The 72,089-nt window shown below is 36.3% G+C and overlaps 2 protein-coding genes across 2 annotated transcripts; both read left to right on the forward strand.

The window, feature by feature from the left end:
* The first annotated feature begins 8,674 nt into the window (after positions 1-8,674).
* On the forward strand, positions 8,675-16,340 carry LOC127104182 (myosin-8). The gene is made up of 11 exons (XM_051041383.1): positions 8,675-8,826; positions 8,927-9,007; positions 14,705-14,762; positions 14,837-14,938; positions 15,017-15,054; positions 15,223-15,349; positions 15,440-15,610; positions 15,705-15,836; positions 15,929-16,038; positions 16,209-16,269; positions 16,320-16,340. Exons 1-11 carry the CDS (start codon positions 8,675-8,677, stop codon positions 16,338-16,340), a joined length of 1,053 nt encoding a protein of 350 aa, XP_050897340.1.
* Positions 16,341-32,358: 16,018 nt separating this feature from the next.
* On the forward strand, positions 32,359-36,424 carry LOC127100616 (protein translation factor SUI1 homolog). The gene is made up of 5 exons (XM_051037854.1): positions 32,359-32,545; positions 34,671-34,768; positions 34,892-35,103; positions 35,969-36,022; positions 36,126-36,424. The coding sequence occupies exons 2-5, from the start codon at positions 34,732-34,734 to the stop codon at positions 36,168-36,170; spliced, it is 348 nt and encodes a 115-aa protein (XP_050893811.1). The 5' UTR covers positions 32,359-32,545; positions 34,671-34,731; the 3' UTR covers positions 36,171-36,424.
* Positions 36,425-72,089: the final 35,665 nt, after the last annotated feature.

The raw sequence follows: 72,089 nt of genomic DNA on the forward strand, positions 1-72,089 counted from the left end.
GGTGATGAAAGGTGTTGTTCTGTTCATGTGGGCTGCATTCTCGGGAGTTAGTTTGTGCGTATTGAATTGAATGCGTATACTAAATTTAGTATTACTAAAATTCTTTATATTGTGATTATTATACTAGCTTTTAATTTTTTTTAACTTAGACATAAAATGGACGTTTTCTTGAAATAAGTTTGAATACACTTTTCTCTCCTTTATAATTCATCTACTAAAAAAAATCTATTCAATCTATCTAATTCATCCATTATGTAATGTGGCATCATCGTGGAAACAAAACCAATGAAGGGAAAACATTAAGATCGAAAAATCACAAACATGAGAATGAGAACATGATTTTTTCTCGAAAAAGAAAAAAGAAAAGGCAATAATAGATACAAAGAATCATAAGAAAATGAAAATGAAAATTGATAAAATTGAATATTCTCGAGAATTTCTTCAAGGTGGATACCAAACTTTCTCTGATACTATGTTATGAAATATGACATATACGAAAGAAAGAGAAGAAATGCTTAAAGTTTTGTATATTGATCCAAATAAAATATTGAAAATACAATCCTTCTAATGAAATTATTACAATTATACATATGCACGGCTATTAAGCACAAGTTACTACTATCTCCAATATAATTCAACTAGTGGATGAATTAGAGAAGGGAGATTAATCATGTTTTAAGGTTTGTACATCAACATTCTAATTCTAAAATTAAGAGCATAGGAAGTTAAGACTAACTTGTTAAGGGCAAAAAAAATCATCATGAAAACAATTTAAAATATAAAAACACAATACAATTGGTAAAAAAGACATACATGGTTAATTTAAAAGGCAACAATTTAGCAAGTGATGTATAAAAAATTAGATATAAGAAATAGTAATTGATGAGAAATGAAAGGGGTTGGTTACAATATTAGATCCCCAATGGTGCAACAAGTTAAATTTAAATCTATCTATTCCTATAACCGCAACACCACACAACAATTGTATATGAGACATTCTCTACAAATGATTGTTTTTAACCAAGAAGAAAATCAGGCAGAGTAAACACAAAATGTTTGGTAGATTCATCATCAACAGGACTAAAGAAAATATAAACATGTGACCCATCTATGATCCCACAATCAACAAGAGACTTCTTTTCATCATCTTTACTAATCAACGGCCAACAAGCATCATCGAGAATAATGATCAAACGGTCACAAGGGAACTTCATATGTGCTTCAATTTCTCTTTTTAGATCTTCAACCGTCGCATCATTCTCTACTTCGACATAGAATAATGTTCCTGTCAGATTCTCTACAACAATCTTCATGGTATCGAACGACAACAAAAACTAGTGATTTAGTAGTTTTCATTTTAGCAATGTTTTGGTTTGAAACTAAAAAGGAATGATAATGAATTTTAGATTTGGAGTTGCACACAAATGGTGATGAAAGGTGTTGTTCTGTTCATGTGGGCTGCATTCTCGGGAGTTAGTTTGTGCGTATTGAATTGAATGCGTATACTAAATTTAGTATTACTAAAATGCTTTATATTGTGATTATTATACTAGCTTTTAATTTTTTTAAACTTACACATAAAATGGACGTTTTCTTGAAATAAGTTTGAATACGCTTTTCTCTCCTTTATAATTCATCTACTAAAAAAAATCTATTCAATCTATCTAATTCATCCATTATGTAATGTGGCATCATCGTGGAAACAAAACCAATGAAGGGAAAACATTAAGATCGAAAAATCACAAACATGAGAATGAGAACATGATTTTTTCTCGAAAAAGAAAAAAAGAAAAGGCAATAATAGATACAAAGAATCATAAGAAAATGAAAATGAAAATTGATAAAATTGAATATTCTCGAGAATTTCTTCAAGGTGGATACCAAATTTTCTCTGATACTATGTTATGAAATATGACATATACGAAAGAAAGAGAAGAAATGCTTAAAGTTTTGTATATTGATCCAAATAAAATATTGAAAATACACTCCTTCTAATGAAATTATTACAATTATACATATGCACGGCTATTAAGCACAAGTTACTACTATCTCCAATACAATTCAACTAGTGGATGAATTAGAGAAGGGAGATTAATCATGTTTTAAGGTTTGTACATCAACATTCTAATTCTAAAATTAAGAGCATAGGAAGTTAAGACTAACTTGTTAAGGGCAAAAAAAATCATCATGAAAACAATTTAAAATATAAAAACACAATACAATTGGTAAAAAAGACATACATGGTTAATTTAAAAGGCAACAATTTAGCAAGTGATGTATAAAAAAATTAGATATAAGAAATAGTAATTGATGAGAAATGAAAGGGGTTGGTTACAATATTAGATCCCCAATGATGCAACAAGTTAAATTTAAATCTATCTATTCCTATAATCGCAACACCACACAACAATTGTATATGAGACATTCTCTACAAATGATTGTTTTTAACCAAGAAGAAAATCAGGCAGAGTAAACACAAAATGTTTGGTAGATTCATCATCAAAAGGACTAAAGAAAATATAAACATGTGACCCATCTATGATCCCACAATCAACAAGAGATTTCTTTTCATCATCTTTACTAATCAACGGCCAACAAGCATCATCGAGAATAATGATCAAACGGTCACAAGGGAGTTTCATATGTGCTTCAATTTCTCTTTTTAGATCTTCAACCGTCGCATCATTCTCTACTTCGACATAGAATAATGTTCCTGTCAGATTCTCTACAACAATCTTCATGGTATCGAACGACAACAAAAACTAGTGATTTAGTAGTTTTCATTTTAGCAATGTTTTGGTTTGAAACTAAAAAGGAATGATAATGAATTTTAGATTTGGAGTTGCACACAAATGGTGATGAAAGGTGTTGTTCTGTTCATGTGGGCTGCATTCTCGGGAGTTAGTTTGTGCGTATTGAATTGAATGCGTATACTAAATTTAGTATTACTAAAATTCTTTATATTGTGATTATTATACTAGCTTTTAATTTTTTTTAACTTAGACATAAAATGGACGTTTTCTTGAAATAAGTTTGAATACACTTTTCTCTCCTTTATAATTCATCTACTAAAAAAAATCTATTCAATCTATCTAATTCATCCATTATGTAATGTGGCATCATCGTGGAAACAAAACCAATGAAGGGAAAACATTAAGATCGAAAAATCACAAACATGAGAATGAGAACATGATTTTTTCTCGAAAAAGAAAAAAAGAAAAGGCAATAATAGATACAAAGAATCATAAGAAAATGAAAATGAAAATTGATAAAATTGAATATTCTCGAGAATTTCTTCAAGGTGGATACCAAACTTTCTCTGATACTATGTTATGAAATATGACATATACGAAAGAAAGAGAAGAAATGCTTAAAGTTTTGTATATTGATCCAAATAAAATATTGAAAATACAATCCTTCTAATGAAATTATTACAATTATACATATGCACGGCTATTAAGCACAAGTTACTACTATCTCCAATACAATTCAACTAGTGGATGAATTAGAGAAGGGAGATTAATCATGTTTTAAGGTTTGTACATCAACATTCTAATTCTAAAATTAAGAGCATAGGAAGTTAAGGCTAACTTGTTAAGGGCAAAAAAAATCATCATGAAAACAATTTAAAATATAAAAACACAATACAATTGGTAAAAAAGACATACATGGTTAATTTAAAAGGCAACAATTTAGCAAGTGATGTATAAAAAAATTAGATATAAGAAATAGTAATTGATGAGAAATGAAAGGGGTTGGTTACAATATTAGATCCCCAATGGTGCAACAAGTTAAATTTAAATCTATCTATTCCTATAACTGCAACACCACACAACAATTGTATATGAGACATTCTCTACAAATGATTGTTTTTAACCAAGAAGAAAATCAGGCAGAGTAAACACAAAATGTTTGGTAGATTCATCATTAACAGGACTAAAGAAAATATAAACATGTGACCCATCTATGATCCCACAATCAACAAGAGATTTCTTTTCATCATCTTTATTAATCAACGGCCAACAAGCATCATCGAGAATAATGATCAAACGGTCACAAGGGAGTTTCATATGTGCTTCAATTTCTCTTTTTAGATCTTCAACCGTCGCATCATTCTCTACTTCGACATAGAATAATGTTCCTGTCAGATTCTCTACAACAATCTTCATGGTATCGAACGACAACAAAAACTAGTGATTTAGTAGTTTTCATGTTAGCAATGTTTTGGTTTGAAACTAAAAAGGAATGATAATGAATTTTAGATTTGGAGTTGCACACAAATGGTGATGAAAGGTGTTGTTCTGTTCATGTTGGCTGCATTTTCGGGAGTTAGTTTGTGTGTATTGAATTGAATGCGTATACTAAATTTAGTATTACTAAAATTCTTTATATTGTGATTATTATACTAGCTTTTAATTTTTTTTAACTTACACATAAAATGGACGTTTTCTTGAAGTAATGAGTTAGTTAATTGATTTGATAAAAGTCATTCGATTTATATGGAGGATTCAATCAACTCAACCTATTTTAAAGATCTATAAATCATTTTCGTTATATATTTTAAATCTAATATATATTATATTTATGAGATTAAAGATAATGCATTAACAGTGCAAAATAGTTTTACACTATCATTTAATGAGAATTTATCAATCAGTCATATTATATAATTAATTTATAAATATTATGGTGATTTGGCAGAATACGTTGTGATATTTGATTGACGTATAAAATCATTTTATATTGTTAGTACATATATTTTTTTCTCTATTTTATAATAAAACTATAAAAAAATTATTTATACTATTATGGGAGTTTGGCCGGAAGGGTTGTTGAAATGGAATCTATGTTGTGATGAAAGAGAATTTGATAGATAATCTAATGTTTGAATGTCCATATCAAGCAAAGTCTGGAAGAAAGTTTGTTCATGGATTGGAATGGGAAGGGTGGATGCAAATTGCAGTCAATAACACTTCCCGAAGGCAATCAACAAATTCTTGGGAAAGGTAGATAAACATAGTGAATGCATTCCTGCTGGTCATATGGAGCAAAAGGAATGTTGTAATATTTAAGGAAGATATAGGCGATGTTGGGGGATATTGATTTTAACATTAAATTGGTATTTTAGTTATATTGCTTGTAATAGGCTCTAAAAGTAATCCAAAATGTAATTATTATTATGAATGGTGCAAGTGTCCATTGATTAAAATATTGTACTGTTAGATTAAAATATTGTAAGTGAGTTAGAGTATCCTTGGTCAATGCACTCATTGCTTATAAAAAAACTAGTCTAGTTGTAATAGATTCATAAAACTACTGTCACAATTCATATTTTGTTTAAATTTCAAAAGATTTCCCCTTTGTCATCAAGGAAATGAGAGTGGATAAGGGAGAGAGTGTGGTATTCTCTTGAAGTACCAAAAAGATAAACAAAGTTTGGAATAATAGATAAAAAAAAGTCATTTGAATTTGTTAGTTTGTTAGTCTCTTTTACACGATAGGGGTGGTGTGATATTGAAAATTATAGTCGGTGTTCTTCTAGTGAAGGAAATAGTCCGTTGAGAATGACCATTTCTAGTGGAAGACGTGTGAATTGTGACATAGGAATGTGATTGGACCTCTAGGAGATTTATTGATGAAATTTTTGAATTCTTTTGTTTCTTACTTCATTTTACACGATGTGAACGGTTTTATATTGAAAATTTTAATCGGTGTTCTTCCAATAAAGAAAATAGTCAATTGAGAAGGACTTTTTCCAATGAAAGACATGTGAATTGTGATTTTGGAAGGTAACGGTGGATCTCTGAGAGTCTCATTGATAGTTTTTGTTAGAAAAATACTATTATTACACTGATTAGCATTACCCTTGTAACACTCATTTGTGCTAATTTGTGACACTCATTAAAACACATATTAGTAAAGGTAATGTTAAATTGTGCTCCAAGAGCATAGGTTAAGAAATTCATAAATGGAAAGTTTATATTGAAAAAAGTAATAAAAAAATTAACTATAAAATTTTGATAAAGATAATATACAAGTTCCAAGAAAACATTTCTACAATTAGTTCTTAACATATGTCATTGGGGCACAAGATAATATTACCCATTAATCAATTACCTAGACTTATTATTAATAGACTAACGTTATAATAATTATAAATTTACCTCAAATTCATTAATGATATGTTTAACTTGTTTATCTGTAGCTACAATTTTACTTTTCGATATTGTAGCTTCCTATGCTTTCATTTATTCTTATCATTGATTTTCTTAAAGTATTGTCTGAAGTGCTCATTCTTCAATTTATTCATAAATTTGTTACTCTCTCCATTCCTTTTTAAGTAGTATCACTTTCTTGATAAATTTTTATTTCTTTTTAATTGTCACCTTCAGAGTTCAAGGTAGTATTAAATGCATTTTTGTTAAAATTACCCCTATGCAATTATTACAGAGAGAGAGAGAAAAAGTAAAATAAATGTAGAATATAATTAAGGGTATTATAGGTAAAATTAGAATAATGGTTTAAAAAGTAACAATGATTAACTTTCTTCCTATGTGTAAAAAGTCAAAAAATGACACTTAAAAAAGAACGGGGGTATTCAACTAGTTATGTCAACACGCTCCAAAACAAATTACTTAACATACTTTATTTTTAAATAATATTTCAATAAAAAATACTTAATTTATTTTTATATATATTTTAAATAATTTATAAAATAAGTTATTTATATATATATATATATATAATATATATATATATATATATATATATATATATATATATATATATATATATATATATATTAATATATGAATATTATTTTTTACCCACGCATTCTATCAAATCACATCATATTATAACTTTTATAAATTTATTTTAAAAATATTTCTACAAATGTATATATTTAAGTGTGATTTTATTGAATATATGTTTTAAAATATTTAATATTCCATTTTATTTTTAAAAATAAATATTAATTAGCTATTCCAAACTAATAAAATATAGTTTAAAAGCATTCATGAGGTCCATCATCACATTCTCAGTCATAATTCGCAGATCTTCTATTACAAAATGACCTTTTTCAATGGACTATTTCTTTCATTGGATGAGCACAAATAAAATAAAAAACAACATCAGACTGTCCACATCGTGTAAATGGATTAACAAATAAATAATTTTAAATTTTTTATCAATCGAACTCCCAGAGGTCCACCACCACTTTCCTAGATTATAATTCACACGTCTTCCACTAGAAGTTGTCCTTCTCAATCGATTATTTCCTTCACTAGAAGAACACTGACTAAAATTTTCAATATCGCACCGTCAACATCGTGTAAACTGGACTAACAAATAAAAAAAATAAAAAAATTCCATCAATCAAAATCCAGGAGGTCCACCATCACCTTTCCAAATCACAATTCAGAGGGCTTCCACTAGAAATGATCATTGCCAACTAATTATTTTCTTCACCAGAAGAACACGACCTAGAATTTTCAATATGTTTCATCCATATTGTGTAAAATGGAATAAGAAACAATAAAAATTTAAAAAACTTATCAATCGAACTCCCGAAGGTCCACCATAACCTTCCCATTTAACCTTCTAAAATGGACTAAGAAATAAATAATTTTAAAATTTTTATCAATCAAACTCCTAGAGGTCCACCACCACTTTCCTAGATTATAATTCACACGTCTTCCACTAAAAATTGTCCTTCTCAATCGATTATTTCCTTCACTAGAAGAACACTTACTAGAATTTTCACTATCGCACCGTCCACATCATGTAAAATGGACTAACAAATAAGAAAATAAAAAAATTCCATCAATCAAAATCCAGGAGGTCCACCATCACCTTTCCAAATCACAATTCAGAGGGCTTCCACTAGAAATGATCATTGTCAACTAATTATTTTCTTCACCGGAAGAACACCACCTAGAATTTTCAATATGAATCACCCACATTGTGTAAAATGGAATAAGAAACAATAAAAATTTAAATTTTTTATCAATCGAACTCCCGAAGGTCCATCATAACCTTCCCATATTACAATTCAGATTGCTTCCACTATAAAGGGTCATCTCAAATGATTATTTCCTTCACTATAAGAACATAGACTAGAATTTTCAATATCGAATCGTTCACATCATGTAAAATAAAATAAGAAACAAACAAATTCAATTAAAACACATATTAGTCAAGGGTAATGCTAACTTGTGTCCCAAGAGCATAGGTTAAGAAATTAGTATTTTAGTTATTGCTTATAATATGCTCTAAAAGTAACCCAAAATGTAATTTTTATGAATGGTGCAAGTGCCTATTGAATATTTTGTGTTGTTGATTAAAATATTGTACTATTGATTAAAATATTGTAATTGACATAGATTATCCTTGGTCAATGCACTCATTGCTTATAAAAAAACTAGTCTAGTTCTAATAGATTCATAAAACAACTGTCACAATTCATATTTTATTTAAATTCCAAAAGATTTCCCCTTTATCATTAAGGAAATGAGAGTGGATAAGGGAGAGTGTGTGGTATTCTCTTGAAGTACCAAAGAGATAAACAAATTTTGGAATAATAGATAAAGTCATTTGAGAATGATCTTTTTTAGTGAGAGCCTTGTGACTTGTGATATAAGCAAGTAATGGTGAACCTCTAGGAGTGTGATTGATGAATTTTGAATTTGTTAGTTTATTAGTCTCTTTTACACGGTATGGATGGTGTGATATTGAAAATTATAGTCGCTGTTCTTCTAGTGAAGGAAATAGCCCATTGAGAATGACCATTTCTAGTGGAAGACGTGTGAATTGTGATATAGGAATGTGATTGGACCTCTAGGAGATTGATTGATGAAATTTTTGAAGTCTTTTGTTTCTTACTCCATTTTACACGATGTGAACGGTTTTATATTGAAAATTTTAGTCGATCTTCTTCTAGTAAAGAAAATGGTCAATTGAGAAGGATTTTTTCCAATGGAAGACAAGTGAATTATGATTTTGGAAGGTAACAGTGGACCTCTAGAGTTTGATTGATGAAATTTTTGAATTTGTTTGTTTCTTATTTCATTTTACATGATGTGAATGATTCGATATTGAAAATTCTAGTCTATGTTCTTATAGTGAAGGAAATAATCATTTGAGATGATCCTTTATAGTGGAAGCAATCTGAATTGTATTATAGGAAGGTTAAGGTGGACCTTTGGGAGTTCGATTGATAAAAAAAAAATATTGTTTCTTATTCCATTTTACACAATGTGGGTGATTCATATTGAAAATTCTAGGTGGTGTTCTTCTGGTGAAGAAAATAATTAGTTGGCAATGATCATTTCTAGTGGAAACCCTCTGAATTGTGATTTGGAAAGGTGATGGTGGACCTCCTGGATTTTGATTGATGGATTTTTTTTTATTTGTTAGTCCATTTTACACGATGTGGACAGTGAGATAGTGAAAATTCTAGTAAGTGTTCTTCTAGTGAAGGAAATAATCGATTGAGAAGGACAATTTCTAGTGGAAGACGTGTGAATTATAATCTAGGAAAGTGGTGGTGGACTCTGAGAGTTCGATTGATAAAAAAATTTAAATTATTTATTTCTTAGTCCATTTTAGAAGGTTATATGGGAAGGTTATGGTGGACCTTCGGGAGTTCGATTGATAAAAAATTTAAATTTTTATTGTTTCTTATTCCATTTTACACAATGTGGATGATTCATATTGAAAATTCTAGGTCGTGTTCTTCTGGTGGAGAAAATAATTAGTTGACAATGATCATTTATAGTGGAAGCCCTCTGAATTATGATTTGGAAAGGTGATGGTGGACCTCCTGGATTTTGATTGATAGAATTTTTTAAATTTTTTTATTTGTTAGTCCATTTTACACGATGTGGACGGTGCAATATTGAAAATTTTAGTCAGTGTTCTTCTAGTAAAGGAAATAATTGGTTGAGAAGGATAATTTCTAGTGGAAGACGTGCGAATTATAATCTACGAAAGTGGCGATGGACCTTTTGGAGTTCGATTGATAAAAAATTTAAATTTATTTATTTCTTAATCCATTTACACGATCTGGAGGGTGTTGATATAACTAGAATAATAAATTTATGAATAAATTGAAAAAGGGGCACTTCAAACCGTCGTTAAAGAAGATCAATAATAAGAATAAATGAAGGAATGGGAAGCAACAACATCGAAAAAGTAAAATTGTAGCTACACATAAATAAGTTAAACATATCATTAATGAATTTGAGGTAAATTTAAAATTATTTAAAAGTCAGTCTATTAATAATAACTCAAGATAATTGACACATATGTGTTTTAATGATAGAAAATGATAAGTTAGACACTCATTTGTTACAGCAACACTATATTTATATTGCAGATCTTTTATTTTATTTTTTAGGAAAATGTTATTCTTCCACTAATTTATTACACCTACATTTTATTTCATTGTTTATTAATATAGTGAGCAATAAAATATTATAATAATATATATCTTTTAATTTTTTTTTTATATTTTTGAATTAAATAATATTAATATAAAATTATTTAATTAATCAATTTCATAATTTTATTAATCAATATTTTATATTTTATTAACTAATTGTATTTATTACTAAAAATTATTTTTAATATTCAGACATTTATTAACCAACTTCATAACTTTATTAACCAACTTTTTATTTTTCATTAACCAACTTTTGTTTACTGCTAAATATTATTTTTAATATATAGACATATATTAACAAACTTCGTCATTTCATTAATCAACTTTTTACATTTTATTAATCAACTTTGTTGTACTACTTTAAAATTATTGTTCACGGATCCTGTTCACGGGCACTGCTCACGCACTGTTAGTAAATAATATTTTTTTATTTTAAAAAAATATTGTTTTTAGTATAAATACGGTAAACATTGTATACGGTGTATGTATTTGGTATAAAAATGGTTTAGGAATAACATTCCTGATTTTTTTAAGGCGTTTTTATCTACCCATTGTGAAAAGGTTGTGAGTGCAACTTTCATAGATGTATTTTGTATGATGTCAAAACTATGATACTTTATCGTTAACGTATATTGAATGGTACCCTCTGATTCTCCGTGTGAATTTACCATAAGGAAGCATAAAAGTATTTGGAAACAACTTGGAAAAGGTCTCATGCATCAAACATGCATGAAAAAACAATTTTTTTGTGAAAAATGACATTACAGGTCGACACATGCAATTACAGTCGACCTATGAAAATATTTTCTTGGCTATAGGTCGACACATGTGTTATATAGATCGACACATATGATGCAATATTAAAGCCTTTAGTTATTGTTTCATGTGTCGACTCTTCAGGTTGACACATAAGGAGTGCATAACATTCATAGGTTGACACATGACCTTAGACATGCCAACATATGCATCGAACAGGTCGACATATGATTTTCATAGGTCGACCTATACGATGTATTTTTTCAAAAATTCATATTTTTCTCAAGTCCTTTCCATTCCTTTTTGCCCTATATGACCCATACATATGAATACTTCATACATGCATCATTATCTAGTAAGGTTTCAAGAGTGAGTAAAACCTACATGAATCCAGGATTTCAAAGCATTCTCATAATCTTCAACTCCATTTATGCATACACATGATCAAACTACACATAATCATTTTGTACCGAGAGTATTGGATTAAGAACTTTGGGGGATTCAAATCAGAAAACCGAGTTAGGGTTTTCCTTCAAGATCTCTTAGGGTTTGAAGGTATTGGACAAGATTGTGCAATTTGGATCTGATTGAGTGAAAGCCTTGGGACAAGGGGTGCCTTGCAAGGGAGTAGCATGAAATGGTAGATCGTGTTGGCAAATCTTGGGTTTCAACAAGTGTGTACATGGGATTAATTCAACCGGGTGAAATCCTTGGGACAAGGAGTGCCTTGAAAGGAAGTAGCAAGAATAAGTGAATTGAAGCGGCATTGTTGGTTACTTGGTCAATCTTTGATCAAGAGTTTTGGAGGTGGTAGAGTCAACATCAAACTTGGGGTTTGTAGAGATCAATTTCTTCATCTCTTGTATACACATATTTTGCAAAGTAGGATATAATATCTAAATTCGAATTTGAAATGAGGGCGGAAGTACCCATAGCGAGGTCGATTGAGGAATTTCCTAAGTAAATCCTTGTGTACTCTCTCTCTATCTCCTTTATTTTATGGTTTGCAAATTGTCGATTGCATTGATCATTTGATCAATATTGTTTGGATCATAATTTTGAATGTGTTTTAAAATTTGTATTGTTATATAGATCACAAACCATTTGGTTATGGTTGGATTTCTAAGAACAACAAACACTTCATAAAGCTCCAAATATTGTTGATAGTACACTAAGTGTTCGACAAATTGTTTGACTTAATTTTGTGTGTGTTTTGTTTATTAGAGATGGATTTTTTCTATTGTATTGTATTCAACTAGTTGTGTGATTGACTTGTGAATTATTATCATTGCATTGACACTTCTACGTATATCCAAGTTTTTTGATAATATGTTCGGTTAAACGATTTTTTTATCCGGAATTTTTTTGAAACTTGCTTCCGCGCTATAAATTTTTTCAAAACCAATTTTGATTCAAATTTTAAACTTGTGATCTATTTACCCCCTAGATCTAGGTCTATCATCTAAAAAATGTGAGTAACTTTCCTCAACTAAGTTGTCAAATACACTGACGTTCATGTGACAATTTCATTATGTCATTATTATTATTATTAATAATTTTAGTATAATTATATTTTTAATCCCAAAACATTAAATATAAATAATTAAATCTTATGACATCCTTTCAACTTCTTTGATTAATATAGATCTTCTCAGATTCTACTTTCTACTTTTAATTGGAACTTTAAAATACTATCACAAATATTTTTACTAGTTAAAATCACTTCATTATATATTTTCTCCTACTTTTGATTTTGATTTGAATTTTAAAATGCTGCAACTATGTTTCAATTTTATATACTAATAGTTAATGTTTAATTATTTATATTAACATGTCTTTAAAACATATTAAAATTAACATTTATTTATTAGTTATAATATGAAATAATTAAATATAGTTCATTAATTTAAGTTAATATAATTTGATTTAAATACTCTATTAGTATATTTTAATTTAATTATTCGTGTTAAAAATCTTTTGAGGAAATCATGTAAAAATAATTGTATGATATTTTTGATATTTATTAGTATTTTATTTATGTATGATATTTTTGGATCATCTAAAATTATGTATGTAGAGTTTTTGTATGAAATGATTTAAATCTTTATTTGAATACAGATAAAAAAAAAATATAACATGAAAGATCAAGTTTTGAGATGTTACGGAGTTATATCTCCGGAATATTTGCGGAGATTCATTTCCGATCGAACTCAAGTGTATAATAACTTATGAATGAAATGTATTGAATGTTTTAAATTGTTACGGAGATGTACCTTCGAAATATTTCAACGTTCATTCAGAATTTGGTGGGTTCGAAAATACATCTAAAAAAATAAGGGCATTTAAATAATTCCGCGTGTTGATTACACTACGCCAAAAACTGGAATAGACAGCGCACCTTAGAGGGCGCTTTATTACAAAAGCGCACTCTAAAGTGAAGCGAAAAAATAAGGAGCGAACAACTGGAATAGACAGCGCACTTTAGAGGGCGTTTTTGTAATAAAGCGTCCTCTAAGGTGAAGCGAAAAAATAAGGAGGAGATAGAGGGACAACAATACATGGCGCTTTTTAGAAAGCGCCCTCTAAGGTTACCCTTAGAGGGCGCTTTTAAAAAAACGCTCTATAAGTCCATGTGCATTTCCAGTTTATAAAGCGCTTTTGGAAAGCCTTAGAGAGCGCTTTCATAAGCGCCCTCTTAGGCCCCCTTTAAAGGACGCTTTTTTTCCACAAGCGCCCTCTAAGGTCCCCTTTAGTAAACATTAAAATTATAACATACTGCGTGTTTTGTTATTTCACTCTCTGTTATTTTCGTTCTTTTTCACGTTAGGGTTCTCACTGCTACGATTTTCGCTACTTCTAAGGCGTTCTCTATCCACCTCTGTTAGATCTACGACATTTCCTCCTTCTATTAATTCGTTGTTAGCTGTTCGATTTTGACACCATAGGTATTTTTCTAATCTTCATATTACTTGGTTTCTCTTCTGATGTTCGCTATTGTTCATTTTTGGTTTCATTTTTCTTGGTTCATACATTTATTGAGTATTCTCAACAATAATTATTGTGTTGCAATGCTAGCAATGGAGACTAGGCATTATGGGTTAAATTTCACCAACTGTTTCATTTGTTTCTCGATGTAGAAAAAGGTGGCAGCAATATCTAAAACACCTTCTACCAATCAAAGGTACACTATGCAGCTTATGAGTGTATTTATTCTAGCATACATAGCGTAGCTAGTAACTTAAGAAGTTTAGGTATGGATGTTATTTGATAGAGTAAATTAGAGTCGACTATTCTTCTGTTAGCTTTCAGTTAGACCATTATACAATTCTACATATATATTTTCTAGTCAATGTTTATCTTTTGTAAAAACTATATGATGAATTTTCAGTTAGACCATTATACAATTCTACATATATATTCTCTATTTACATTTTTCGTATCTATTTACTTTTGAACCACAATTATTATTCTAACAGTAACTAACTTTACATCGGCCCTATTCAGCTTCGAGCAATTTTGTATCAATTTGACAAATGAGAAGTTACAGCAGCATTTCAACCAGGTTTGATTTTTCTACTATCTCCTGGTAAACAATTTCTATAGACTCAAATAACACTTCATTATTTCATTATGCAGCATGTCTTCAAAATGGAGCAAGAGGAATATACAAAGGAAGAAATTGATTGGAGTTATATAGAGTTCGTTGATAATCAAGATGTTCTCGATCTTATTGAGAAGGTGCAACTCACCCTTGCATTTTTGTCATTTTAGAAAAGTTCTATCAGTTTGTCATCTCATTCTTGTTTATAACTTCAGAAACCTGGCGGCGTTATTGCTCTTCTGGACGAGGCCTGGTATGTATTAAATGACAATAGTTCAAATATTTGTATTATAGTTAATGGTTTGTTTATGTCATTTTACATAATGTAAAGTGGCGTTAGCGCATGCAAATATATATACTTTGAGCAATAACTATGTTTTATAGTCATTCTTTTATATATTGTCCTGCTTATTCTTTGTAGTATGTTTCCAAGATCAACGCACGAAACATTTGCTGAAAAGCTATATCAAACACTTAAGGACAATAAGCGATTCAGCAAACCGAAGTTGTCACGAACTGACTTCACCATCAATCACTATGCTGGTGATGTGAGTAAAATACATTTTGGTCTACGCAGTTATATCAACCATGAAATAAAAAGTTAAAAGCTTAGTATATATGTCGAACTTTGATTTCAGGTCACGTATCAAACTGATCTTTTCCTTGATAAAAACAAAGACTACGTTGTTCCGGAACATGTTGCGCTGCTCTGTGCTTCCAAGTGCTCCTTTGTTTCAGGATTTTTCCCACCTTTACACGAGGAAAGTACTAAATCAACAAAGTTTTCTTCTATAGCCACTCAGTTTAAGGTCGGTTTTCTTTAAACATGCATATGCTTGAAAATTATAAGTCTTTTGTATATAACTATTGATCATTGTTATTCTTATTGCTTATGGAATGAAGCAACAACTGCAATCTTTGCTTGAAACATTGAGTGCGACTAAGCCACACTACATTTGTTGTGTAAAGCCAAATAATCTTCTTAAGCCGGGGATATTTGAGAACAACGATGTGTTACAGCAGCTTCGATGTGGGGTGAGTTCAACCCCCATATTAGCCTTGTTCTTTATTATGACATGAATATTTTTGTTTCAAGTTACTTCAAACTCTGTGGATGCCTTTTACAGGGTGTAATGGAGGCAATTAGGATAAGTTGCGCTGGATATCCAACTCGAAAGAACTTTGATGAATTTGTTCGGCGGTTTAGTATGATGGAACCTAAGGTTCTAAAATCATGGTATTTACTTCTCCTTTTTTCCGTGTTTTCTTTTTCTGATCATACAGATGAATGTGATTGTACTGAACATAATTAACCACCTAGATTGTTGTCACGAAATTTTTCCGGTTTTAGATGTTCAAATAACACAACTATATCTGAAACAACTAATAATAAATATATATCTGCAGTCCTGATGAGATGACGGCTTGCAAGAGACTTCTAGATAAAGCAAACCTTAAAGATTATCAGGTAGTAGTTCTTATCTTAATCTCAGTTATAGCATTTTTATTTGCTCGCAGGTTACATTGAATCATAGATGATGATGCTAAAAAATTTCGAACACGCTATGTATGATAATATGGATTGGAATAAAATGCTGTTTGGGTTTCTTTGCAGATAGGAAAGATAAAAGTTTTCCTGAGAGCAGGTCAAATGGCAGAACTAGATGCATGTCGTGCCGAGGTCCTAGGAAGATCCGCAATCGTTATTCAGAAAAAAGCTCGCACATATATTTGTGAGAAACAGTACAAGTTATTGCGATTTTCTGCCATAGAACTACAAAGGGCTATTAAAGGTATCAATTATTTGAATCCTTTTTTATACTATGTATGAATAATCTTGTTATCCATTTTCTAAGTCATTTAGTTTTACGTATCCTATGAACTTAACATAGGACAACTTGCAAGACGTCGGTATGAATGCATGAGAAGGGAAGCCGCATCTTTGATAATCCAGAAACAAATCCGCATGTATCTTTCGAGAAGTGCTTATAAAACTACCTATTCCAAAGTTGTTTGTATTCAAACCGGCATGCGAGGAATGGCTGCTAGAAATGAACTTCGATTCAGGAAGCGGACCCTAAGAAGACTGCGGCTAGCAAAAAAAACATACATCTCAGAGATGCTTTTGCTACTTAGTTTTATTTCTTTTTAAGTTATGAATTGGTTGTATATTTAGAATCTTTAGAAGTTAAACGATTATATATCAGTGGATTGTTGTATATGTATGGATTGTTGTATATAAGGCTTGTTGAATGCAATGTGTGAAAAAGGGCTTCAAATTATACAGTTTTAGGTGTACTGCTTCAATATACAGGTTGTCTACAATAAATAAAAAAATATAGCGCTTTTTAAAAATAAAAAAAAAATAACCACCCACTTTAGAGGGCGCTTTCCAAAATAAGCGTCCTCTAAACCCTTTAAATTTCCACTTTAGAGGACGCTTTCCAGTAAAAACGCCCTCTAAACCTTTAAAAGTTTCCACTTTAGAGGGCGTTTTCCAGTAAAAGCGCCCTCTAAACCCTTAAAAGTTTCCACTTTAGAGGGCGCTTTCTTTAAAAAGCGCCCTCTAAAGTGGCCCTTAAAGGGCTTAAAGAGCCACTTTAGAGAGCGCTTTCACCAGGAAAAAAAGCGCTGTCTTTACCTATGCCAGCGCCAGATTAGAGGGCGCTTTAAAGCGCTGTTATAGACCAAAAAAAATGTCCTATTTTCCCTTATTTGGCGTAGTGTTAACACATTAAAAATTTAGGTACTAATTTATAAGATCCAAATCCTAAATCTTTTTGCATTTGGCGTGTCGGTCCAAATGGCTGGCTCATTTTGATTGATTGCTATATTCAACATATACATATAGAGTAAACCTTATTTATTATAACTTTCCATTAAATTCACTTACTTATATTATTTTCAAAAATAATCATTATAATTAATGGAATTTTGAGTAGTTAATAGAATTAGTGAAGCCATGTTTTTTATTTTATTAACTATTAATTATTAATTAATAAATAAAATTTGACAGAATTTTTTAGGAGAGACATTATAAAATTGTAATTTAATATAGATGGATATATCAATGATTTGACTATAACCATTACATGTTTGTTTTAATTTAAGATGAAATTTAAACTATAAATTTCATATAATATAATTTAATGGTTGAATTAGATTCTTAGTTTATATATATATATATATATATATATATATATATATATATATATATATATATATATATATATATATATATATATATATATATATATATATATATATATATATATATATATATATATATATATATATATATATATATATATATATATTATCAACTAAGAATCTAACTCATTTTTAGAAAGTGGAATTTTTTTCTACCAATAACTTCAACTATAGAATGTCATATGTAGAATGAATTGAATCTTTCGTTTCTTACTAGTTTTTTTTTCTACTCTAATCCTGTTTATTTTAAAGTAACACAATATTTTTTATAAGAAAAATCGAATAGTATTATAGTATACTATATAATCATACATAAACATGTCTCTTAGTTTTAAAATAATTAAATATTATCATATATTAAAATGAAATATAAAATATTTGAGAATTTTTTAATACACTCTATATATTACTAGTGCACTACGTGAAAATACTAAAACGTCTCCAGATTCTAAAGATACATCTCCGAACGCACCCAATACACGCACAACCTAGATCATTCTTAGTGACACTCTATTAGTTGAGTTTTTTTAAACTCGGAGATAGATCTTCGAAATATGTCTTTAGATGCATTTCTGTGACATATCCGCACCATATTAGAAGGAGAAATCATAAACTTGTATTTTGACAAAAATAAAATTATCATTCATAACATTAAATAAGCATTACATAGATGATTTCAACATACAATGAAACATTACATTTCAATATCCATGTGGACGCTTCAACATCAAAATATCTTCGGCCAATCTTGAAATCATCGCTTCCAACTCGAGTTGAACTTTTGCTTCGAAACGGAAAAATGTATTTCACACAGCCCTTACATATGTATATGTCTTGAACTCAATATTCCCTTAGTTGTCAATCGACGGTGAACAACATGTGAACTTGACAAATTTTCAATTGTCTCCATAAGGTAGGATATTATGGACTTTATATTTCACATTTGCAAAAGATGTGTATTCGTTGAGCTTAAAGTTTCGCCTAGGTGTCGTGCTGGAGAAGGAGATATTGTGACATACCAAATGATGGTTATCTATAACATTTGATACATTTTCTTTTTGTGTGAAATTAAAAACAAGATCCCTTTAATTTATAGAAGTTGTATAAAAATGTGGACCTACAATATTTATCATGTGTATCGGTGCTCACTTCAGAGATATATCTCTGGTTCCATATCCTATTATCTTATTCTGGAGATACATCTCTAGAACCTATCTTGAACCAGGCAAAAAACAAAACCTAATTGAAAACTTTGTTTGACAAATGAACAAATGTTTTGGTAAAGATAAAATATATAGTTGGTTCCAAATTTGAAGTGTTTAGTGATCACAAAAGTTTGAAATATTTATTCGATCAGAAAGAACTGAATATGAGGCAGATGAGATGGCTCGAGCTCCTGAAAGATTATGATTTTGGTCTAAATTACCATCCAAGTAAAGCAAATGTGGTAGCTGATGCATTGAGTAGGAAATCCTTACACATGTAGATGCTTATGATACGAGAATTAGAGTTGATCGAGCAATTCAGAGATATGAGTTTGGTGTGTGAATAAACTCTTAATAGTTTAAGTTAGGTACGTTGAAGTTGACTAGTGGCATTCTAGAAGAAATCAAAGAAGGCCAGAAGACCGACTTAGGATTGATTGATCGTTTAATGTTGATTAATCGAGGTGAGGATGATGACTTCAGAGTCGATGAGAACGATGCGATCAGATTCGAAAATAGATTTTGCATTTCGGATGTACCAGAACTTAAAAAGAGCATTCTGGAAGAAGGTCAAAGGAGCGGGTTAAGTATTCATCCTGGTGCTACCAAGATGTATCAAGACTTGAAGAAATTATTTTGGTGGTCTGGTATGAAGAAAGAGGTAACTGAGTTTGTCTATGCTTGTTTAATTTGTCAGAAATCAAAGATTGAACATCAAAAGTCGTTGGATCTGATGCAACCGTTGAGCATTCCATAATGGAAATGAGATAGTATTTATATGGATTTCGTGACAAGTCTTCCTAAGACGACGAAGGGGTGTGACTCCATTTGGATGATTGTGAATAGGATGACTAAATCGACTTATTTTATTCCGATTAAGATCAATTGTCCCTTTTAGAAGTTGACCGAGTTGTATATTGAGAATATTGTCAGTTTGCATGGTATTCGTTCGAGTATTGTGTAGGATCGAGATCCGAGTTTCACTTTGAGATTTTGGGAGAGTTTGCAGAAGGCATGGGGACCAAGTTAAGGTTGAGTTATGCTTATCATCCGCAAATGGAAGGTCAAACAAAGAGGACTATCCAATCTTTTAGAGGATTTATTGAGAGCTTGTGTGCTAGAACAAGGAGACGCTTATGATAGCTACTTGCCTTTGATTAAGTTCACTTATAATAATAGTTTCCATTCTAGTATTGTAATGACACTGTTCGAGGCTTTGTATGGGAGGAGATGTATGACTCCTTTGTGTTGGTATAGATCGGGAGAGAATGGTGTGCTCAGACCAAATATTGTTCAGTAGACGAATGAAAAGATTAAATTGATTCAAAAGAAGATGAGAGCTTCTCAGAGTCGGCAGAAGAGCTACCGTGATAAGAGAAGGAAAGCCATTGAGTTCAAAGAAGGTGATCACGTGTTCCTAAGAGTTACGTCGGTAACTAGGATCGATCGAGATTTAAAATCTAGGAAGCTCACTCCATGTTTTGTTGGTCCATACCAAGTCTTACAGAGGATAAGAGAGGTGGCCCATTGGATTACCTTGCCACCATCGCTTGCTAGTCTGACTATTGAGGTATCTCCCGTACGGATAAATGGTCGGGAAATGAAGCAGTTGTGTGGTAAGGAGATATCCTTGGTAAAGGTAGTTTAGGGAGAATCATCTTCATCTGGTGGAAGCATGACTTGGGAGCGTGAGGAGCAGATAGGAGAGTCGTATCTGACTCTATTTTCCTTAGGTAATTTTCGAGGGTGAAAATTATTTAAGTGGGGGAGAGTTGTAACACCCCTATTTAGAATTATTGATTAATTTGTTTACTTATTTGATTTAATTGGTGTGAAATTAATTAAATAATTATTTTGGGTGAATCATGTGAATCATTTAGTTGGTTGGGTAGAATTAATTAAATTAAAATTATAGAAATAGATAATTAGTAAGAATGGGGTTGGAAAGTGTGAATTAATATAAATAAAGGGGAGTAAGATGTAAGAGATTTAATTATTGGGACAAAGATATAATTAGGGAGTGATAATTAATTATTTGTAAAAACAAAAAATTAGAGAGAAATAGTTCTCATTCTAATAGTATGTGAAATAGAAAAACGGTTTTGGAGAGAAAGCTTGAAGAGAAGTGCTAGAGCTCGAGAGAAAAACACCAACTCACCTTGCTTTTGATGGAAGTTATGAAATCTAAGGTAGGGGAAACTATTCATCTATAAGTTCTAAATCATGAAAGGGTAGATAAGTTTCATTAACCTCAAATAGTGTTTGATTACCTATGAATATGTGATGTGAATTTGATGAATAATTAAATGATAAATATGTTTGTTTGTTGATCTTGACTATGTTTGCCATGAATTGATTTGAATTGTAATGATAGGTGGTTGTTGTATGGTGTGTTCTTGAGTTTTGAAGAAAAATTGGTGTTTTAGAGCATGAATTTGGGTGATGAAATCATGAGGAAAAATTATAGTTGTGTCAATTTAATTATGTTTGATCCATTGGTGATGTTAGAATGTAACTTTGAGAGTTTTTGATTGATTAATTTGAGACTGGTGTGAGGTTTGAAGGGTTGGAATTAGTTCCGCAATCGTAATAGAAAAACTGATTTTTTTTAGAAAATCTTCTAGTGTCAATCGATTGCACCCTGATTGCAATCGATTACACTAGTGAAATTTTTGGAAATCCTTCAGTGACAATCGATTGCACCTTGATTGCAATCGGTTGCACAGTGTAAATTTTTGGAAAAACTTTTAGTGACAATCGATTGCACCCTGATTGCACAGTATAATTTTGAGAAAAATCTATTTTTAAATTAGTTGACATATCCCGACGATTTTGGTCATAACTTTCATTTCGTAATTCATATTTAGATATCGTTCGAAGCGTTGGAAAGCTGACACACTGAATTACATAGTGGTAGTGAGAGTTGGGATGATAAAATTAGGATTATGTATGTACTTTTGTTGTGGTTTCATGATGATGTGATGAATCTTTTAGCGAAACGTTGAGTTTCTGTTGTTGATAAATTGATGTGGTAAATTGCTAATATAATTGCAGGCTATTTGATTGTTTTATTTTTGTGACATGGGAGTTATGATGTATGGTTTCAATGTGAAACTAGTTGTTAGTACCTTAAGATTGGCATTAATTTTGTAAAATAAATAATGTAATCACCTCTGTTGTTTTAATATGTTGGGTTGAAGAAGTTCAACATCTGGACCAACATGTCATGTAAGATGTCACGACATCGGGACTGTGACATCTCACATGTGTATCAAACTGAATCAGTTAATTCTGATTTGGTTTGTGATTAATTAGGAGATCTGGTGAATATCCTAACTCCTATGTGAAGATCTTGAAGATTCAATCAAAAGATTTGGAAAATATATATGGTGGATATACAGTTTCTAAATATGAAGGTATGGTAAGATCTTTTAGGAAAATAAAAGATTGAAGACCTTGATTGAAGCAGAAGAAATTTGCCAACTCTGTAACAGAAAAGGAAAGATTTGCTGCAATCTCTGAAGGCCCAAATCCAGTTGGGTGGCTAGGTTATAAATAGTAGATTGTAACCTAGGATTTGTAAGCCTCAAACAATGTAAAAATTAGGGGTATGTGTGAGGTAAACCTCCCAACCTATGGGAAGGTTACCAGGTGTTTCTCAGTGCTTGAAAGCATGAGATTATTTGTAACTCAAAGCCCGTAGGCAAGAGTGGTTATGTTCTTGAACGAAGTTGTGAAACATGTTCAAGTTGTTTAAGCATTACATGGTAATTGTAGTGATAGGAATGGAAACTGGAGGTTTCTATCTAGGAGTGCCTAGGTATAGATTGCACTGGGTAGGGATTAAGTGAGGAGTTGTAAACGGGGGAGTTTAACTCTGAATTAATACTGCTAATAGTGGATCTTCTTCCTGGCTTGGTATGCCCCCAGAGTAAGTAATGTTGTACCGAACTGGGTTAACAATTACTGGTGTTTTTACCTTCTGCACACTATATTTTGTCTGTTTTAACTCAGTCTGTTTCTAGTTTATTTATGGAGAGAATACCAGACTTGACACATAGCCTGCAGTCTGGTTGCAAAACAGAATGTTATGACATTCGTTATTGACTGCTGTTACAGATAGATTGGTTGGTCTGTTATAGTTCATCCTTCTGTAATGTTGGAACAGGTGATGTTCAAATCAATGTTGAGACATCATGCTGATAACTGGGCAGGATCAATAAACATAAGTGCTATGTTTGATCTCTATTGTGTCTTTGCACTAGATGGAAAAAACTGGATGTTCTTCTTTCCATGGTGGTATAGCAGCAAATGTCGTGACATCTGTGACTGGGTGCATTTGAGTACTGGGTGTCAATTGTTATAACTGTCTTGCTGTATTAGTAACAATGTTGGATCAGATGTCATGAATTCGTGTAGAACATCTGAACTCTGACTATACCAGAATTTCAATTGGTATCAGAACAGGCATCCTGTTCTGTTTCTGGATGAGATCCATGGGTGATACTTTCTGGTATCTTGTAAGGAGTTAAGTTAGTACTGATGCTGGAACCTGTGGAAGGTTCTGTGATTCCCTGAATGGTCCCTTGAAGTAGGTGGATGGACTATTCATGACAGGAATGGTGTGTACCTGTCTCTGGAGGTTGAGTTGCATTATGATTTCCGCTGCATAATACCTGGCAAAACTCAAACTCTGATGTAGTTTCCCCTCTTATGGATGAAAGGCTGATGTATTCAAGATTTCATCATAATCTACTGAAGATGTCAAAGATACTTGAGTCTCCTCAAGTCCACTCATCATGACATTCTCACTTCAGGATGGTAAGAATCACCTGATCACTGATTCTTTTACTCTCGTGGGTAGTGTATATGAAGATCTTGAAGACTTTCAAGGAGGGTTTGTTCCAAGGAGGTGGAACTAATGTTCTATGTGATGTCAGAACATGTTGTTCAACAAGTATGCAGCTACTGGTTGAAGAGCAGATGGTTTTAGGTGTCAAACAAAGGGGATACTTTTGTTTGGAACCTACTCCTGACCTGGAAGAGGAGACATCTGTGTGTGCTAAGTTGACAAGGGTAGGGTCAACCGTGTGTGAGCTCAAGAAGTTCACTTTTAGACGTCTGGTATCTAAAAGTGAAGGTGGTTGAGATGCGACATGGTGCAGTTTCCTGCTGTCTGTGTTATTCATATAGATTGGTCAGGATTGGATAGTTGTTCCCTGAACTACTATGAAGACATGTCCCCTGGATGTTAGAAGTCAATAATAAGGTAACCTGATTGCCATTGGGACCATGAATCTTGTTATTCAAACACCACGATCAGAAGTGGCAGTTCTTTCAAGGAGTAAGAATATGAAGATTCAGAGGATGATTGAGGTAGTATGCTCTAGCAATGCATATCTACTATTGGCTGGTGTTGGTTTCTTTCACTAGTACTGATGGTCAGCTGGAGTCTGATTGGTAGGGATGGTGTATGCTGAGACATGTGTGCATAATGCATGGATATTGGTGTGGAGTTTCCATGATGGTTAATTTGAGGGGGAGTTTTGGTTAACCTCCTCACATCCGGTCAGCCTAGGGTCTGGTTGGCTGTTGACCTATGTCACAAGGGTTCTGGTGGTTGTGTGACACATTTGCAAGGAAGAATTTATCTCTCTCATTCCTAAGGGTGAATTTAATCTGGGAAGATTTTCAAAACTGTTGAAGTGCTTGCAAGCAGAAGATGTTGACACTAGGAGAGTATTTTCAAAGTATTCTTATGGTGGAAGTATCTGAAAGGAATATTGGGAAAGGATTTAAGATCAATGTCTACTTGTGCCAAGTACAAGTATTTAACTGATTATCCTTGGAGCTCAAGATAAATGATGTTTTTAAATATGTTAGAACATCTCATCTTCAAGTTCCTGTGCAGTATCACAGGAAGGATAGTACATTGGCTCATGATCTATCACTTTGGTGGCAGCAGAAGTATATGATCTCTGAAAAGGTTTCCTGGCAAGAAACATGTTCAGCCTTGGTGTGTACAAGAAGAAGAAAACATCATAGTCCTGATGGTGGTTACTTGGATCAGTTTACTTCTGATCTAGGTAAGGAAATGCATTAGCTAATGCACCCTATGAAGTCAAGAACAAGTGGCAGCAGTCTTGACATCATGGAAACAGCCTTGCTTTAGGAAGTAGAATCCTTGGTATAGCTGAAGGGATAGTTTCTAACTGGTCCTTCTAAAGACTCATGCATCAGAGTGTCTGATGTCTTTGGAGAAGAAGCAGGGATTCATCAAGGTGAGAGCTTGGATGACTTAACTGCAAACCTGCAGGATGGAGGATGTTTACTCAAACTTGGTTCCACAATCAAGTCTATGAGAACATTGAACTCTTGTTCTGTGAAGGGAGGAAGTTCTTTCAAGTGGCAGAAGAAGGAGCTGAATTCAACAGCTAGATGTCAAAACTCGATGTTATGACATTTGGTTCAACATCAGAATCCTAGTTGGTGAAGTGGCACATCAACTTGAGATAGAAGGGTCTCCAGGGTTGTAGATTGGATACTTCAAAAAGCTTGAAGTTCAAGTCTCATTTGGAAGGTCAGAATATCTCTGGGAGAAGCCTGATAAATGTGGAGAGGTCAAAAGAATGGCATTTGACTTTTTCATATGAGGATTCATGAAGGAGGTAATCAACCAATGGCACTTGGTCTATCTCAGGAGTGAGTTCGAAGAATCAAGATAATCTACATATGGAAACTGATTATTCTTGAGGATAGTCTGAGACAAGTTACTTTTGAGCAAAAAAAAGTAGTAAGTTGAAGACAAAAGGAGGTGTTTTCTAGTCATTTCTTGGAGTATGTACCTGCTGGAGTTGAAGATCATATGCAAGCAGGATTGTTTCAGAATGCCACATACATTGACAAGGCTTCTGATATTTGTTGTACCTGTTGGAGCTTATATGGAAGACATATGCTGCAGGATTGTTTCAGTTGACATACTCATTGTCATGGTAACTGATATGGCTGTACCTACTATAATAGGAAACTGGATTATGCAGGATTTTTCCAAATGTCAGACCCGATGTCTTGACATCTTGTACACAGTACATTCAGTATGAATGTCTGGTGTTATGTGATTGCACAATTGGTGACAATCATTGGTTGATTGAAGATATGGCTAGCTGGCGCATTCTTTCAGGGATATCAACCAGATTTGTTTATTTTCCAAGGAGATCTTTACAGGTGATATGAAAAGATTTGATTGGAAAATATATCTAGGGTTTTCAAGGTGTCCATTACTTCTATAAAAAGGGACTTAGAAAACCTGATTTAACACACAACCAAGACTGAGCGAAATTTAGAGAGAGAGCTAGGGTTTGGTTTCTTATGGATCAAGCTAATGACTCAGTGATTATCTGAAGATTATCAGATGGTGTTATGTTGTGAAGGATGTCCTAACTCAAGTTAGACATGGTGTGAATTAGCTGTCTGTTCTGGTTAGAAGAGAGATTGACACAGAGTATAGATGTGTTCAGCCAAGAGGGTTGAACAGAAGGTGTGCTCTTGAAGACATGAAGATGCGTCTTATGTTTTCCATTCATCAAGTGGTCTGGGTTCTCTTTGAATCAGAGAGTTAGTGAAGGTCCAACCTTGGGGTGTTGGATATGTTCATGTGTGATCTCCATGTTTCAAGAGGAGAGTTGGTTGCTCATGACAGGGGGAGTTTTGTCTTTGCACTGCAAGTAACCATCAAGCTTGTGGTCTATGTGTTCTCAGATAACAAGGTAGGGAACCTTGTTAGTTAGTGGGATGATGTGGTATATGTCAAGGCTGAGTGAGCAGAAGAATGTCTGACCGGATGTCATGACATGGCCTTGGTCAATATTGTTAATTCCTTCTGAAACTTCAGACATAAGGAAATATCGATGTGGTGCACAGGTGCTGATGTTGAAGCAGATGTTAGTATGGCATTCTGGCTGGTACAGGTGCTGGAGTTCAGTAGCTGGTTTTTTTAATGCACAGATTTAGGGGGAGAAGAAGTACCCTGGTGCATTGTGAATTTGTGTGTCTTACTAGTTGCATCCATAACTAGTAATTATGTTTGTTGCACAGATTGAGGGGGAGGAGAAGTACCCTTGTGCATATGTGTATTACTAGTAGCCATAGCTAGTAATTGTTTTGCTTCTGCTGCTAAGTAAACTACTGTTATGTGGTTTAACTGCTGATAGTATGCCTTATGAATAAAAAGGACAGAGTGTTCACAAGATGTCATATGTGATGTCTTAACATAAGATATCCTATGTTCCTGCTGGAAGTTATATAAGGAAATGTGGATGTGTGGTGCTAGTTGTCAAGCTACCATTGGAGGTGATAAAGTGGTTTTAGAAAATGGTGATAGGGAGAATATAGGAAGAATGCAAACAAAAAGCAGTGTCAAATGTTAAGACATAGCTTGCAACGTGTCTGACAGCATTTATGGAATAATCTTGGAACTGCTGCTTCTGGAAAGAAACAGTCAAGAGTTGCAAAAGGTATTCAAAGATAGTCTGGGATATTGGTGGTGATTCTCTGACTGAGTCTCAACAAATATTTATGGATCTTGACCAAGCATTTACTCCTACCGTTAATTCCTAAGCATGGTCTAGCCTATTTAAAGGATGTATCAGCACTCCTCTTCTCACAAGAGCGACATTTCATTCTCTCTAAACCATGGGGTTTGTTAAGATCTGGGCATACTGCTCCTGGATCTGGTTTTGTGAAGGTGTCATATATAAATGTTTAGCTAAAAAGGGGGAGAGAAACATTGTCCTGAAGATGCACCAGAAGCAAACAATATCTGGTAGCAATGAGAAGATGGATTCAGACACAAAAGTCACTAACTGGGTATATCAGTTATGTCTTGTGATCTGAGTTAAGAAGACAGTTGTGTCTTGTGATCTGAGTTACATTATCTATGTACTCAGCATTACATATTCTTCAAGAAGCCCTACTGTTGAGGGGAAGGGTTGTGATAGAGCTGTGTCTTGTACAGCTACTTCCTCATGTACACCAACATTGGTGGTGGCATTGGGGCTGTCAAAGACAAAGAGGATATTTGTTTTAGCTAAAATTTGCCAAAGGGGGAGATTGTTAGTACCTTAAGATTGGCATTAATTTTGTAAAACAAATAATGTAATCACCTCTGTTGTTTTAATATGTTGGGTTGAAGAAGTTCAACATCTGGACCAACATGTCATGTAAGATGTCACGACATCGGGACTGTGACATCTCACATGTGTATCAAACTGAATCAGTTAATTCTGATTTGGTTTGTGATTAATTAGGAGATCTGGTGAATATCCTAACTCCTATGTGAAGATCTTGAAGATTCAATCAGAAGATTTGGAAAATATATATGGTGGATATACAGTTTCTAAATATGAAGGTATGGTAAGATCTTTTAGGAAAATAAAAGATTGAAGACCTTGATTGAAGCAGAAGAAATATGCCAGCTCTGTAACAGAAAAGGAAAGATTTGCTGCGATCTCTGAAGGCCCAAATCCAGTTGGGTGGCTAGGTTATAAATAGTAGATTGTAACCTAGGATTTGTAAGCCTCAAACAATGTAAAAATTAGGGGTATGTGTGAGGTAAACCTCCCAACCTGTGGGAAGGTTACCAGGTGTTTCTCAGTGCTTGAAAGCATGAGATTATTTGTAACTCAAAACCCGTAGGCAAGAGTGGTTATGTTCTTGAGCGAAGCTGTGAAGCATGTTCAAGTTGTCTAAGCATTACATGGTAATTGTAGTGATAGGAATGGAAACTGGAGGTTTCTATCTAGGAGTGCCTATGTATAGATTGCACTGGGTAGGGATTAAGTGAGGAGTTATAAACGGGGGAGTTTAACTCTGAATTAATACTGCTAATAGTGGATCTTCTTCCTGACTTGGTATGCCCCCAGAATAGGTAATGTTGTACCGAACTGGGTTAACAATTACTGGTGTTTTTACCTTTTGCACACTATATTTTGTCTGTTCTAACTCAGTCTGTTTCTAGTCTGTTTATGGAGAGAATACCAGACTTGACACATAGCCTGCAGTCTGGTTGCAAAACAGAATGTTATGACATTCGTTATTGACTGCTGTTACAGATAGATTGGTTGGTCTGTTACAGTTCATCCTTCTGTAATGTTGGAACAGGTGATGTTCAAATCAATGTTGAGACATCATGCTGATAACTGGGCAGGATCAATAAACATAAGTGCTATGTTTGATCTCTACTGTGTCTTTGCACTAGATGGAAAAAATTGGACGTTCTTCTTTCCATGGTGGTATAGCAGCAGATGTCGTGACATCTGTGACTGGGTGCATTTGAGTACTGGGTGTCAATTGTTATAACTGTCTTGCTGTATTAGTAACAATGTTGGATCAGATGTCATGACTTCGTGTAGAACATCTGAACTCTGATTATACCAGAATTTCACTAGTTGTTGATGTTGTACAAGCAATTATGCGGATTGATGTGATACCGTTTGTATTGTTGAGCTGTTGTGATGTTATATATATTCATTCATGCATCATGAGTTGTTTTTGTTGTGAAAGAGATGATTAAAAGTTTAGATGTTGGTGATCGATAATTATCCCAAGATTGATGTTGAGGCTTGGAGCTCGGTGTGGAGCTCATGGGTTCGGAAGATGAAACCCGGTTCATAATGAGAACCATTTTTGAGGCCGGTACCGCATGCATATGAGTCTATAATATTGTTGAGAGTCACATTGCACATTGATTGTGTATTATTGTGAAGTGGGTGAAACTTAAATACATGTGTTGTGGTGTATAGTGGATTATGTTTGAAATATATTGTATTTAATCCACACTTATTGTTTATGCGTCGTTTATTATTTGAATGTATTTCTCACCCCATTTGCTTGAATGTTGTCCTCCATGGACATCTTGCAGATATTCAAGAGCAATTGTTACAGTAAGTGAAGTTAGCTTAAAGAGTTACTTATTTAGTATCATTGTTTTATAAGTCTTGCTCTGGTCTTGTAACATCGAGGTCGGGAATATTTTATTTGATTATTATGTTGAAGTTTAATACTTTATTGACTTAGGTTGGAGTGTTTAAGAGTTGAGTTAATAACTCTTATTGTTGGAGAAGTTTTATTTAAATGAATTTTAAAGACTAAATGTTGAGTTTATGTTTATTTATCCAATCAGGAATGATACCATCATAATGATACCCTAAGTGAAGGTGGATGTACGATGACATGTGTTGTATGACGTTAGTATATTCCACTACATGTTTATTAATCGTTGATTAATTTTAGATGTTTGCCATTGTTGACACCTTAAATTGTCATATAATTTTTAATACATAAGTTTTAGGGTTTAGGGTGTTACACCGGTGATGTAAGTGGTATAAGGTATGCCGCCTTCACCAATTTTCCATCTTTAGACTTTATTTGTTTCATCCCTATCGCGGGTTTAACCCAACTTCTCACATTCTTTGTTATGAGATACCTTCAAAGTAATGCATAAGAAGTAGGAAATACCTTTGCAACCAAATTCATTAACGCGGTATCGCAGTCGATAACAATCACTTTAGACATCTCTTCTTGGTCCTTCAATATTGCCCGAAACACCTCTAAGACCCAAGAAACATTCTCATTTTTTTCACTATCTAGAAATGCAAACCCGACATAATAGGTCTTCTTAGTAGAGGTAACACCAACCATCTCTAATAATGGAAGTATGTACTTGTTGGTCTTGTACGTTGAATCAATTATGAGCACAATAGAAAATGTGTTGCACAATTTGATGGAATCAAGATGAGTTCAAAAAATATCTCTAATAGTTACTCCATCCTTGCATGTTCACTACCTAGACACATAACTATTATCATCTAACAATTTCAAGAGTTTTTACATTTCAGTTTTATCCCCCTTAGCGCCTTGTTAGTTTTGTACTGAATATTATACACTTGCTTGATATTTGAGATATTTTCGGGTCTTTTACGTTTCAAAGTTGCAAGTATGTTTTTCGGTTGAACCAAATTCAATGTCATGTCTGAAATACATTCCTTCTCTTTCGGCATGAGGTGACATGCAATTGAATGACCGACTAACTTTTCACACAAGTCATGGTTATGTAAATCACATATGACATTAAATCTCTATTTCTTATTTGCCAACATATAACCATACAACTTAAAGGGACACTCACATTTTCTTGAACCGATGTCATCTCGTTTAAAATTCTGGAGATGAGGTATATATTTCCGACTTCTTTCGTACGTCATTGTCACAAATGCACATCTTCTATCTTAACCATTATCGGACGTTCCAATTACCGCACCAAATCTCAGTTTGGAGGCCTCCGTACGAATCCATTGAAACATGTAATCACGAAAATCAAACTCTTTGCTCATTTTTAAGTTAGTTGCCAACACCTACCGTCTTTACAATAACACCTTTAACATTCGGAGACACAACAACATGTTTGGGGAAAACATCAGGGTGTACCATATCTAATGAAAATAATTACAACAAAATACTTAATAAGTGCAAATTCTGTAAACAGAGCTGAAAGAATGAATACATACAAATACCAGAGATGCATCTCCGGGCAAGGTCATATATAATCCAAAAATACATCTCCAAAATAAACGCACATTTTTCAGACTGAAATCAAGATTAATATGAGCAATGAGGCTTGAAATAAATGACCTTTACCTGGAATTCTAACTTCTTTTTCTCCCTTGATATGATGAAACACAAGATTGAATATTTTGAGTGAAAATGTGAATTGAGAATGAAAGAGTTTTTGGTAAGAGTTTAGAGTGGAAAACAAGCATGGCCGTGTGATCATGCAGTTCATTGTTTTATCAAATTATTCTGGAGATACATCTCCAGAAATATCTAAATTGCAAAGTTTACAAAAATTTCAAAATCCCGCCCCAAATCTTCAAAAATGTATCTTCGGAATGTCCACTTATCAACTATGAATATATTTGTTGAAAATATCCAGAGATACATCTTCAATTTTTTTTAATATTAATCTATAATAAAACTCATTTGATGCGCAATAACATTAGTATAAAATACGTCCAAAAATGGAAATTCAAAATTTAAATAATATTTTTAATTTTTCATAAGAAATTCCCAATATTTTAGCACAAATATACAACTTAGAATTGTAACCAATCTGTGTGGTTGGGATTGTTTTTCTCGAATCCGATCCTCCTCACTATATAACAAAAAATAAAACTTCATCGAGTTTCCGTTCCCAATTTTCTCACATTTTCCGTAACTTTTTTCCCATTACACTCGTTCTTTCCTCCTTTTCCCCTTCCTCTTCGCAAGAATCAGGTATGATCGCTAGTCCATTTTTTCCCTTTCTAATTCATATCGAGATATATCTATCAAGTTTGTAACTTCAACCTGATTAGGGTTGGGAACGTGGTTGATTTTGCGTTAGATATGTGATTATTTCATTGTTAGCATAATTATTATAAATTTAGGGATTTGAAGATTATTCTCTTGTATTTTCTCTTCAAAGCATACTTTAGATTTCAATTGTTGAATTCTATTGTGTGAATTAAAAAAAAGTGAAATTTGGGTTCGATTCTTTTTGTTACATCTCTGCTCTTTTGATTTGTTGGTGAATTGTGTCTTCTTTCTGTTCAATTTCTTGGGTTTGTAATTAGTTCGTTCCTGTTACCTCGTTTCTGGATTTATTAATTGTTCTTTGTATTCAATTTTCTTGAATAAGGATAAGACCCCATTTGAGCATGTAGTATAAACTATTAATTAATGAAATTTTAAGTGATTTAGTGCATGTTTGCAATTGCAACCAATGTTGTTGAATTATGATCATGGCGTCGTCAGGAAAAACCCATCCTGCCCTGTATGGGTCTCGCATTTCTGTTTTTTTCCCTGTTGCAGATCTCTCTGCGGCGTTGCCTCTGTGTGAACAACCATCTCTACGCGAACATCTCATTGTGTCTGATTATCATTTGCTACCATGTTTACATCTCATTGTGTCTCTGGTTGTCATTTGCTACCATGTTTGTACCCTCTCTGGAAGAGCAAGAGGCCGATGGAGGTCGGTGGCTGGGAAGAAATGAAAGTTAGGGTTTGGTTTCTGTTGAGAGAAGGATATTGGGCTATTTAAGGCCCAATTCATAACATTGGTTTGGGCTGAGTTTTATTCATGGAGGTCCAATACTTAAATAGGCCAAAAATGACTAATATTCCCTAACTATATTTAATTAATTAAATGAAATATTTTCTTTATAAAATTAACTAATACAATATTTCTTAACTATTCATAACTTTTTAATTTCCTTAAATCAACTTTATTTAAATGGAGAAGGATTAATTTAGTTTATGTAATGTATTTTTATTTTTATTTTGGTAGGATCTTACAAAATTGGTTACGATCTTTGATATCCCGCTAGCCCCCTCTCGCTCCTAGGTATTTATTGGGGTAGAAATTAGAATCTTACAATTCTAGTTGCCATCTTGCTACCCCTCGTGATCTTAGTCATGATCTCAATCGTGAGAACATTGCTGCGACAATGATATAATGACTATCAGGGAATCAGCTTATGCATTTTTCCTTGCCCTGATGTTTCTTTTCATGGCTATTGAATATTGTATGAGGATGGGGTAATTGTAGTTTTTCTGTTTGGTCTGAAACATAGCAAGATCTGAGACTATGAATTTAAAGGCACTTTCAGAACTGGGAAGGCCATTGTTACAGTCAAACTGTGCATCAATGTACATTAAGCAATTGATCTAGTTGCGAGGAGTGTAGAATTGACAGTTTAGCATCAAATATCTCCAATTTTTACTATTTTTATGCGTAATATTATATATATGTATTAGTATAATTTAAGATTGGTAGAACCTTATGATCCTCGAGTTAGAATCTTTTAGCCTCCTCTCACTTGGGTAGGTTCTCAAGTTTAACAACATTGGTATATGCAGTAGATAGTCAGAATGTATATGACTGAGACATGTTATTTCCGTTGTTTTTTGGAAAGGGTGCTATATCTGTTGTTAAAAATGTTAAATCATTCTTGAGTCTTCATCTAAAAGAATAACGTTTTCGAAGAGTTGGGTTTTGATATATTTAAGGACAATGAAGATTTCGTGTTTTTCAACATGTTATTGATAAAGGTAGTGTGATAAAGCTTCTAACCTTTCCATCATGGCGGCTGCTGCAGAGGGCTAAGTCTCTTAATTACTGCAGAGAATCTTAATCTTCCTCCTTTGGGGGGAACTTAGTCTCTTAACTAGTGCATATTTCCTCTGTAGTTAAAATCTGTGTAATCAAATGTTTCCTATTTTATTGTAGTGCATTTGTTATATGCTTTATTGCAGTTCATATATTTGAAAATTGAGAACTGCTATTAAGCATAATATAGATTGAGAAATGTCTTTTGGCACATTTCATCTCTGATCTGGAGTATATTTGATATTTTTCCAGTGCTTAGTGGTTGATTACACCAGAAGGACTTCACTATTACAAGTTACCAAGGGCAAGTTTCATGTCTGAGTTTGACACAAACATCCCAACAACTTTTGGTGGGTGTTGAATCTCTTAAGTTCATGTATTCTTGAATCAGAAAAATTGAAACAAGATATGTAACAATTTCTTGTCAATAATTTAGCGTTGGTTGCTACTAATATGATATGTTAATTGATTAGATCCCTTTGCTGAGGCAAATGCTGAGGACTCTGGTGCCGGTGCCGGGACAAAAGAATATGTTCATGTCCGTGTACAACAGCGTAACGGAAGGAAAAGCTTAACAACTGTTCAAGGGTTAAAGAAAGAGTACAGCTATAGCAAGATACTCAAGGACCTGAAGAAAGAATTCTGCTGTAATGGTACTGTTGTCGAGGACCCTGAGTTGGGCCAGGTTTGTCTTCTTTTTCTTCACGCGAAATGTTAATGTACTATTATGCAATCTTTTTATTTTGCAATCGAAGGAAAAAATGCACCTAGTGGAATGTTTTATTTCCTCTCCCATTTAATGTGATTCTGTGTGTGTTTGGTTCTCCTGTGGCAGAATTTGATCTTAGTCAAAATTGACTTGAGTAAACTAATTTATGTTTGGATACCATTACATGAAAGGGACTTGAACCTCGGTTGGATACAAAAGCTACGAATCCAAAAGCATTAATGTTTGGTTCTGCGGTGAAAAAAATTGATTTTGAATGAATTGATCGTGGTTAAAAGTGAATTGAACGTAAAGTGATTTATGTTTGGATAACTTTAATACAAAATTGAGTTGAACAAGAAATTTCAATGTAAAAATCACGTTCAAACCTAAAAGCTACAAATTTTAGCTTCAAGTAGAATCAGTTATGGAGGCCGAACCAGTTCTACTTTAATAGAACCAAACACCTCTAAATCATTCCAAAATCAATATGCATCTCTAGAATTGTTTTTGCAAACCAAACATATTAGAATCTATTTTAAAGGCAAAATCAATTGTAAGACATACCAAAATCAATTTTAAGACTTCGGTATCACTTTTGAATGCCCTAAAATGAATCCAAGCATGCAATTGATAGATGTTTTATCGGGTATTTGATTTAGAATCTATTTTAAAGGCAAAATCAATTGTAAGACATACCAAAATCAATTTTAAGACTTCGGTATCACTTTTGAATGCCCTAAAATGAATCCAAGCATGCAATTGATAGATGTTTTATCGGGTATTTGATTTATTTTCTCATTGTTACCGGTTAAAGCTAAATGTTAGTTGTGTATGAATGCAGGTCATACAACTTCAGGGAGATCAAAGGAAGAATGTTTCTACTTTCCTTGTGCAGGTAAGCTTTATGTTTTGTCTAAATTATTATGTGCCTAATAATGTTCTGTTATACTATGAAACAGTGTTATACTCTCTAACTTTCTCTACGGTGTTACAAACAGGCTGGCATTGTAAAGAAGGAGAATATCAAGCTTCATGGTTTCTAAGACTAATCAAAAGTATGCAATTTAGCTACATGTTAAATACTTAGCATGCAGACTACAGTCAATATCATCTGAATTCAAGAAATCAGTCATAGCAAGATATTGTGGTTAAACAGTTTTATATAATCTACTTGCTGCTACATATTTTGGATTAGTATTTGCTAGGTTACTTATGATAAGGATTAATGTCTGCTTCTGAGACAAATATGTTGAATAAATTTGTCATAATTTCTACCAATTGATGCCCGATTGCTCTATGTTTAGCGTCATTGATATGCACAACTTACTCAACAACAGTTGAGCGTTGCTTGGTTTGGTTGAGCTGAGTTCTGAAATTTGTGATATTAATTAAACATTTTTACATCAAAATTGTAGTAGTAAAGATCTTATTTTTTTTAAGAAATGAAAATGATCTCTATAGTTGACATCACCTATGAAAATGATGTTTGAGCAAGGTTTGCATTCTTCTCTTTTAGATTGGATAATTTATCGGGATCATTCGAGTCATGCATGTTTATGCGTAAAAAAGGTTTTCTTGCAACGATTGAGTTATTTTTCCAGCAATTTTGTTATTTATTTTATATTTGTTTATCTTCGATAGGATTCAATTTAGATAAGTAAATTGAGCTTTATATTATTCTTGTAGACATTAACAATGAGATTAAATGTGAAGGTGATGTGACAGAATAAGTGGAGATAATGAGTTTTTAGTATTATTTAAGTAATTTATTTAAATAAGTCATTTTAAATAATTTTACAAATTTTATAATTATAATTTATAATCCACTTTATAAATTTTTTGTTTGATATAGTATTTTAAATAGTTTAATAATTAATTTTAGTACTTTGTTTTAGTATTATTTTATATAATTTTTTTTTACTTGAATTAATACTTTTTGATAGTATATAGCGGTTGAATTCAAATTTAAGTGTGATCTATACACATGTAAGATTTATCAAGAGAGGTGATTGGTATGGTAAGTGTTTATTTATTTATTTTATTTATAAATATGTAATGTCAATTGTAACATTATAACATGTCACCGGTGACACTTAAGGACATTTAATTTGTTGTTCCTCTCATCTTTTTTAAGCCTCTCCAACTTTTACATTTTCATATATCACTAAATAAAGAAAATATTAACATACATTTCAATTATACATTTTCATAGATCACTAAATATATTCATAGATCACTAAATAAAGAAAATATCAACATTCATCTCAAATATAGGGGTGTACATGAGTTGGTTAAACCGGATTTGATCTAACATATTATCCAACTCTTTCAAATTTTAATGGATTTAGTTTTTTTATCCAACTGCAATTTCATTATTAAAACCGATTCGAACCGACATATTCATTGGATTGAGTTTATATGTTGTGTTTCAAATAAAAAATATATTTTTTAAATTCTTTTTATCAGTTTAAAAAAAAGTGATACAACTCAGTACAATCATACACATTTATAATACTCAAATTCGATAAAAATAATATCTAATAAAATTGATCAACACGATATAACATTTGATAATATTATAAAATTCAACAAGACACGTTATTTCCATAAAATACATAAGTTGTAAATGATACAAAAGAGAATAAGAAATAATATTTAATCTTATAATTACGTATACTCATTGATATAATAGTATTATTGGTGAAAAATATTTTTTTTTTGAGAAAATTATGATTATTAGTGAGATATTAATTTTATATTTTTATTTAGAATAATAAGAAGAAATTATTAAAGACACATTAGTGGATTGGATCAGCGGTTCTGCGGGTTGCAAAAGTCAAATCGATAACAAAACCAAACTATAGAAATTGTTAAGAGTTGAGTTGGATATATTCGTAAATAAACGAGCTTAGATGATTTATGGATTGATACAATTTGAGTCAGCAGGTTGGACCTGCAGACCCCCTACTCAAATACATGTTAAACATGGATATAAATTAAAATAAAACACTACTATATTTCTAAAAATAGGAAATATGTTGTAAAAAATTAAATAAATATTCTTTTTATAAATATTTAAAAATGCGTGTGTGACTGAATAAATCACTAATTAAAAAATATTAATTGATATTATAGAAAATTTTACATTTTTAAAATAAATATTTTTAATAAATAAAACTAATAAATTCTATAATTCTCGTAGTTAAATAATGTACAACAGTAACGATGATGTTGACACATCAACGAATAATTTTTTTTAATTAGATAAAAATAAAATAAAATAATACTAAAAGAATTATGAAAATATAGGCTGGTGTAAAGAATTGAAAAATAATTTGTAATGACTTCATCGTATAAATTGTGTTTAATGATATTCAAATGTATATATAGTTTTGTATAAGTAAATATTTCGAAAAGTTTTTATTAAATTTGAACTACTTTAGTAGAAACTTTTTAAATTGTATTTTTATTCTTAATAGAAAAATTATATTCTTATAAGGAGCTTTTTTAAAATATTGTTTAGCCCTATTTTTTTTAGAAGTAGAAAAAAAATAATTTATAATAATTTGATAGTATAAATTATGTTTATTGAGATTTAAAGACATATATAATTATGTACAAGTAAATGTTTTGAATTTTTTTAATTAAATTTCAACTACTTTAGTAAAAATTCCTTAAATTGTACTTTTAATCTTAATAGAAAAACCATTTTTTTATGAGTTTTTTTAAAATATTGTTTGGTCCTACTTTATTTTTAAAGTAGAAGGTATGTCAATAAAAAACACAACAGTATCTTATTATTTAGAAATATAGTATTTTAGAAAATATTATGAAAAGTGTGGTGATCTAGGAAATTGGGGACAAAAGGATTGGAGTGAAAATTTCTAAAATTCTTTAATAAAAGTTGTGAAATGTATTTATGGAATTGTAAAGGTGTGATTGTAATGTGTTAGGTGTGATGACGGTTGGGTGACATTGAACGACCACTTTTCTGCTTAATGTAAGTCGGTTGTGTTAGCTGCTATTATAAATATTTTTAATGTTATCTGGCATGCTAGGAACAAATTTAGGTTTAACAACATCGAAACTCATTGGAATACGACATTCAATTCCATTATTGTTGAGGTTTCTTGTGCGGGTAATGCTTCTCTCAAAATCGATTCTATCTCTATGTTGGATTCCAATATTCTTATTGGCTTCAATGTGAAGTTGAATCCTCCTAAGTCTTATATAGTGAAAGAGTTTCTTTGACACCCTCCTCTTTTGAGCTGAGTGGAATGTAATAACGATGGTGCCTCTGTGGGAGTTATGAGTGTTGCTGTTTGTGATGGTATTTACATGGATTATAATGGTATTCATCTTGGTCGCTTCTCGATGAATATTGTGGTAGAGAATGCCCTAATGGCAAAGCTTACGACTGCTATGATGGCTATTGAAATTGCAAAAGACAAAAACAAAAATCATCTTTGGTTAGAAACTGACTTGAAGTTGGTTGTTCTTGCGTTCAAAAAACCTTCTATGATTCTGTGGAGACTTCGAAACAAGTGGGAGAATGCTTTGTATCATACTAGATCCATTATCTTTTGGCAACTCATATCTTTAGGGAAGGTAATCACTGCGCAGATAAACTTGCTAATTTAGGTTTACATGTACATGATTTTACTCGGTGGGATGTAGTTCATAAGAACATTCTTATGAATTTTGTTAAGAACTCCATAGATCTTCCTTACTATAGAGTTTATCATTAAGGAGTTTTGATTTAGTTCCATTTATTTTTGTCTCTATCTCTATACCTACATCTTACTTTCTAATATATTTTATGGTGGTCTTGGACCACCTTATTTATTAAAAAAATGTAAGGTGTGAGAGTAACTTTAACATAGCATATTATTTTTTTAAAGTTTAATAGTTATTTATAATAATAAATAAATAAAAAGATATATTATAATTTTTTACTCAAATACCCCAATTTTTTTAAAAAAATGCTCAAAATAACTCAATTTTCAAAACAATTCCCAAAGTACCCTAGTTTAAAAAAAATGTAGGGCATAAGCGCCAGACTAATTGATGACTACCCTTAAACATTAAGTGGAGCCGCCAATTGGATTGGCTACAACACATGTTGTTGCCAATCCAATTGCCGCCCATGTGTTATTCGGAAGAGGAGGCGCAAATTAGACTGGCGCCTCAATGTAATGTGCAATTTTTGGAGTTATAAATAGAGGTGTTGTGTGAATCATTTTTCCACATCTCATTTTGTCATATTGCAAACATGTTTGGTGTTTGTCGCCGCTATGGAAAAGTGATTTATTCGAGAGACAAACCTCCGATGTTGATGCTCTTCTGGAATATCTGTAGTTTTGATCAACCGAAGAGGGAGATGGTTCGTTGGTTAGATGGAAAAATACCAGAAGGGGGAAAATTAGAAGTATTGAGAGACTCAATAGTATATTTGGTTGGGTGTGAGTCAAAACTGATAAGGATGCTAGAGAAATGATGTTTGGACGAGATATCATCAATTTGATTGTTGTAATAAGTTAGAAATATTTTGTTTTAAGTTTGCTTATGTTGTAGTGATGTTTGTTGTTAACCTTGTTGTAACAAAAAGATAATGATATATAAAAATCCAAGGTTACAAAAATTAAAAGGAGATACTATCTTATGATGCAGATGTTGCTCCTAGATTGGGACAGTTGTTCTTATTGTGTTTTGGTTGACGACATATACTACATAGTCTTATCATTTTATCAGTCGTATCCATTTCTGTTCTAATATGCGTGTTGTTTGGCCGTCCTTTTTTCTTTCTTCGCATCTCATCGTTGTGTCAAACTATGTGACCTTCATATGGAGGTCAGTATTCCTCCATTGGTAGCACTGGGAAGCTTTTGTTATACACATTCATGACGGTAATTGCCTTGTAAACATCAGATAGATGGCTGTAAGCGTCCTGGAGAGTATGTACGCATGTCGCAATGACATGGGAGCAAGGAATACAGAAGGCCTGGAACTTTCCACAACCACACCAACTTCTGTTTAGTTTGACAACATAAGATAAATTTGGCCTCCCCTCATTGTGATCCATTGTTTCCTGTACACTGAAATTTTGCCTATGACGGTCGAAGACTATAACTGCGTGTGTGCTAGCTTTGATACTTTCCTCTTTCATCACTTTCATACAACATTCACTGAATATTTGACCCGACATTAACACTACACTACAGTTTCACCTCTGGTTGCGAAGGTAGAAGCCAACCTATAATAGGTTGTTCTGACCAAAGCGGTTATTGGTAGATTTCTAATGCCTTTGAATACGCCGTTCATACATTCCACAAGGTTTGCTGTCATGTGTCCCCATCGACAGCCTCCGTCAAATGCCTTTTTCCATTGCTCTACTGGTATGTTATCCATCCATCTTCCTGCATCTGCATTAGACAATCTAATTTCATCACGGTAATGTTGAAATGACGGCTGAGTTAGAGCATACCCAACATTCACCACTTTTTTGCAAAGATTCTTATCTTTGATTGCACGTATGAAGTTTTATGCGATATGTCTAATGCAATAGACATGGGTAGAAGAAGGATCATGCCATCCGTTATCATGGTTATTGTAAGCACTCTTAATGGCAGCATGTCTATCTGAAATCAAACAGAGACTGACTTGTGGAGCGACATGTGTTCTGAGATGTCAAAGAAAGAAACCCCAACCACCAGCGGTTTCACCTTCAACCAGAGCAAAGCCAATGGGAAAAACATTGTTGTTGCCGTCTTGTGCAACAACCATAAGCAAAGTACCTTTGTATTTATCGTATAACCATGTTCCATCAATTTGAATAATAGGTTTGCAGAATGCAAAACCTTTGATGCACGGTTCAAACGCCCAAAAGAGGCGGTGAAATATTCTATTTCCAGCAACACAGGTTCCGTCTGGCGTAAATGCTGGCAATGTCTCCATAATTGCAACATTTCCTGGTACGTATGATTTTAGGGCCCATAAAAACCGTGACAATTCTTTGTATGAATCCTCCCGGTTGTCGAATACCTGTTCAACAACCTTTGTCCTTGCAATCCACGGTTTTTGTAAGAGGGAATATAATTATAGCTTGTGACGATATGAGATATTATTATACTCACCTTCACTGATGGGTCTTTGTTAACAAGCGGCAAAATGTCTTGACATATCAATGCAGCGCTTAATTTACGGTGATCTTGCTCAACATTAGTTACAATCCAACTGTGAGGTGGGTCTATAGAAGTTATCTCCCAAGAGTCACTTCTCTTTTTGTGAGACGCAACCAACCGAAACTTGCAAAGGATGTTACGACATTCGATGACATACCTTTTCGAATCAGTGTGTTTCACGATGAAATCAGCAGAGTTATTCATGTGAAATTTTTTGATAGGTCGCGAACATTCTTCTTTAGTGCGGAGCATGTCTCCCACTTTTAACTCACCCTCTGATCGTGGATACGGGTTATAAAAAACACCGTTGGATGTTTTATCGTCATATATATCCATGTTTGTCATATGTTGAGACGAATTATATATATGACTTGGAGGTAATGGCGCTGGATGATCGCCATCTTCAATGCTGTTGTTCAACATATGATCGACATGTGTCTCGGTCTCTTCTTCTTCATCAATGATGTTGACTTCTGCTTCTGCTTTTGGGTCGGCATCATATGAGTTTTCTGAATTAAATTCATCAGATTTAACTTGATTAGTTATTTGAGATTTCTGAGATGGTATACTTGGTTGAAGAGTAATATATAACTCAATAGTGTTGCAACCAGAATGTTTGTGACTAACAAACATGTATTCAACATCTTCATCCTCCCGTACCTTCAGCGGGAAAATTTTGCATTGACTGTTCTAAAAAAAATTGGATTTTGATACGTGATATGTGACACAAGACCATATCCTATGCAAGATTCAATTCGTTTTTCCAAATGCAAGAAATTTGAATTTCTCTTTATCGTAAGTCGGATAGTATCAGTGTTTCAAAAATAAAACCCGTATAAATTAGACGCATATGTCTCACCATTGCAGTGAGCATTGATAGTATATTTGGGTGCAGATGACATTGTAATATTTCTTGTGCAGATGAAAAGTAATTTTTGGGTGCAAATGAATTTGTGTTGATTGTTGGATGTAGATAGTAAGACACTTAAATAGGTAAGTGATGTGTTAAGCATGCAAGCTAGAGGGAAGTGATGTGTCAAGCATGCAAGCAAGACGAAAGTGATATGTAAAACATGCAAGCTAGAGGAAAGTCATGTGTCAATCATGCAATCCCTAACGCCAGTCCAATTGGCGCTAGCTTGTATCCCTTTTACATGGGCGCTAGTCCAATTGGCGCTACCTTGTCTTCCATGCAAATCTCGAAACTAAGCATGCAGAGCCATGCATGCGCCAGGATAGGTTAAGATGAAGCATGCATGCAAGCCTAGGAGGTGCCACTTTGATTGGCGCTAGCATTTGACAATTGCACATGGGCGCCAAACCATTTGGCATGAGCATGCAATCACCATTATCCATGCATTCATACTTTTGCATGTCACACCTTATAAATAGAAAAGAAAGTCTCACATTTTTTACTCACCAACAATCACTTCTTTCTCAACAACAACAACTCTTTCATCTACAACAACCACTATTTAAAATATTTACTTCGACAAAATGTCTCTCATCACAATGGGTGAATCGCACAGAGACACAATTGCAAACATAACAACTTATGTAAGCGTTTAATTCTTCTATTATTTGTCTAGAATAATTTTTAATAAAGATACTTAATTTGTTGTTTATCTTTTATAGGATGTTTCTAGGTTTCGAACTCGGGTCCACGAATTTGTACACATGGACCCGATGATTCAACCGTATGTCAAACTCGCCGATTTTGGACATATAAGCAAACTAATGTCTTGGTCGGTGGATGATAAATTTATTCTTGCGTTATGTGAAAGATGGCGTCCCGAGACACACACATTCTAGTTTCCAACCGGTGAATGTACCGTGACGTTAGAAGACGTCTACATGTTATTGGGACTGCCTATCAAAGGTAAGACGGTAAATGGTAAAACCAACTATGTGAATTCAATTTGCATGGACCTCTTGGATGCTGATTTGCTAGATGATAACTCGAGAGGTCAAGGTATACTCCTTTCACGCCTTAAGGCATATTATAACAACTTACAGTTAGATGATAATTCTACTGAAGAGGCTCGAATAATAAAAATTAGGTGTTACATTATATTTTTAATTGGTTCATTTTTATTTCCCGAAGGTAGTGGTTCTAGTATGCATGTTATGTATTTACCTTTACTAAGACATGTAGATAGAATAGGAAGTTACAGTTGAGGATCCGTTTGTTTGGCTTATCTTTATAGCTCTTTATGTAAAAATATACACAAAGACACATCTATATTTTCTGGATGTACTGTTTTGCTCTAAGCATGGGGTTGGTCCAGACTACCGTCCCTAGCGTCCGTCAACAACAACCCATTCACATTCCCGTATACACAAAAGTAAGTTCTTAAAAATGGACTATATTTACTTACTTTACCGATTATTATCTCTAAATAATATTTTTACTTTTATGGTGCAAATGGTATGAGTTATAACATATGTCCTAGACAATGTATTACCCAGTATCGCAATCTCTTGGATCACCTTCGACCGATGGATGTATGGCCATTGTCGCATCCTGCGAAAAATCAACCGGCGAGCCTAAAAATAAAAACACACAGAGCCGCCACTAAACGTTATTTATCCCAAGATAGGGAAAGGAAACGCTCAGAGAAACCTGGAAAGACATGGTCTCGCGACCAGAGAGAAAAGGTTCGGGAGTCGGTTACGCAAGGGGAAGGTATTAGCACCCCTCACGTCCGTCGTACTCGACGGGATCCACGTCCTAGAATAAAGAAAAGGTTGCTAAACATCACACACACACACGGGGAACGCAGGTGGGGTTAGGAGAAACGGGCTCGATAAGGCGTCGCACCTTATGCCTACATATCTTGTCTGGAACAAGAATCAGAGCCACTGTAGTTCGGCTTACGCACGCCAAACAACACAAAACATACAAACAAGCAAGGGTGGCAAACATGGAGCCCGACAACCACTTGATGGAATTACTTCGGCATCCGAACCAAAACACGCTCAAAAGGGCAAACGTGGAGCCCGACTGCCAATCACTGGGCTTACGTCGGCATCCGAGCCAAAACACACAGTCAGATAACAAGTAAACACACGCAAAAAAGAAAAAGGTTGCCCGGAGTGGTCTCGCACGACCACCTGCCTACATACCTCGTCTGGAACGAGGATCAGGGCGATGTAGTTCCCCTGAAAGGGACTAAATTGCTAACCAGAAACCGGGGAAAGACACGCGACTAGGGAGCTGAGACTCGAGCCTAATGTTGTCATGCATCGTTTACCCTAAGTTCGGTTTTCTATCCTACTTGCATAAGCAAACTAACCTAACCAGGAAAGAAGCTAGCACACAAGCATACAATCATATATCATCAAATGAGAACAGGCATCTCAAACAAGCATGTCAATCAGATATCCACATAGCACGCACTATAGCCAAAACAAGGGGCTCACACAATAGGTTTGACTGCCTAAGCAAGTCGTCTGTACGGGCTGTGTTTGCTCTTAACCTTGCCATTACGAGGCTAAGGTGAAGCAGATGATGGGTGAAGTGAGGATCAGACCTCACAGCTCTTATCCCTAACCAGGGAGAGCTGACAAATGAGCATGGGTCCAGAATAGGGGAACCCTTCTATACTCGATGACTCTGACACGACAGATCTTGGGATTTTGATCTCAATGCTACAACCATGTAACGGGAGCAAGGAGAAGACTCACTGAATAGTGGGGGACAGGTTGCTTGTCCCTACCTTCCACCAATTGCCTTACTTGAAGGACTTTTCCTGCTTGGGCTTAAAAATAAACATACACAAGCATTGCCTCTTAAGGAGGACTTCAGACAATTTGCCCGGCCCGGTAACAGCCGGGTCTCCAGACTACAGGAAGTAAGAAGGTTATACCTCAAATGCAAGTTGCTTAAGCAAAGCAAAGCAATAGTTCACAAGGAACTGAGCAACTAAAGTACCTGGAAACAATCAAACTCAGTCAGTACTCAAGCAGACAAACTGTAAACAACAAGTGTACAATCAATCAGTTTAAACAAACTATGCACAACACAAGGCAAGCTCAAAGCTCAAGCCTAAAGCTCCACAACCTACAAAACAATGTTATATTAGTGTACAAACATCAACAACACCAATTAAAATTGATTTGGATCATTCTCCATGTGCATTATGCTTTTGGTCCTGAAAAATCAAGCAAATATTAGCAACTAGACCACTAGGCCAAGCCTAGGGTCCAAAAGCAAGAAAAAACTTAAAACAGCAAGGTATCCACCATCCAACATCAAATTATCATCAAACAAAAGCAAACATCATTGGTCTCATGTTTATATCATCCATTATGTTCAATTCATGCACAAAACAATCCAAATGGGCTCAAATGAAGCACCAAGCATACAAACAGAACTATTGCATTCAATTCCATATCAAAACACATCCAAAAATTCTCAAATTAATTACACCTAAACAGGGGTCAATCAAGGTCTACCATGTCAAATTTGAGCTTAATTGGGAAAATGGAACCATGTCAATGAAAATCAACAAAAACAGTCACAATTATAGGCTCCAAATCACAACATCAATGCATACATCCACTTCAAAAATTCATATCTCATTGAAAACAACAAAGAAATGGATGAGACCAAAACAGGAATGTCACATTATGTGTCTAGTTCATGCATATCAAATTTCATGACCATACCATACCACATGAAGATTTCACATCAAAACTACAAACCTAGGTCACATGGACTTGCACATTCAACAACCAGAAATGAAAAATAGCAATCAATTTGAAAATGCCACATAAATTTCCACAAAAATTCACATAGCATCTTAACATGTTAATCAACCATCATGCAAAATTTCACATTAATCCAACAAGTATAGGTCACTCAAAAAAATCCAGCAAGTTGACATAATGAGGTGTGACACAAATTGTCACACCTAAGTTCCAGAATTTGCTGCTCATTGACCAGGTATCAAAAATGCATGAAATTTACATATAAATGAACATCAATGAGTCTACAATCATCACAAAAATTTTCAAGAATTTATTTTACATTTTGTGCATTTCATGAATCAAATGGTGAAATGTATCAAAAATGGACACATATGAAAGAAGCCTAGGTCAAACAATATTTTTGCCATGCACAACTTTGACCAATAGGTCAAAAAAATCCTACACAAGTCAACAAAGTCAAGGAAAAAATTTCCACAATTTTCTGATTTTTTTTACTATTTTTTGTGAATTTTTTAAGGTGTTAATGAATTTTTATGAATTATTTAATTTAAATGGATTTCATTAATGGCATTATGGTAATTAACGGAACAGTGGCGCGGGAAACACATTTTTTGAACGAGAATTGGCCTGAAGCGGATCAAATGCTACTCCTTCATCGTTTTCTCTCCAGAATTTTCCAGCAACACATGAACACGATGAATCATCAAATCTCAATGAAAACTAACATGCCTATAGCCGTTGGAAAGGTCTTAACACGTAGAGTACGAATATCATCATGATTTTGTCTAACTGTCTCTAAGTTTTCTGGATCGAGCATTTTAGGTTTTCACTTCAAAGTTTCAAATCGCGATATCTCAACCTATGATTATCCATTCCTAAAACTACAAGCATCATTGCATTCTACATCAAACATACTTTCAAACGCACATAACAATTCACTAATCCATGAGATTCGAAAAGTTACCTCGATTCGAAGACAGTGATGAATTTGAAGATGTTTGCACTTCCTTTACCAAAACAGATGCAACATATGCTCCAAGAAGTTGAATGATATGATCAGGTTCGATTTAGGTTGCTTCTAATGCACAAAAGCTTGATTCACCATTGATGGAGCAAACTTGGACAGTCGTGTTTTGGAGCTCCTTTGATCTTGCCTTGCCAAAACAGTTGGAGTATGAGAGGAATGAAGATCAACACAAAAAGAATCTTCGAAATTGATGAAGAAATGAAGAAGTTCTTTGGATTTTGGTGTGATGTGTTCTTGAGTGTTCTTGAGTGTTCTTGAGAGAAGTTGAGAGAATGTGAGAGGTTTAGATCCAACTTTGGTAATTGTGAGATTCTGTTATGATTAGGAAGTGATTTGGTTTATATACATTGCACTAATCCATCACTAATCATGTAATTAACCAATTTGGCATAGTTAGTGAAAATGGCAATTTGTAAACAAGGGCAAAAATGTAAATACACTATGCCAGCTCATGCCAGCTGTTTTGACAGCTCATGCAATCTCCAAATGACACATGTGAACCATAGAAACTTGTCCCATGCTTATTGGTTGCTCCATTCTCAAATTCACATGTGAATGCAAAATGTCCAATTTTCACCATTTCATTTTTCAAACCAAAACTCAAACCATATGCTCTGGCCACAAAGTGATGATTCAAACAAGCTCAAAATGCCATTCCTGAGGTGTTGGAAAAAGTCCCATTCAAAAATTCCAATTATTTTGAGAGTTGGACAATTTTGCCCCTGGTCCAATTCAGCTGTCCAGTTGAAAAGTGACTTTTTGCCTTGGCCATTTTTGAACAAATCCAATGATGCACCCTCAAAGTACATGTCAAATGGAGTTTGTGCATATAAAGAACTTGCAATTTGGACAAAGTATGTGGTAATTATGGCCTCCTGATTACGGGTCATTTTTGAAATTCACTGAGCCATAACTTTCCAACCATACATTGGATTTTCAAGTTCTTGGACTTTTTGGAAAGGTGAGAACAAGATCTACAACTTTTATGTTGAACAAATTTGCATTTGAAGCTTCCTTGGACACGTGGCTTTGAGGTCCAAAACTTTCCATTTTTGGAAACTTCAGTTACAAGTCACTTTCTATTTTTGGCAGTTTTTGTCCTGACTTGATTTTCTTCATTCTTAAGCTTTGAGATGTCAAATAACACTTGTTCCAACATAAATGAAGTGTATCCAACTCATTTCCACCTCCAAATCCATCAGATCATGTACAGTTGACCACAGTTGACTTTTTCAACTGATAGATGAATCAGGCAATGCATTGATCAATTTAAGCTTCAATCTCCAACTGAAATGGCTCAAGGGTGAAACCCTAGCCTCAATAATCACCATATAATCACAAAATGAACCCCATAATCATCAGAAACCCCATCTCCTGATCAAGCCCTGACTGGCCCAATACAACTGATTAGGGTTGACCAGTGGTCAAAACCCTAATCTCAAGGAATCTTCTTCAATCTTCTGATGACATCCAACCATGATGATGATGATGTATCATTGCAATCAAGATGAAGACCAACATCCATTGGAGAATCATGAAACCCTAATTTGATCACCCAATCCTCAGATGGCCAATGATCAGTCAATAAACCCTAGGCTTGCACTTTGACTTCCTCATCTCCTGACCAAGACTTGGGAAGATGACTTGCACAATGTAACCACATGATATGCAATATGCAATGCCTAATGACCTAAACATGTATGCAATATGTTAAGCTTAGTCCCAAGAGAGGAGGGCAAATTTTGAGGTGTTACAGCTGCCCCTATTCAATCCACTGTGAACCTGTCGATACGAATAGCCTCGGCGTTCGGATGATCAGGATGAAGAGTGATTGAATACCAAGAACAGACGAACAATTTGCACTCTGATGGGATATAATTAACGCCTGCCAGCATCGGCGAAGAAACAAACTCTGAAACGTCGACCTGGATACCGAAATAAATGGTAACTCAGGGATAACCATGGCCTGATCACCACACATCCACTCGGGATTATTATTCTCCCCTTTTTTTTCTTTTCTTGGACCCCAAAATTTTCTGCTGATTTCTTTTTCTTTTCTCGAACCCCGAAATTTTCTCCGCTCTTTTTCATTTTCTTGAACCCCGAAATTTTCTCTGCGCAAACGACCCTCAGATCTCTGCATTTGAACCCCATTCTCCTGTTTGCCAAAATAAATGGACCCCATTCTCCGATTTGGACCCCAGTCGCCTGACGATAACCCGCGATCGCCAATATGAACCCCGTTCTCCAGAAAATGCCGCAACACCTCCCTTTCTCCGTTTGAACCCCATCTCCAGAAAATGTCTCCACATTTCCTTTTCTCCATTTGAACCCCGTTCTCCAATCTCTCGTGATAATTCCGCTGGCAACGCCGGAAATAACACCAAACACCACTCTGAGGGCGACATATCAGAGGGTACACCTTCACAAAAGGAAGGTAACATGTGTATCTCTTCTTCCGAAGACACCCGTAACGACCTCCACTGGCATCCGCCAAAGTCTAAGGTGACACATGAACAGAAGATAATCCCAAGGACCTCATCCTGGATATAATCTTCAACTCTATCTCCATTTGAACCCCAGAAAATGCCTCAGCATATACTCTTCTCTGATTGAACCCCGACCTCCAGAAAATGTCGCAACATCTCCTTTTCTCCATTTGAACCCCGGAATCGCGTTGATCGCGTAACGTCTTCTGATATCATTTCCATCTCTGTCCGTCGGAAACATTTCCTCCAATATCGCACTACTGGGGAACACTGCTGATCTGACGTCATGGTACCACACTCCTCAGAGTAACATTTTCAACCAGACACTGACTGATGACTGGGAGAAAACTCGACGTTGACAGGACATCGAACAATGATGTTTACAGGACATCGAACAATGATGTTGACAGGACATCGAACAATGACGTTGACAGGACATCGAACAAGGATGTTGACAGGACATCAAACAAGGATGTTGACAGGACATCAAACAATGATGTTGACAGGACATCAAACAAGGATGTTGACAGGACATCGAACAATGATGTTGACAGGACATCAAACAATGATGTTGACAGGACATCAAACAATGATGTTGACAGGACATCAAACAAGGATGTTGACAGGACATCAAACAAGGATGTTGACAGGACATCAAACAAGGATGTTGACAGGACATCAAACAAGGATGTTGACAGGACATCAAACAAGGATGTTGACAGGACATCAAACAATGATCGACCAGACATCAAACAATGACTGGGAAATAACTCGACGTTTACTGAACATCGAATGATGATGTTTTACAGGACACCAATCAAGCTCGACCAGACACTTACTGATGACTGGGAAATACCGTTGCTCACAATGCTGAACTCCTCGGAGTATCGTCTTCACTATCCGGCAAAACCAATCCTCAAGCGGTAACCACGGCTTGAATCGCGCTGGTCGCGTAACATTCTCCAATCTTCATTCCCATCTCGGCCCGACGGAAAAGCTTCTTCCAGTATCGCACTACTGGGTACATCTCTGATCCAATCATGAGGCTAAACTCTTCGGAGTAACACCTTCACTGTCTGACACAACCACTTCTCAAACGGTAACCACGGCTTGAGACTAGCTCTATGCTTGCAACAATGATGCATGATCTTTTTCTGCGTAATGCTCCATAATTATGGAAATGCTACGCGATTTATTATTTTTCTATGCAACATGCTATGCTTACTCTACATGATGAATGCATAAAAAGGTCCCCCTCAAGGGATTCTGCTGGGGAGCACGAGACACTCTGCTGAGGAACTCGTCACTGCTCTGATTCCACCCTGTTGGGGAATAGCACTGCTACTGGGAAAAGGTAACCCTTGCTGGGGAAGAACCTCCTTTGCACCCAATCCGCTCGAGAAACTGTTGGGGATAGGAACCACCAACACTCTGTGGGGATACAACAGTTTTTGACTTGCTGGGGATATCGATCCCAACTCTGCTTCGAAAAAACCTCACAGATACCTGCTGACTTCACTGGGGAGATGCTCACAGATACTCTGCCAGGGAAAACAGCAATCTCCAGACTCAACTGGGGATGCATCACTCTATCACCTGCTGGGAAACGCATACCACTCCGCTGGGGACAACCCATGCAATCCACAGGTAGGATACACCGCTGGGGATGCAAAAATCCGTCTGCTACGGGAACTTGTTCAATCCACTGGTAGGATGGACACTGCTGGAGATATATTTCATTGAAAACCCGCTCCACTCGGGGAACTGCTGGAGATATATTTCTTTGAACCCGCTCCACTCGGGGAATAGCAACCTTCAGACCTGGCTGCTGAGGAAACACCGTTGTAAACCGGCCGGGGACAACCATCCTGACTCGGCTGGAGAAGTCACAGATCTGGAATCTGCTGGGGAGCTAGCCCTATGATCCTGCTCGGGGACTTAGCTGGGAAATGAGAAAAGTAAGTACAGAACACCCGTCGACTCATCGAACCATGGCATCCACCTCCCAATCTCGTATCGGCTTTCCGCTTTTGGGGAATTTCCAGACTCATCTGGACCTTTTCTGCTCCATCATCTTGTATTCCAAATCACCCCGCGCTCGACGAGAAACGTACTCCTGGAAGTTATACAGAAATTTCAATTTTCCGACTTTGAAGAGTCTTCTTGATTAATTCCAAAGGTCGTCGGACGCCTCGACGTCTCCCCTCGTCCCTTCATCCTCATTCGTTTCTGGTCAGACTCTGCGGGGAATTACATACTCTCCAATCTTCCGACTTTGAAGAGTCTTCTTGATTAACATCAAGGATCATCGTACGCCTCAACGTCTTCGTCATTCTTTCACTGATTCGTTCCTGGTCAGACTCTCTGGGGATCTGTGACAAAGCTTCCACATCACAACCTGCAAGTGAGTGAAGAATATCTAACAGTTCCTGCAAAACAGATCGTCAGATAACACCGTGCCCCAGGCATGTCAAGATTTCAACACTTGGGTCACTCAACCTTCCAAATAAGATTTCAAGCCTTCAATCTTATAAACATGCATTGGAAGGAACCTGTATGTCTTAAAAATGCAAGATTCTTTATCAAAAATATCTGGATGTTTTTGCAATCAAAGCGGTTATGAAAAACAAAAACAAAATTATTTGACTGAATTTGCATTTTATTGATCGGAAAAGTGTGTGGCTCAAATGAGCAATACAAAAGGAAGCAATTCCTGAAAAGAGGTAATTGCGCTCAAAAGGAAAAATCTATCCTAATGGCAATGTGAAACCCGTGATCTCATCGAGTTCCAACTCAGTTACACCCCATATGTCCTCAGACTCTCCGCTTTCTGCCTTCTGAACAAGACGCTTCTGACTGATCCCTACCGGGTATTATCCATGATGCTTTAACCAAAGCGTAAACGATCATGCTGGACGCAGTTGTTCGTTTCAATCCCTCTTTTGCCTGGACCGCCCTTTCGGGTTTTCAGTCCACCGGGATACCCATTTTTGCCCAAGTCGCCTTTTCAGGTTCTCGACTTGCCGGGTGTACATTTTTTCATTTTTATCCCTAATTTTTGCCTGAACCTTTCATTCTGTTTTTGGTTCGCCGGGATGCCCATTTTTGCCTGGACTATTTTATTCTTTTCGTCCAGCGGGTCAATTTATACGAAGTATTTTTTAACTGCGTCCGCATTCACAGGGGATGGAAAATCCTCACCATCCATGGTTGTTAACAACAAGGCTCCGCCAGAGAAAACCTTCTTGACCACGAAGGGACCTTCATAATTCGGTGTCCATTTGCCCCTTCGATCGTTTTGAGGAGGAAGGATCCTTTTCAGCACCATATCACCTACGTGATACACCCGAGGTCGTACCTTTTTGTCAAAAGCACGCTTCATCCTTTGCTGGTATAGCTGCCCATGACAAATGGCTGCTAGCCTTTTTTCCTCAATCAGGCTTAACTCTTCATACCGGGTCCTTACCCATTCAGCCTCTTGCAATTTCACGTCCATCAGGACTCTCAAAGAGGGAACTTGAACCTCAACAAGTAATACAGCCTCCATCCCATATACCAATGAGAAAGGAGTTGCCCCAGTAGATGTGCGTACCGACGTTCGATACCCATGCAATACAAACGGCAACATCTCATGCCAATCCTTATAGGTTACCACCATTTTCTGCACAATCGCACCGTCGGTGCATTCAAACGTTATCCGGGCAACAAAACTCACTCACCTTAACCTCCCCATCAGACATCAGAATCCGTTCGGATTCGGGGTCAGGCCCCTCCTCCGGGATTGGCTACTCTCAATCTTTCGATCAGAGTACCTCGAGATGTCCTCATCAGGGAATTCAAACTTCATTGGTTGACAATCTTCTACGGGTTGCTGGGCTATGTAATCAGACACTACACCCCTTGATTGCTTTCTGAGAGTGTCACAAATCAGTCAACATTCTTTTGCTCTTCTCGCAACCCGTCCGGTCAATGCTGGATTCTCAAACCCATACTTGATCGGATCCATCTCGGAAATCCACAAAGTGGCATGAATCAGCATATACTGTCTCAGTCGGCGAGCAGCCTATGCCAAAGTACATCAAGTTTTCTCGAACAGTGAATGTATTGTTTCACAGTCGGTAAACTTTTTGCTAAGGTAAATTGCATGCTCTTTTCGACAAGACGCGTCATGCTGACCCAATACACCTCGTAGACCCCTCGAAGGCCGTCAAGTACAGATTAACAGTCTCTTTCCATAGGGAGGCAACAGAATCAGAGGTTCCTGCAACTTATTCTTTTATTCCTCACTGCCCCTTGGCAATCATTATTTCACCTGACCGTTTGATCTCTTTTTTTTCTTGAAACAACTTGAATATAGGTTCGCACGTGGCTGTTAGATAAGATGTGAACCATGACAGGTAGTTCAATCTTTCTAAGAAACCACGAACCTCTTTTTTATGTTCTTCCTCGGTTCAGGCGTTTTTTTTTTTTTTTTTTTTTTTTTTTTTTTTTTTTACAGCAGGATGAACCTCGATTCCCCTTTTTACAATAAACCCCCAGCAGCTTACCGGCCCGCACTCTGATAGTGCACTCACTTGAATTCAACCTCAGCTTGAATTGTCTCAATCTGTCAAACGACTTGGCCATATCTGCCAGATGCCCCTCTTCTGTCTGGGACTTTGCTATCATGTCATAGCATTGCATTCGGTTTCATGATGAATCATGTCATGAAACAAAGTCACCATGGCTCTCTGATACAGGCACTGGCGTTCTGCTTCTCTAGAGGACAGTCTTCTCTCCATGGTAGCTTGTGCACAACGACATCGGTATCCGACCCTGGCGTATCCTGACACGACCAGGTAGAAGCATCCACATGCTCTGTCTACAAGACTACCATTCTGCTCTCGGCTTGCCTCTGAAGCGGCCTCAATTTCCTATTTCCTGACCTCGGCGGTGCTTGGAATAACAATCTCAATCCGCCCCTCAGGCGGCTGAATCACCTTCTCCTCTTGTTTTAGCAATCTGGTTAATTCCAGCAGATCACAGTCTTCTTCGTCTTCTTCTTCAGCAAGATAGATCGGTTTGTCGAAGTCATATGAGGGGTAACCAAATTGTTATCAACGAGATCCGGAAACTTGTTTTTGAAGTCGGAACGAGACAAAACAAAAAGATAAAAAATGAAAATAAACATTGCCATTTTTATTTGTTTTTAAACTGCAAAATAAATGAAAAACAGGGAACACCGCTTTTTGACTGAAAAACATCCATTTATTAATGATGCAGAAATGCAAATTTAAACATGAGGTGGCCCTTACAATGGACCATTGCGTGTCGGGCAACACGTATGGCTTTCATGCAGATAACAACTGAAAACAAGAAATCATTACTCTTCCGAATGAGTGACAGTGCTGATCTTTTAAGCCTTCCAGCTTCCTGGTACGCACGGCTTTATCCAACCACTGAACTTGCAGTCACTGTCATTTTCTTCACCTACCGCACAGGCGTGATCCGAATCTTCAACAATTGCACTTACCATCGCCTGACCATGTGCCGGCATAGGATTGGCATTAACATTCGAAGATGGTGCGAAGTTAATAGCCTTGGAATCCACCAGGTCTTGGACTACGTGCTTAAAAGCTTTGCAGTCCTCTACACTGTGCCCAGGAGCACCCGAATGGAATTCACACTGGGCGTTCTCATCATAGTTAGGAGGCCTCTGGTCTGATCTCATCGGAACCATCGCCCTCGGCTGAACCAACCCAAGATCCATCAGCTTTTTGAACAGAACTGCGTATGTCACAGGCGGCTTATCAAAATGGCGATCAACCCCTTTTCCTTTCACCTGGTACCCAGCTCTCTGTTGAGGTGGCTGACGTTGCTGTCGTACTGACTGATTACCAGCAGGGATGGTTACAGCAGCAGTGTGCTGGTAGTAACGATCCCTACTGTATCCTCTCTGGACATACACAGCACTCGATTCACCCTCATTCTTGCGCTGACCCTTCCCGAATGGCTTCTTCGATGCTGATGACGAAGCACTACCTTGAATCTTCCCCATTTTCAGCCAACTTTCAATCCGTTCACCAGCCACCACAATGTCCGCGAAATTGGTTACCGGACAACCCACCATCCTTTCAGCAAAAACCCCTTGCAGGGTACCCATGAAGAGATCAGACATCTCTCTGTCCACTAGAGGAGGTTGAACTCTGGCAGCCAACTCCCTCCACCTTTGTGCATATTCTTTAAACCCCTCACTTGACTTCTGAGACATACCCTGCAGCTGGGTACGACTCGGAGCCATATCAGCGTTGAACTGATACTGCTTAAAGAATGCATCTCCAAGATCTTGCCAACTCTTGATGTCAGCAGATTTCAGCTTGGTATACCACTCCAAGGATCCTCCGGACAGACTGTCCTGGAAGAAATACATCCATAGCTTCTGATCAGTTGTATACGCAGAGATCTTGCGAACGAAAGCTTGGAGATGGGTCTCTGGACAAGAACTTCCATTATATTTGTCAAATGCGGGCACCTTGAACTTTTGCGGGATCACAATCCCCTCAACCAACCCCATATTCGACATGTTGACAAACCCCGGAGTAGCATGGCTTTCCAGAGCCTTCACCTTCTCTGCCAGCAACTGAATTTCTTTGCTCTGTGGCTGGACACCATATTGACCAAATGGCTCATCGTGCATGGAGAATTGATCAGCCTCTCTGTCTTCCTCCCTGTCATCATCAAACCCATAGAAAGGAGGCACAAAATTGTCCTTCAAATTCTGCCCCAGACCGGGCCCAGGTTGACCACCAGCACCAAAACCAGCAGCATTGTCATTCACCAAACCCACAGTCGCTCTTTTACCACCATCTTTGGATCCACCCAACCCCTGATTGGAGACACCATCCAGATTAACAACACTGTTAGCAGCTGAAGCCCGCTCGAGCTTTTCAACTTTATCTGCCAGAGCCTTCTGACCAACTGCAAAGCCTTGCATGATGTTGATCAGCTCGTTCATTTTATCTTTCAGTTCGAGCATATCTGTGTTGGGAAGATCCATCAGTCTGGGTGTATTGCGTCTGGTGAAGTATCTGTGAGGACGGGTTGAGTGCAAAGGGATGACTCTACGAGCGCGAGCAATGATTCCTGCAAAACAGCAAACAGGTTAATATGTATGAATGCAACGTCTATCCATATGAGGAAGCTTCTGTCCTTCGATCCTGGTTTCATCGAGACAGATAATATTTTGACCAATAACATTTTGACATCCAGATGTCTCTCAACCAGATTCTCAATCAATAATGCTCCCCATATGGCTAGACGTGAGTTTGAGTGCAGATGAATGCAAAGTGAGAATGATGCAGATGTATGCAATGCACTGGGCCATCCTCCAAGTCATCTGATCATCAACTGTACAGAAGCCTCTGATCTTTGAACTGATCACAACCATCTGAGGAAACATGCAACCACCAATCCGACCCACGGGTTCCGAAATAAACGGAAGACAGATACATCCTCATCATCATCACTGGTCTCTGAGCAGACACACCATCACCATCTGAATCGGCCCAGGGAATCCTGAAATAAACGGATCCCCACTGATAAATAACTCGGCCCGGGGAATCCTGAAATAAACGGATCCCCACTGATAAATCACGGACAGCAATCCGGCGTCACGGCAATAAATGACCATAAATCCGACTTAAATATGACTCTGATCCACGGAACAAAAAGTCACCATCTGATCACCAACAGAACATGCATCTGAAAGAATCACCCTCCCCTCACAGGTAAATTCTAATCAGGTCACCCTAAGGCGGATAATAGTCTCGACAATCGGGAAGAGATACTCAATGGGTTTGCCCTTTCGGGTGTGCCATTGTAGCTCCCTTAAGATCGCCTAAACCAAAGATCCGGGAAATGATCGGTCACCAGAGTCAATAGTTCAGATGAAGTAACTCAACCAAAGTGGAGTACCCCACAGAGGAAAGCACTATCAAATGAACCTCGTCTGGCTTGTGGTATGTCACGTTGCAACAATATGCTGATCCAGCAAATGAGGAACATGAGACCACACTAGTCCTAGGTGTATACTCGGGCCTGGGTTTTAGCCCCACTCAGAACACCCACCCCACACAGAGGAACCACCTGCACAGAGGACGGCAACAACATGATAGTATGATGCATGCAGACATTAATGCAAATATATACAATGGTTAGAATAATAAATGCAATAAATAACACACAAGAAGCAACCCAAACTAATCCTAGAACGCTAGGAAAGACTCGCTTAGGGACGATGGACCAGCACAGGTCTACATCGATATTCCCCAGCAGAGTCGCCAGCTGTCGCATCCTGCGAAAAATCAACCGGCGAGCCTAAAAATAAAAACACACAGAGCCGCCACTAAACGTTATTTATCCCAAGATAGGGAAAGGAAACGCTCAGAGAAACCTGGAAAGACATGGTCTCGCGACCAGAGAGAAAAGGTTCGGGAGTCGGTTACGCAAGGGGAAGGTATTAGCACCCCTCACGTCCGTCGTACTCGACGGGATCCACGTCCTAGAATAAAGAAAAGGTTGCTAAACATCACACACACACACGGGGAACGCAGGTGGGGTTAGGAGAAACGGGCTCGATAAGGCGTCGCACCTTATGCCTACATATCTTGTCTGGAACAAGAATCAGAGCCACTGTAGTTCGGCTTACGCACGCCAAACAACACAAAACATACAAACAAGCAAGGGTGGCAAACATGGAGCCCGACAACCACTTGATGGAATTACGTCGGCATCCGAACCAAAACACGCTCAAAAGGGCAAACGTGGAGCCCGACTGCCAATCACTGGGCTTACGTCGGCATCCGAGCCAAAACACACAGTCAGATAACAAGTAAACACACGCAAAAAAGAAAAAGGTTGCCCGGAGTGGTCTTGCACGACCACCTGCCTACATACCTCGTCTGGAACGAGGATCAGGGCGATGTAGTTCCCCTGAAAGGGACTAAATTGCTAACCAGAAACCGGGGAAAGACACGCGACTAGGGAGCTGAGACTCGAGCCTAATGTTGTCATGCATCGTTTACCCTAAGTTCGGTTTTCTATCCTACTTGCATAAGCAAACTAACCTAACCAGGAAAGAAGCTAGCACACAAGCATACAATCATATATCATCAAATGAGAACAGGCATCTCAAACAAGCATGTCAATCAGATATCCACATAGCACGCACTATAGCCAAAACAAGGGGCTCACACAATAGGTTTGACTGCCTAAGCAAGTCGTCTGTACGGGCTGTGTTTGCTCTTAACCTTGCCATTACGAGGCTAAGGTGAAGCAGATGATGGGTGAAGTGAGGATCAGACCTCACAGCTCTTATCCCTAACCAGGGAGAGCTGACAAATGAGCATGGGTCCAGAATAGGGGAACCCTTCTATACTCGATGACTCTGACACGACAGATCTTGGGATTTTGATCTCAATGCTACAACCATGTAACGGGAGCAAGGAGAAGACTCACTGAATAGTGGGGGACAGGTTGCTTGTCCCTACCTTCCACCAATTGCCTTACTTGAAGGACTTTTCCTGCTTGGGCTTAAAAATAAACATACACAAGCATTGCCTCTTAAGGAGGACTTCAGACAATTTGCCCGGCCCGGTAACAGCCGGGTCTCCAGACTACATGAAGTAAGAAGGTTATACCTCAAATGCAAGTTTCTTAAGCAAAGCAAAGCAATAGTTCACAAGGAACTGAGCAACTAAAGTACCTGGAAACAATCAAACTCAGTCAGTACTCAAGCAGACAAACTGTAAACAACAAGTGTACAATCAATCAGTTTAAACAAACTATGCACAACACAAGGCAAGCTCAAAGCTCAAGCCTAAAGCTCCACAACCTACAAAACAATGTTATATTAGTGTACAAACATCAACAACACCAATTAAAATTGATTTGGATCATTCTCCATGTGCATTATGCTTTTGGTCCTGAAAAATCAAGCAAATATTAGCAACTAGACCACTAGGCCAAGCCTAGGGTCCAAAAGCAAGAAAAAACTTAAAACAGCAAGGTATCCACCATCCAACATCAAATTATCATCAAACAAAAGCAAACATCATTGGTCCCATGTTTATATCATCCATTATGTTCAATTCATGCACAAAACAATCCAAATGGGCTCAAATGAAGCACCAAGCATACAAACAGAACTATTGCATTCAATTCCATATCAAAACACATCCAAAAATTCTCAAATTAATTACACCTAAACAGGGGTCAATCAAGGTCTACCATGTCAAATTTGAGCTTAATTGGGAAAATGGAACCATGTCAATGAAAATCAACAAAAACAGTCACAATTATAGGCTCCAAATCACAACATCAATGCATACATCCACTTCAAAAATTCATATCTCATTGAAAACAACAAAGAAATGGATGAGACCAAAACAGGAATGTCACATTATGTGTCTAGTTCATGCATATCAAATTTCATGACCATACCATACCACATGAAGATTTCACATCAAAACTACAAACCTAGGTCACATGGACTTGCACATTCAACAACCAGAAATGAAAAATAGCAATCAATTTGAAAATGCCACATAAATTTCCACAAAAATTCACATAGCATCTTAACATGTTAATCAACCATCATGCAAAATTTCACATTAATCCAACAAGTATAGGTCACTCAAAAAAATCCAGCAAGTTGACATAATGAGGTGTGACACAAATTGTCACACCTAAGTTCCAGAATTTGCTGCTCATTGACCAGGTATCAAAAATGCATGAAATTTACATATAAATGAACATCAATGAGTCTACAATCATCACAAAAATTTTCAAGAATTTATTTTACATTTTGTGCATTTCATGAATCAAATGGTGAAATGTATCAAAAATGGACACATATGAAAGAAGCCTAGGTCAAACAATATTTTTGCCATGCACAACTTTGACCAATAGGTCAAAAAAATCCTACACAAGTCAACAAAGTCAAGGAAAAAATTTCCACAATTTTCTGATTTTTTTTACTATTTTTTGTGAATTTTTTAAGGTGTTAATGAATTTTTATGAATTATTTAATTTAAATGGATTTCATTAATGGCATTATGGTAATTAACGGAACAGTGGCGCGGGAAACACATTTTTTGAACGAGAATTGGCCTGAAGCGGATCAAATGCTACTCCTTCATCGTTTTCTCTCCAGAATTTTCCACCAACACATGAACACGATGAATCATCAAATCTCAATGAAAACTAACATGCCTATAGCCGTTGGAAAGGTCTTAACACGTAGAGTACGAATATCATCATGATTTTGTCTAACTGTCTCTAAGTTTTCTGGATCGAGCATTTTAGGTTTTCACTTCAAAGTTTCAAATCGCGATATCTCAACCTATGATTATCCATTCCTAAAACTACAAGCATCATTGCATTCTACATCAAACATACTTTCAAACGCACATAACAATTCACTAATCCATGAGATTCGAAAAGTTACCTCGATTCGAAGACAGTGATGAATTTGAAGATGTTTGCACTTCCTTTACCAAAACAGATGCAGCATATGCTCCAAGAAGTTGAATGATATGATCAGGTTCGATTTAGGTTGCTTCTAATGCACAAAAGCTTGATTCACCATTGATGGAGCAAACTTGGACAGTCGTGTTTTGGAGCTCCTTTGATCTTGCCTTGCCAAAACAGTTGGAGTATGAGAGGAATGAAGATCAACACAAAAAGAATCTTCGAAATTGATGAAGAAATGAAGAAGTTCTTTGGATTTTGGTGTGATGTGTTCTTGAGTGTTCTTGAGTGTTCTTGAGAGAAGTTGAGAGAATGTGAGAGGTTTAGATCCAACTTTGGTAATTGTGAGATTCTGTTATGATTAGGAAGTGATTTGGTTTATATACATTGCACTAATCCATCACTAATCATGTAATTAACCAATTTGGCATAGTTAGTGAAAATGGCAATTTGTAAACAAGGGCAAAAATGTAAATACACTATGCCAGCTCATGCCAGCTGTTTTGACAGCTCATGCAATCTCCAAATGACACATGTGAACCATAGAAACTTGTCCCATGCTTATTGGTTGCTCCATTCTCAAATTCACATGTGAATGCAAAATGTCCAATTTTCACCATTTCATTTTTCAAACCAAAACTCAAACCATATGCTCTGGCCACAAAGTGATGATTCAAACAAGCTCAAAATGCCATTCCTGAGGTGTTGGAAAAAGTCCCATTCAAAAATTCCAATTATTTTGAGAGTTGGACAATTTTGCCCCTGGTCCAATTCAGCTGTCCAGTTGAAAAGTGACTTTTTGCCTTGGCCATTTTTGAACAAATCCAATGATGCACCCTCAAAGTACATGTCAAATGGAGTTTGTGCATATAAAAAACTTGCAATTTGGACAAAGTATGTGGTAATTATGGCCTCCTGATTATGGGTCATTTTTGAAATTCACTGAGCCATAACTTTCCAACCATACATTGGATTTTCAAGTTCTTGGACTTTTTGGAAAGGTGAGAACAAGATCTACAACTTTCATGTTGAACAAATTTGCATTTGAAGCTTCCTTGGACACGTGGCTTTGAGGTCCAAAACTTTCCATTTTTGGAAACTTCAGTTACAAGTCACTTTCTATTTTTGGCAGTTTTTGTCCTGACTTGATTTTCTTCATTCTTAAGCTTTGAGATGTCAAATAACACTTGTTCCAACATAAATGAAGTGTATCCAACTCATTTCCACCTCCAAATCCATCAGATCATGTACAGTTGACCACAGTTGACTTTTTCAACTGATAGATGAATCAGGCAATGCATTGATCAATTTAAGCTTCAATCTCCAACTGAAATGGCTCAAGGGTGAAACCCTAGCCTCAATAATCACCATATAATCACAAAATGAACCCCATAATCATCAGAAACCCCATCTCCTGATCAAGCCCTGACTGGCCCAATACAACTGATTAGGGTTGACCAGTGGTCAAAACCCTAATCTCAAGGAATCTTCTTCAATCTTCTGATGACATCCAACCATGATGATGATGATGTATCATTGCAATCAAGATGAAGACCAACATCCATTGGAGAATCATGAAACCCTAATTTGATCACCCAATCCTCAGATGGCCAATGATCAGTCAATAAACCCTAGGCTTGCACTTTGACTTCCTCATCTCCTGACCAAGACTTGGGAAGATGACTTGCACAATGTAACCACATGATATGCAATATGCAATGCCTAATGACCTAAACATGTATGCAATATGTTAAGCTTAGTCCCAAGAGAGGAGGGCAAATTTTGAGGTGTTACAGCCATTAACCTAATTATTTCATAATAATTTGTTAATTTCTTCTACCAAATTTATAATGTAATATATGTTCACATTTCAGTTCATTTGACGTCCATATCTAAATTTGGATCATGATCATGAAATCAATGAACAAGACGCAACTGTTTGGAATGCATGCACACCGATCATAAGATTCACCACCGTGGAGATGCATAATAGTGATCATGTTAAATTGCAGTTCGGCATGCTTCAACACATCCCAGATTCCCCGGCAAACCTAGGAGAATGGCATCTATGCAAAGTTAACGATCAATATAACTTTAACCCATGACAAAGCTCCGTTAGATCTGAGTGTCGCAAATGGAAGCACTGCCAAGACCATGTCTTAACAGACGTTGTGATGCCAACTGAAGAAAAACCAAGTCGTAATTTATGGCTTGGTACAGATCGGTTGGATTTGAGTTCATCGCCGATGATATATACCTATACAACCCATGCCAGACAACTTACACACTAGAAGATTCAACATCTAACCCCCAACAACATTGTCAGACCGGCTACTCACAACCCCCTATCCATCAAATTTTCCGATCCACAAACACACAAACATACAACCCTAACATGCCATACACCCAACCACAATACCAAGAACATACCCCGTACCACCACCAACAACTAGATCATCATCAAGAGACCCAACATCGCTATGCACCCAACACATCGCCCTACCATAGTCGCCTTACCCAAAAAACTCAACAATCATTTAACATCAACCGTCCCTCCTCCTACCATAGCCAAGAAGCCCAAACATCTCAAAACCAAAACCTTCAACAACCATATGTCTACCAAACACCACAACAATCATTTCAACCTTTCCTCGACGCATCATTCACACCAATGTCTCCCTTCAATCGTCCTGGTCGCCCTCTAACAACTCAAACACAACCCAACTACTCTGGCATGGATTATGAACTCAACTATGGCGGTACCCCTTCGATGCATACACAAGACTACGCTGATTTTTCGAACTATCTGAGGTAATCTCCTGCAGTTGATAGTGATGTTCCTGGGCACTCAGATACTCAAACACCTGGGGTGAATCATCAACGTGGATTAGGGCCACGAGTTCGGGTAGCTAGGTGATGTGGGACCGAAGGTCGGTTCGGTGATCCCGGACATCGACAATAGTCTCTTTTGTGTAAACGGGTATTAATATTAATATGAATTTGTCCGATTTCGACTTTATTTATCATGTACAATGTTTTTCAAAAACAATTACAAAACAGACACAGGTGCCAGATGTTAGATACCCAAAAGTGCTTATTTGAGCTATCAAATATGGGTATCTTTCACGACATTTCCTTGCTAAAGTGTTCGAAACCACCCTTGTTTGAGATGAAATGCAATACAATGATAAATGATCTTGGTACCTTTGATTTGTGTGTTATTGTGCAGGAAGTACGCATGAAATAATAGAAAATGAAGACACAAGAAATTTGGCAAAGGGATCAAATAAAACAAGCATTCATCAGCTTGCTCGCCAGGCGAGGGCTGTGGCGAAGGACTCGCTAGGCGAGCGTCCAGCGAGAGCCCAGCGAAAAGCTCCAGTATTTTACAGTGGCAAATATCACCACACTCGCTAGGCGAGCTGCTAGCGAGGTGGGCAGCGAACACGTCCAGACTTGGTGAAAAGCGCAGCCAGCACTCACTCGCTAGGCGAGCCATTAGCGAGCTCCCAGCGAGCATTCCAGTAGAAAAACCTCTCAACCTCGCTGGAGCGAAGGTTGAAGCGTGGGCTTCGCTAGACGAAGGATTTGTTCGCCTAGCGAACATGTCAGTCTGGCAAAGGCTATTTCTTTGGGCGCAGGTGCCTCAGGTGCCTCATTTAGGGGCTCGCTAGGCGAGCCATTCTGCTCGCCTAGCGAGCATGACAGCCCAGAAGCAGCTCTATAAGTAGCAAGGGCTACTTTTTGGAGCCATACCTTACCTTCCATATTTTTGTACCTTTTTAGATATTTTCCAGCTTTTGCTCTAGAGATCTTTTGTGACCTAGAAATCATTTCTCTTCATCTCTTAACCATCTTTCACAAAAAGAAGGTGGATTCCCATCCAATCTCGATTATTCGACTCGGATGTTGATCAACCTTCTTCCGAAACTTGTTGACCAAGCTACCATGAAAATGAGTAGCTAAGTCCTCCATTTTGTCAAGGTTAGATGTAGATGATCATTAGCTTTGTGTGTAAATGTAAGGATCTCCATTTGTAAACTCTTTAATGGTGAATATATGGTGAAAACTTTGTTCTTATTGAAAACTCTTTGTGTTGGTTTATGATCGAGAGATGTTTACCAACTCTTAACCTAGGTTTTCATCCAATCTTGTTTGTTAGCTAGAGATAGTAATGAACGATTTTGTTCACCATAAGGTTGAACCAAAAAGTTGTCATTTTGATAGATTGTGTTAGAGATAAACAATGGATCAAAATGGGAAAACTCACAATGTGTGTTAGAGATAAACACATTGGGAGGACTTTGTGAAATAGTTTATCATCTAAAGGAGTTTATAAGTTTTGTTGATCGAACATATACATGCAAAGTGATCGTCGAACCCTAAACTTTGGCAATATTTCTCAAATATTCAAACCAAAACTTTTACCGCATTTTATTACACTTTTATGCAAGATACCGTGACAAACACCAAAACCCCATTGTTACCTTAAGCTAAGATTAAAACAACTGTCGAAAGGCGGTGATATCTCACAATCCCTGTGGAGACGATAACAAAAACCCGACACTCAAAATTACATTAGACAAAATAGCGCCGTTGCCGGGGATTGTGAATTGATATTGCGAGCATCGCAATGGTTGCTTAATTTTTAGCTTTCGAATTTTTGACTTGCGCTTGTAATTTGTTTGGTTTAGTGTGCAGCTTACGTTTTATGCGAGGGCAAATCCCTGTGGACGAACTTCTTTTTGATCCTGAGATCGAGAGAACCGCAAGGAGGCTTAATAGCAAAACGAGACGAAGGAGGCAACAAGCGAGACATCGACAAGAACAAGGAGAACGTTTTTCTACCACAAATCCACCACCATTCATACCTAACATGGAGCCACCACCACCACCGCCTATTTCTACTTCATGCATAAACAGTCCAAGAAACACTGCTCAGTTTGCCAACCACACGGGAAGGCAAGCTGAGATGAAAACGGGAACTCTCAATTTATTATATGGAAGTCCATTCACCGGAATGGACCATGAAGATCCCTTTGCTTTTCTCACAAAATTTTATGAGATAGCATTGGCGGCCGGAGTGGATCAGGCTCAGGAGCTACCGTTATTCAGAAGATTATTTCCCCACGCTTTGCTCGGCAAAGCAAAAGATTGGTACTTAGATCAAACACCGGGCGTCATGATAGACTGGAACGTGTTCGAAGAGAAGTTCATCGAAAGATTCTTCTCCCATAACCGGTTCATGGAATCCAAGACGGCCATCTCAGTGTTTGCACAAGGAACCAATGAATCATTAAATGAGGCGTGGGAAAGATTCAAATCCATGCTTCGGAAATGTAAAGGGCATGGATTTGATGAATTGACTCAAATCCATATTTTCAAAAGTGGACTTCAACCAAATTGCAAGACGTTGTTGGATGCTACCTCGGGTGGCTCTTTATTGTCTAAAAGTGCCGAAGAAGCTACAAATATCATAAATCGAATGGCTCTAAATGATCTTCAGAGTCAAAGTAGAGGCAACTCTTTGAAGAAGCCGAGAGTGCTTGAACTTGGGACGAACGATGCCATCCTTGCCCAAAACAAGCTCATCTCACAACAAGTGGAACTCTTAACGCAACAAATAAAAGAGTTGAGAGAACCTTCTAAAGCTAAACAAATAGCTTGTTGTGAGCTTTGCAAAGGTGAGCATGACACCGGATTCTGTCCACCTCCGGGGTTCGAAGACGTAAACTACATGGCAAACTAAAGGGACTACCAACCGAGACAACAACAACAACCTTATCAACCACACCCTCAAAATCAACAACAACATTTCCAAGGGAACCGAGGGTTCCAACCTAGGAGTAACTATTACCATAACCAAGGTTATGGAGGTGGTTCTTCTACCCGTCAAAATCCTCCCCAAAATCCTTATCGACCTCAACAACCGCCGGTCGTAACTTCTAAGTTGGAAGAGACATTGACACAATTCATGCAAATGTCAATGGCTAACCAAAAGAGCAATGACGCGGCCATAAAAAATCTCGAGACTCAAGTTGGGCAACTTGCTAAGCAACTCGCGGAACAACAAACCGGTCCTTCCTTTTCGGCAAACACACAAACAAATCCTAAGGAGCATTGTAAGGCGATCACAACGAGAAGTGGGAAGGAGTTGATGAGTGAGAATAAAAAAAGAGTTGAGAGTGAAAAAAGAGAGAAAAAGAAAGAAAATGAGGAGGGAATATTGGAGGAAAATATTGATGGTGAAGTGGGGGAGTGGAGTGAGGAGGAAGAAGTTGAAAAGAACGAAAAGAATGGTGAAGTTGAAAAGAAAAAAAGTGTGGAGATTGAGAAAAATACGAGTGATGAAGTAATGGGGGAGGAAGTGAAAAAACCTAGATGGAGGAGTTCTAGAGTTGCAAAGGGAAAGGAGGTAGTGAGCACTACTCCAATCCAAAACCTTCCTTATCCTCATGCTCCGTCCAAAAGGGAGAATGAACGGCATTACGCCCGGTTCATGGATATTTTTAAACAACTGCAAATCAACATTCCGTTTGCCGAAGCCTTGGAGCAAATGCCCAAGTATGCCAAATTCATGAAGGACATACTTACAAAAAAGCGGAGGTATACGGAACCGGAGACCATCGTCCTAGATGCGAGCTGTAGTGCAATTATTCAAAGGACGCTTCCTAAAAAAGAGGTTGATCCGGGAAGAGTTACTTTGCCGGTTAAAATTGGTGATATCTACGTCGGGAAAGGACTAATTGACTTGGGGTCAAGCATTAATCTTATACCTTTGTCTATTATAAAGAGGCTTGGCAACATTGAAATTAAGTCCATCCGAATGACGTTGCAATTGGCAGATAAGTCGACTACCCATCCTCATGGCGTAGCCCAAGATGTTTTGGTTAAAGTCGACAAATTCTTTTTCCCAGTCGATTTTATTGTTATTGATATGGAAGAAGATGATGATGCTCCGCTCATCCTGGGCCGACCATTCATGAAAACTGCGCGAATGATGATAGACGTTGATGACGGTTTGATGAAGGTGAGAGTCCAAAATGAGGAAGTTACATTCGATCTATTCGAAGCAATGAAGCATTCAAAAGATAGAAATGATAGCTTTCGCATCGATGTGATCGAAGAAGCAGTTTTGGAGGTTTCTAAGCATATTCATGAGATATCTCCTATGGAGTTAGCTCTTGACGACTCATTGGAGGTTTTCACCGTTGAAGAAGAGCAAGCTCTTGAGGAATGCTTAAAGGAACTTGATAGTTTAGACGAACTACAACCGTGGGAAGTTGAGGAAGAAGACTTGAAGAAGGAGGTTACTGACGAAAAAACGCCTATTGAATTGAAAATACTACCTTCTACTTTGAAGTATGTATTCCTAGATGAGACCGAAGCAAAGCCGGTCATCATAAGCAACCTTTTGACAAATGATGAAGAAGCCCGTTTGATCAACGTGCTGAAAAAAAATCAAGAAGCCATGGGTTGGACTCTTTCCGATCTAAAAGGAATTAGTCCTTCCTATTGCATGCACAAGATCTTGATGGAAGAGGATTTTAAGCCGGTAGCTCAACCACAACGCCGCTTAAATCCTACCATGAAGGAGGTTGTTCGAAAGGAAGTTGTAAAGCTGTTGGATGCGGGAATGATTTACCCGATCTCGGATAGTCCATGGGTTAGTCCTGTGCATGTGGTTCCGAAGAAAGGTGGAATTACCGTGATCCGAAATGACAAGGATGAATTGATCCCTACTAAAGTTGCAACGGGGTGGCGAATGTGTATTGATTATCGGCGGTTGAATACCGCAACTCGAAAGGATCATTTTCCACTCCCGTTCATGGATCAAATGCTCGAAAGACTCTCGGGCCAACAATACTATTGTTTCTTGGATGGCTATTCCAGGTATAACCAAATTGCGGTTGACCCGGCCGATCATGAAAAGACGGCTTTCACATGTCCGTTTGGAGTTTTCGCATACCGAAAAATGCCCTTTGGGTTGTGCAATGCACCGACGACTTTCCAACGATGTGTGCAAGCCATTTTTGCCGACCTTATTGAGAAAACAATGGAAGTCTTCATGGATGACTTCTCGGTATTTGGTGGATCCTTTAGTCTATGCTTGGCAAACTTGAAAACGGTGCTCGAAAGATGTGTGAAGACCAACCTGGTGCTTAATTGGGAGAAGTGTCACTTCATGGTGACCGAGGGGATAGTGCTTGGCCATAAAGTCTCTTCAAGAGGGCTTGAAGTTGATCGTGCTAAGGTTGAAGTGATTGAAAAGTTACCTCCTCCGGTGAATGTGAAGGGAATCCGAAGCTTTTTGGGGCACGCCGGGTTCTATCGGCGCTTTATCAAAGACTTCTCAAAGGTGGCTAAGCCTTTGAGTAATTTGCTAGCTAAGGACCAGGTATTTCTCTTAACCGATGAATGTTTGCAAGCTTTTGAAACTTTGAAAGAAAAATTGGTTACCGCTCCAATTATAGTTGCTCCCAATTGGAATTTAAATTTTGAGCTAATGTGTGATGCGAGCGACTATGCAATTGGAGCAGTACTTGGCCAAAGAAAAGATAAAAATTTTCATGCGATACATTATGCAAGTAAAGTTCTTAACGAGGCTCAAATAAACTATGCCACCACAACTGAAAAAGAATTACTTGCGATAGTGTATGCGCTTGAAAAGTTTAGATCTTATCTTATAGGGTCTAAAGTCGTAGTGTATACCGACCACGCGGCGATTAAATATTTGCTCACCAAACCGGATTCGAAGCAAAGGCTCATCCGTTGGATCCTCTTGTTGCAAGAATTTGATGTTGAAATCAAAGACAAGAAAGGATCGGAAAATTTGGTGGCGGATCATTTATCCCGCTTAGTAAATGTGGAGGTTGTAAGAACAAAAATTGTTCTACAACAGATTCCTTGATTTTGATGATAACAAAGGATGAAACCAAAAATGGCACCCTAACGAAAAGTTTCTAAGTGTCCAGGGTTCTAAAGAAAGAAGGAAGAGATCTGATGATGTCATCAGATACATAACCAGATCAGATACAAATTATCAGAAGATAAGAAGCATCTGAAGTAGAAACACGTTCAAGAAAGTCTAACTCTGAGCAAAACAGCAAAATATCAGAAGCATCTGAACAAGAAGTACGCTCTAGAAGTTCTGATTCTGAACAACAGTATGTCAAACTTCAGAAGCTCTTGGCGCTATCTGAAGAAATCATCAGAACTCAAAAGATCAACATCAGAAGCTAGATAGCAGATTCCAAGATCTCCAGAAACATGAAGACTCTGATTATGGAATTGCTAATTATGAAAGAGTAACGTTAAAGTCAAGTAAAGTTTTGCAAATGGATTTCCTAATACAGAAAGAGACGTTAATCTCCAATATCAATAAAGAAGGTACTATATGTGGTAAGTAGTCATTTCAAGGAGAGAAAGTTATCCTGGCAGAAGCTATTTATGTTATGGCGTAAATTCATTTTATTACTCATCAGTTTCAACTACTACCTCATTGATCTATATAAAGGACTGCAAATCAACATTCAGTACAACACACATACAAAGAAAAATTATACTGAAACATCAACGCTCAAGAAAACACTCTTGCTCTCTAAATCTTCACGAAGCTTTTGCTTATAACGTGAATCACTTTGTTCTTACTATTGTAATACTTGCTTATCTTAGAAGCACTCTAGATTACATAAATCTTTTATCTATTGTTTGTTTATTTCCTCAAGTGACTCTGTGTAGTCTGTATACTTGAGAGGACTAAGAGATCTTTCTCTTAGACGTTGTTTGTAATCTTTCAAGATTAGTGGATTAAGTCCTTGTTGAAGGCGAAATCACCTCGGCCGGGTGGACTGGAGTAGCTTTGTGTTATAAGCGAACCAGTATAAAATCATTGTGTGGTTTTCATTTTGAAAAAGCGCTTATTTTTCAAACAATTCAAACCCCCCTTTCTTGTTTTTCTCACCTTCAATTGGTATCAGAGCTCCGGCTCTGTTATTGATTTTCTAATCAAACACTTAACAGTGTAGAGAGATCCAGTACGAG

This window comes from Lathyrus oleraceus, chromosome 7 (genome assembly GCF_024323335.1).
Source record: "Lathyrus oleraceus cultivar Zhongwan6 chromosome 7, CAAS_Psat_ZW6_1.0, whole genome shotgun sequence".
Lineage (NCBI taxonomy): Eukaryota > Viridiplantae > Streptophyta > Magnoliopsida > Fabales > Fabaceae > Lathyrus > Lathyrus oleraceus.

Coding starts and splice junctions, on each gene's coding strand:
- LOC127104182 (XM_051041383.1), top strand. CDS start 8,675: ATGAATTTTGAATTTGTTAGTTTATTAGTCTCTTTTACACGGTATGGA. Junction 8,827..8,926: donor GTGAATTGTGATATAGGAAT/GTGATTGGACCT, acceptor TGAAAATTTTAG/TCGATCTTCTTCTAGTAAAG. Junction 14,763..14,836: donor TACAGCAGCATTTCAACCAG/GTTTGATTTTTC, acceptor TTCATTATGCAG/CATGTCTTCAAAATGGAGCA.
- LOC127100616 (XM_051037854.1), top strand. CDS start 34,732: ATGTCTGAGTTTGACACAAACATCCCAACAACTTTTG. Junction 35,104..35,968: donor AGGACCCTGAGTTGGGCCAG/GTTTGTCTTCTT, acceptor GTATGAATGCAG/GTCATACAACTTCAGGGAGA. Junction 36,023..36,125: donor TTTCTACTTTCCTTGTGCAG/GTAAGCTTTATG, acceptor TGTTACAAACAG/GCTGGCATTGTAAAGAAGGA.